The following is a 71,325-nucleotide window of genomic DNA, read 5'->3' as shown; positions in this document are numbered from 1 at the left end:
AACTGCACATGAATGCACCATTCCAGCAGTCATTACCAAAATGGCCCACTCAAGAACACGAAGAGAAAAACATTAAAAAACAAATATAAGTTGGTTAAGAAAACAATGTTAAGCGTTGTACTCCCTTAAAGGCACAATAGAAGAAGACAAACTAGAATCTAAGTAAACACAGTGTCACCTCACATTAAAGTCACCTTTAGAACAACATCTTATATCACTTGGTAAACAAAACTGTTTTTCTTCAAAGTCCTCTTCTCTGAGGGGATGAAAGTCTGCTGACAGTTTCTGGGAGGGACCTCTTTACAAAGGTTACAAAAGAGTGTCTCTTTCTGATAATACAAAGATTAAATAAAATGGCTGTATTTGATCTTCAATATAAAATAATAGTAAGAAGACCGATCATTCAAGTGGACACAGAGTATTCAAGAACAGTAATTCATTTACTTGAGTTGTTTAATTTTGATGGAGGCATCATGGTATTCTCACTGCCTGAGGGTTTTCTCCATCATATATTTTCTTTGGTTTTACAGCGCCATCTCGTGGCCAAATGTACGCATTGAGTTAATTGTTACAGGTTTTTAAAATAAGTTTTTACTTATTTGATTACAAAAAGGTGCGAGTATAGGCCGGGTGACGTACACATGTGATAATGTTTTTGCATAATTTAAAAACATTATTTAACAATATCAAATTAATAATATATATCAAGTCAAAAAACTACAAAATGTAATTAAATCATAGGCTATATGATTCTACATGTCTTTTTGGTATGTGAGTTGAATCTCAGCATTTAAATACATATCTGTTGTGTTTAACGATATGTTTCCAAATTGTTTACGTACAGTTTATGGATAAATTATAGTATCGGTAATGGCCACATTTAATGGTCGAATACAAAACAAATCTAGATAAATGTTGACATCACTTTATTTTTATTTTTATTATATACATATTCAAATGAGTGGTAAATTCCCTGAATTTATTAAACAGAGAAACCCAATCTACGATAGGGGACGTACGCCTGCGGAACCAATGTTAGCTGAACTTTGTTTCCGCACGGTGTTATTTTGAACATGGACACACACACACACTCACACACTGCTGTAATTAATTGAGCGCGCGTTCTTACTTCTAGTTTATGGTTTAACTACATGTTTGTTAATGTGTCTGCATGGATATCCCAACTCAATCATCCAGCATGTCGGAGAACAAGGAGCTGAAGCTGGACTTCATCTTGAAGGAGCTCACTCTGTCCCCGCAGGCTGAGGAGGCTGTCCCCGGCAGCTCGTCCAGCGTGGAGCTGCAGGACCAGAGGCTGGTGTGTGTGGAGTACCCGGCGGTGGTCAGCAGCGTGGACAGGATGCTGGAGACTCTCGGGGGGGAAAGAGCCGTGTCCAAAGTAAGCAGACCATGACTGGGACACACTGATGTTGCTCTTACGTCCTACAAGTGTAAATGGGGTGACTTTAAACAGTCCTACAAGCCGTCACAGTTCACTATTATGCCATCCATTTTAGACTGTATGCAAATGCCCTCACTTATGACGTATGTTAAAATATCATCCTAATGTTAACAGTATGCTGTATGCCAGGGCTATTCAATTAGTTTGGAATGGGGTTGATGAAAAAATCCAAAGCAAGGGGCCGGGAAAAAGATGGCTTGAAATATGAGCAATCATATTAAGAGCTTCAGATACAGTAAATACTACAACAGCATAGTGGAGTGCATATATTGTCTTTAATTAAATCAAACAAACAACATAGCCCCAAGGCCTTTATAGATCTAAATGGCAAGTTCAGAACTCAGTAGGCCTACATGAGAAGCTACTTTAACCATCAGTTAGTCACTACAGTAACTAGTAGGTGTGTTCGAAACCCAAGCCCGCCGAAGTTTTTAGGCAATGTCTTCCCCTCTATCTCTCAATTTAACACCCTCTCTGGAATACAAAAAAAGTATATTACTTTTTAACATTATACTCAAAGGGCCAGTAGATATCACCCCGGGGCCGGATTTGGCCCGTGGGCCGCCAATTGAATAGCCCTGCTGTGCAAACATGATATAATATAGTCATTGGTGTTGTATACCTTATATGATGGAATGTCATGATGGAGTATTCTGATATAAAACTTCATGGCTTTCTTGTTAGTCAAAATGCTACATTTCAAAACATGTTGGACTAGCTTAAAATACAATTTGTATTATTGGGTGAGCAAATTCAATTTAAATTCAAGAATAATTTCATAAACATTTCAAGCATGGACATGATATGTTATAATGAAGAAATAAAGATGGAAAAGCCATTTGACATTAACTTTAGAAAAGCATGGCTTCTTATTGTTGGACAACATAAACATTTTGAATCTAATTTGAACATGAATATTAACAATGGACACTATACATATTGTAACTGCATTTTTTATATTTAGATGCATCATTCAAGTCTCAAAATAAAATTGAACAATCCATTTTCATTAAAATGTTCATATACCTCTAAATACATTCTCTGGCAATTTGAAAATAAATGCACAAGTCTTTAGACACTTAATTTCTAAACTGCACTATTCTGATACCTGTCTGCATTTCCTGTGAATCCCACAGACCTTTGCTCATCCCAACAGGCGTCTTGAGCTGCGTTTCCGACCTCAGGATCCTTTCTGTCACTCCCTGTGTGGAAACCGCTACCCATCGAGCAACCTGGTGCTCAGAGTGCGGCGTCGGGTGCGAAAGAAGGACCCCAAAGACGTTGAGATCCACATGGATATCCTGGGAGTCATTGCAACAACATACAAATTCCAAGGTTTAATTTAACCTCCTTATTGTGTAGAGAAGTGTTTTCCCCTTTCACTAATGTGAGATATTTTCTTTGACTTTTTCTTCACATATATTGATTACATTTGTTGTTGTGCAGGGATGGCAGACTTCCAGTGCCTTGCTGTTGATTCAGAAGGTGGAAAAGACACTTCTTTGTACGATAAAATCATCCTGCGCAAACCCGAGAATCAAGATTTCTTTGAGAAGCCCATTCCCCTGTTTATTCCCCCGGCCAGCTTTTCCCGCCTCGACACCCCGGTGGATTATTATTTCCGGCCTGACGTCAATCAAAATATAGCGTAAGGGAAAAACATTAATTAATTAATTTTCAATGTCACTGTGCTAATGCAGCGTATCTGGAAAACGTTCACACTTTTTCTTCTCCTTTCTGTTCACAGCCAGCCCTTGAACAAGAGCAACTTCATCGGTTTGAATCGAGCTCGTCGGCCCCACAACGCCATCTTTTTCAGCTTCAATGACCCAACTGTCCCTGGCGAGTGCCTCGAGGCGGCGAAACTCAACTGGAAGCGAGTCTGCGTGAAGGAAAGCGACAAGCAGGCCGAGGAACATTTGAGACAGGTATGTGTGCTGCTGCAGTCATGGTTACTGCTTAATGAAATCAGAAAACATACTCTAATTGAGACTTGCTAGTATAATCAGGGATGCAAACTCATCAGGTATGAAAAAGGTGACAAGGATCCGAGCCCCCCGACCCCACGGAATATCGGCTTTAAAATGAGGAATAACAGGATGTTAGCAGTCAGAACAACTAAAGCAGCAGTGTTCATAATAACAGAAACGCCAAAGAGTCACATCTAATAGAAATATATAAAAGCATTTATTTTAATTGTGTAGCAGTCAGTTTATAATTTTGGCAGCACTGTTGAGCATTTTGAAAATGTATTTGTATGCCTCTGTGCAAGGCTTAGTCTTTCTATCTGTATAGCCACTGGTGTTAAGTTCATAAACTCAACAAGTACTATACGTGGGTACAATTTTGAGATACTTGTACTTTATTTAAGTATTTCAATGTTTTGCTACTTTGTTCTTCTTCTCCACTACAGTTCAGAGGTAAATGGTGTACTTTTACTCCACTACATTTATGTAATACCTTTGGCTACTTTACAGATGTGGAAGAATGATGTGAAATATAATCAAGTGTTAAATCAGACTTTAGTTTCTGAACACCTGAACGGCCCGTTCTAACAGCTGCTCACCAGCGGTGCAGTCTGTGCCACAGTGACTCCCGACCACACAGTTAATATTAACGAACGCACCCGTAGGTAATGTAGCTGCTGAAGCTAGACCATCATCGCGGCCGCAGATTACTCCGGGTCTCAGATCCCCCTCATACCCCAAAAACATTTGTATTGCAGATCTAAATGAATCACACACGCAACCTATTTTGGATTCAAAACGGCGAATTTCGCCGAAAGGTGACAAGTTTGCACCCCTGATAATGAAAAATGATTAAGAAAAAACATAATGAAGTTTGAATTAGGTTAAGTATTTTAATAAAGCAGGAGAGGCCAGTATCCAGGGAGGCTTCCCTTGAAAAGTTGAATAAGGGCTTATTAGACAAAAAAATATTCTGGCTCTTTAATTGAAAAGGCTAAAAACTGCGAAATGTTCATTTTAAAATTAATTAATTTACAGCAAGAGTTCTTAGTCTGACAGTTCTTAATCATGTTGTTCTGTTGCTGAAGATTATTGTTTTATGGTTACCAATCGTGAGTGTTTGCTTCCTTTCTCTGTTTTATATCAATTTACTATAGATATCTTGGTTGTGGACGATGGCTCCAAAAAACCCACTTACTGACATTTGATATTTAATAACATAATGTTAATATAATAATATGGTGATGTTCTTCTTTCAATATTCTCTGCGATTTTATTGAAAATAAATGTGTTTAACAATACAGTGGGCAGTCATTAGTTGCAGCCCTTATATTTCCTTCCCTGTTCTCTTAAAGGTGGGGTAGGTAAGTTTGAGAAACCGGCTCGAGATCGCTAGAATTTGAAAATACACAACCGGAGAAAATCTGCCACTTCCTTACAGAGCCCCTCCTCCAACACACACGAACGCACACATGACCAATGAGGGCACGAGATAAGTTTGTGCCCCGATGGAAGGCTGACAGGCAGGTAGGCCATCCAATCCGTTTCCGGCTAAACGGATTGGTTGTACTTTTCACAGTATTACGGCTTCTACAGATGACATTTTTTTATGGATTTTTTGTCAAAGCACTTAAGATATTCATTGCTATCGGGATGTTAAGAGCATTCCATGGAATATAACAAAAAGTGTATCTCGAGCCGGTTTCTGAAACTTACCTACCCCACCTTTAACAGTAAAATATATTTAAAATACTTTTGGTATTATTCACCAAAACACATTGTCTATCTCTGTGCATACACCTTCAATTCATCCCCTTCCTCATATACCAATTGCAAGGCTGGATTTTTCATTTGTAGATTTTTAAACCTGCATTTTCAACATCCATGTTTGCAAGCATGTTCACTCTCTTCACCATTGACTATCATAAACAACTGTTTTGACTCAAGAACTAGCTGCCGTCGTGGACGGGTGGCGCAGTGGTCTGTGCATCCGATCATCAGATCAAGGGGGGTGCTGGGGAACTCCAGTTCGAAACCCGCTCCTGCCGCCACTGCGTCAGGCCGTTGTGTCCTTGGGCAAGACACTTCACCCGGATTTGCTCCTGTGGGTATTGTCCACAGTACATGTATAATACCAATGTATACTTGTAAAAGCGCCTCGATGACTTCGAGGCGTGAAGATGGACGATGTGGCGCAGTGTGCTGTGCAATGATCATCAGATCAAGGGGTGAAACCCGCCGCTGCTGCGTCTGTAAAGCCGGTGTGTCCTTGGGCAAGACACTTCACCTGAACTTGCTCCTGTGGGTATTGTCCACAGTTTCTGACCATTGCATGTATGATATATGTGTAATGTGTGTATATGTAAAAGCGCTTTGAGTCATTGAAAAAGCGCTATAATAAATGTAAGGAATTATTATTATTACTAAACATGATTTTATGTAACATCACACAGGTCAAATTTGTATCTAATCTCAAGCCAAACTTTTTTGTCCTTAGATGTTTGAGAGCCGGCCCATCTGGTCCCGGAACGCGGTCAAGGCCAATATCAACATCCACCCTGATAAACTGAAACTGCTGCTGCCCGTCTTCGCCTACTACATGGTGAGCTGAGGGTAAACAGTTGGGGGGGGGGGGGGGGGTCGGAAAATGCCATTAGGTGCATATTCCATGATGTTATTCAGAGGAGAATTGAGCCTCAGGGAGTCGTTGCTTTGTACAAGAAGAACTAAAATGTCATATAATAGAAAATACATCTCTAGAAATAGATTTCCAGCCAAAAATAGATCCTTTGTAGTAGAGTCCCTTTGAGGATTCCAAGAAAAAAATCCTTTGGGTCAACAAATACTATGAGCTTCATAGAGGCAGTGTTTTGTAAAGAAAGTAAGGAAGTACAATGTTAACTTACCAAAGCAATGATTCAACTAAATTGAAGAGGAAGATTTTTTTCCTACCCACAAGAAAGTGAAACATCAGATTTGCTCTTACAGGTGACAGGGCCGTGGAGGAGTCTGTGGGTGAGGCTGGGCTATGACCCCCGGAAGACCAAAGAGTCCAAGAAATACCAGCTACTGGACTTCAGGATCCGCTGTAGCACCAAGCATGGTAAGAACTAGAGTAGGGGTGTCCAAACTACAACCCGGGAGCCAAATGCGGCCCGCGGACCATTTTAAATCGGCCCTCAGCAAATTAAAAAAGTATAATGGAATATGGCCCACAATTGAAACTTGTGCTTGTCTTATGTTGTACTTCTTAAATGTAAACATATATTACACAGTAGTATTCATGTGTTAATAAGACCAATTTTCACATAAAATCAGTCAATTAAAGTTGGAAACAATTTCTAACATATCTTAGTTGATAAGAAAAAAGCCCAATGACTTATTTACATAGAAAACTTGAAATACACCCTTCCTATTTCTCCTTATTATAATCAATCTGAGGCTTCTGTTTTAAGGGATGAGCTGCCAACACTCACAAGCATCATTGACCTACATTTGATTGTAGGCCCTTAGAGGAACTCATCGTTATCTACCAGAAGGTTATTTTCCAGTTCACCGTTATCATGTTTTTTCCATTTTTAACATCAAAGATTAAGAAAAATTTCCATCTGGCCCTGTTTATTTTCTTTACACCTTCAGGGTATTCATTATCTGACATGCCAGTGAAAGCCAAGAGGAGCGCTCTGAACTACAACCTGTCCATCACAATGAACAAAGCAGGTGAGTGGATGTAGACAAACTATATAAAGGAGATATGTAAAGTTCAGACGTGGTTTCTGGTTCTTTCTGAAAAAGCATATGGCTTTATAAAAGTTCCAGCATCGATTTGAAACGTCCTGTCTGAGAATCTGTAAAACAATCTCCATCCTCTCGCTGCTTTTTCCAATGTTCACTGATAATGTTCTGGAAAAATCGTGTTTTTCACCCAGGTCCTCAGGCTGCGAGTGTGATGGAGCTTCCCGCGCAGGAGGGTCTGGGCTCCACTCGAGATCCAACCCCAATTTCCTACCAGCTGAAGGTCAGTGAGAGTTCAGCTGTAGTGTAATGTAATGAAGTACATTTACCCAAGTACTGTTCAAAATATAGATAAACTATCAAACAAACCATATTTTATTATTATAGGTTAAGATTGTTAGGTAATTCAAATAAGCTCCACTATTACAAGCTGTTATGAACACATGCATACGTCATAAATGGGCTAATTTGCAGAATAAGTTCTTTTACTTTTGGTACATTAAGTATATTTTAATGCCAAAACGTTTGTACTTTGACTTTTTATACTTAGCAGTACTTTCACAGTTTTGTATTTCTACTTTTACTCAAGTAAAAAGTCAGATGAGTTATTCCTCTACTGAAGCTCAGTAACTGGAGTGATAGGACAAGCATGGTGCTAACATGCTAGTTTTATACTATTTTTCGGCGGAACTGATTTGTCGTTATATCTTACATTTTGTCATTATCTATCCAATATCTTCCTATCTTGAGATTTTATTAAGCTAAATGTTGATTCATGTTAGAAGATAACAAGGGTTGCTTTACTTGTTTGAGTCTAAATAGAAGAGTAAAGTGATGGAAAACTTTCCTTAGACAACGTTTTTTTGTGTTTAATCCTCACAGGAGTCATCCTACATTTTCAAAGAGGGCATGCTGCCTCCACACAGACAGATGTTCTACCAGCTCTGTGATCTGGATGTGGAAAGGTACGTTAAATTGCTGAGGGTGTATTCTTCTTTCTAGTGTTCACTTCACTAAATAATATGGGCTCTGAAACTCATATCAGGGGACAGTGTGTGGGAGAGAAACCCCCTCTGGAGGGACTTTGGGATTTTAGCCTATGTAGACCATTTAAATGCACAAAAACCTATATAACACACTACAGGTAAGAGAAAAGAACAAGCACCTCTAAATTGTACTAACAGTGCTTAAGAAAATGTGTATTTGCACCAGTGTGTGTCTGTGATTCAGCTTTTTGTGTCTCCAGTATCAAAAAGGTGATCGCTCAGATTGCCGATGAGGATCTGCCCTGTGACGAGCGGGACGGCTGGTGTGTCCTCGGCACTACGGACAAACTGCGGGACATGATCTCAGCCATGATCAAGAAGCTCATCCGAGCCAGTAAACCACGTAAGGAAAACATCCATCACAAAGAATGGATGCTCTTACTCTTATGTCTTCATGGACAACTAGGACAAACATTGTTAAGGTTACATTTACGAGACGAAAAATACTAGAAGCATAAAAAGCTAATAAGGCTTCGGTAGCTAAGACTAAGCTAATTAAAAATGCTGCTTTATACCTGGATACTAACCATTGAGGAAGTACATCCTAATGTTTGTTGAAATATGGACAGAAAACCCTTGGAGAATTGGTTCTGATTTAATTTCTCTCCCTTCAGCAATGCCAGAACTCCCCAAGAGACGCAGACGCAAAGGCCTTGCAATATCCCCGGGGAGAGGCTCTGATTCAGAGGAAGAGAACGACAACAAGGATGACGAAGATGAGGATGAGGACGATGAGTTTCTGCCGTCGGAGGGCAGCGAAAACGAAATGGAGACAGAAATTCTGGACTACATGTAACAAAAGACAGTCATTTCCTGATAGAGTTGATAAGTCTGTATTATTTTTTTCAGTTAAATCGAAATAAAAAAGAAAGTATTTCTAGTGGTTTTGTCTTCTATTATGTTTTTGGATTATACGGTACAACTGAAAGGATTCAAAATTCTGACATAAGAGATACGCAACATTGTCAAAGCAAATACCTTGAAAGTGCCACATGCTTCACATACCTATCCTTTATTTACCAGTGTTACAAATGTATTATTCTATGCAAAACGTTTTTATTGTTTTAAGATTGTTTTGAAAGTGTCGTTCAGAGGGGACGATACGAGTAAATTGGATTCGAACCCTATTCCGCCTCTGCCAGTAAGACAGTTGTATCCACATGCTATACGAGGCCAGGGCAGGGCCCTTGTTAACCTTACAAGCAGGGCCGCCTTAATGCACGGGCTGACCTGGGCTGAAGCCCAGGGACCTACGGATATTGGGGGCCTATCATGAGCAAATAAAAAAAAAAAAATTCAATTTTTTTATTTTTTATTTCGGATGTTTTATTTATTTTTTAAATAAACAAAGTCTTGGCTTTCAGAACGTCCCGTAACGCTCTCCCGTCGTCCTCCCTATCAGCCATGTCGTCATTCCGGCACCTGAAGACGACTCCACAGACGAGCCCCGCCCCAAGCCCTGCGGACGGGGCTAAATGTGCCTCGTGCCCGGAATGTAAGAGCGTCTTTAACGTCTTCACGGAGGGGCCTCGCGGGTGGAATCCTAAGCCTCACCAGGTGTGTATCGGCTGCTATAGGGCCCGCCGACGACAGAGGCGTCAACAGCCGTCGTCCGACAGTCAACAGGCCGCCATGGGGTCGGAGCCGGTCTCCCAGGTCTCATCGGTGCAAGCTGGGGCCCGCCGCACGGATGTGTCAACAGACAAGCACCTATCAGACTCGAGCACCACATCTTCTCCAAGGGTGAATGGAGACGGGCCAGGCTGAGAGACCACCCCCGAGCATTAATCACCATCTCGATGGACATGCCAGTCGGGCTGAGGGATGGCACCGGCAACCGGGGCTCGGCCGACGGAGCTCGGATATCCGCCGTCGCGGACACTGGCGCGCAGTCGGACCTTTGGTCGCTGGAGGAGTTCCTGGCCTGCGGTTTCTCGCGGGACGACCTGCGACCTGTCAGCCTAGGGGTGGGTGATATGACGATATATATCGTCGTGACGATATTAGGTCTCCACGATATGCTTTTTCAGAGATATCGTCCTATCGTGATAAAAAAAAAAATAATAAATAGCGGGAGGGGAAGAGGCTCTCCGTGCGCGGCGCAGGGGGCTATGACAGCGGACGGAGAGCCTCTTGCCCTCCCGCTCCCCCAGCCTCACCTACTGATTTTAATTTCACCATATATCAAGCCCGATCGATTTCACAATGTCAGCGCACCTCTGCTTTCGTTCAGTCCGAGTTGTTTGACACGCTCCCAAAGTCCCAAAGTCCCCTTTCTTTGCAGCGAGCAACCATAGGGCAGGCATTTCATAAAGGGGCTCCTTATGAAAAGACTAGCAAACGGTGGAAAGACATAACTGACGCTGTGGCATTTTATGTTTTTCCCTTCAGTTATGCTAAAGTCTTTTATTACACTTCAAGTCTACTCTAAAGTTTACATTTTAATTGTTTGGCACTGACTTTTCCTCATTGATGTTTTATGTTTTACTTAGTTATGTTTTACCCTCCTTTTCATGTTTATTGATGTTCACTGCTCACTTGTTCATTCAGGGTTTTATTTCAGAAATGAAACCCTGAATGAACAAGTGAGCAGTGAACATCATTGAAATGCTATTTTGGTCTGTTACTCCTTTTTGTTTTAGTTTCTGTTACCTTGTAGGTGCTTGTACTGTTAAGTAACTTGAAAAATAACCATAATAACCGACATGAAAAAATATCGTGATATATATCGTCTATTGTGATACTGCCTGAAAATATCGTGATAACATATTTTTCAATATCGCCCACCCCTACGTCAGCCTCAGCCTGTCAGCCGCCAACCGCTCCCCTATATCCATCGAGGGGGCGTTCTTCGCTAGGCTCTCGACAACCTGCAGTGGGGGGCGTGTCACATCCTGCCGTTCCATGGTATATGTGAGCAGCTCGGTCCGGGCCATGTACCTCTCCTACGAGTCGTTGCTCAACCTCAGCCTCTTGCCCGCAAACTTCCCATCGGACGACGTTGCAGGGGGGCCCAAGGAAAGGCGTAGACCTGACACGGCTGACACGCCAGACAAGCCCTTGTCCGTCAATGCGACGAGGTCAGCCAACGGCGGCTGTGTGGGGCCAGGTGACCCCCGGGACGCCCAGTGCACATGTCCTCAGCGCACGGTCCCCCCGGCGCGCCCCGTAGCACTGCCGTTCCCTTGTAAGCCAGAGAACAATAACAGAATGAAAGATTGGCTACTCGGGAGATATGCCTCGTCAACGTTCAATACTTGCCCCCATCGAGCACTACCATGCATGGAGGGGCCACCTATCGAGATGCACGTGGACCCCGCAGCTACGCCTAGGGCATGTCACACCGCGGCTACAGTGCCTCTACACTGGCAGCGGAGGGTCCACGATGACCTACTGCGGGACGAAGCCCTTGGGGTCATTGAACGTGTGCCATACGGCGAGCCTGTGACGTGGTGCCATCGTATGGTAGTCACTCGGAAGCACGACGGCTCCCCACGCAGGACCGTGGACCTCTCCCCCCTTAACAAGTTCTGCCAACGTGAGACCTTCGCCACTGAGTCCCCGTTCCACCTTGCACGCCGCGTCCCGAAGGGCACCTGGAAGGCCGTCACGGACGCCTGGAACGGCTACCACAGTGTCCCCCTGCGTGAGTCGGATCGCCACCTCACTACCTTCATCACACCCTTCGGGCCGTCGGCGCTACACCAGGGCACCACAGGGTTTCCTGTCATCAGGGGATGGCTACAACCGTCGGTTTGATGCCGTCCTCTCGGACTATGAACGCAAGGAACGTTGCGTGGATGATACCATCCACTATGACACCAACCTGGAGCAACACTGGTGGAGGACCATCGACTTCCTGACGCGTGTCGGCCGGTCAGAAATCGTGTTGAACTCAGACAAGTTTCAGTTCGCGGAGAGGTGCGTCGATTTTGCTGGCTTCAGGGTGTCGGAATCTACCATCGAACCGCTCCCGAAATACTTGGACGCCATCCGGGACTTCCCCACCCCTAGCTCCACGACGGACATCAGGAGTTGGTTCGGCCTTGTCAACCAGGTGGCCAACTACGCCCAGTTGCGTGACACGATGGCTCCATTTAAGCCGTTCCTCAGCCCACGCTGTGTGTTCCTATGGTCCCCCGTTCTGGAGGAGGCCTTCCAGGCGTCCAAGCAAGCCATAATGGAGGCCATCCGTGAGGGCGTGGAGATCTACGACATGCAGAAGCGTACCTGCCTCCGCCCTGACTGGTCCATGCGTGGCATTGGCTACTTCCTGCTCCAGCAACATTGTCATTGTGCCTCGGGCATACCGGACTGCTGTCCAGGTGGATTGAGGATCACCCTCGCGGGCTCGCGTTTCCTGTCCCCTGCGGAGCAGCGCTATGCGGCCGTCGAGGGAGAGGCCCTAGCTGTGGCCTGGGGTCTGGAACAGACGCGATACTTCACGCAGGGGTCCGACAACCTCGTCGTGGTCACCGACCATAAGCCGTTGGTGAAGATCTTTGGCGACCGTACGCTGGATGAGATCACAAACTCGCGTCTGTTTAGACTCAAGCAGCGCACCCTCCCATGGCGCTTTGACATTGTGCATCTGCCTGGCAAGAGCAACTATGCCGCTGATGCCACTTCGAGGCATCCTTCCCCCTCGGGCTCAGCGAACGGCCTCTCATTGGGGCTGCCGAGCGGGCCTGACGCCGTGGAGTCAGCACTCATGGCCTCCATCCGCGACGACGCACGGGAGCTCGGAGCCGTCTCTTGGCCCCTCCTCGCACGGGAGACAGCAGCTGACGGATGCCTCGGCCACCTCCTCCAACTCATCGAGCAGGAGGGTGGGATTGACGTAAATGACCCTGCCCTGGCGAGTCTGTCATCGGTCTGTGAGTCCATCTACGCACAGGACGGCGTCCTGCTCTATCGGGACCGCGTCGTGGTCCCTCCATCCCTCCGTGGGAGAGTCCTTCAGCATCTCCATGCCACCCACCAGGGAACCTCAGCGATGGGGCAGCATGCCCGAGCCATAGTTTACTGGCCCGGGATGTCCGGGGACATTCAGGCCACCAGGGACGGATGTGCAGATTGCAACCGCAATGCTCCGTCACAGGCGGCTACACCCCCCCTGCCGTCCTCACCCCCGTCCACGCCATTTGAGGCGGTGTTTGCTGACTTCTTCGACTATGGGGGCCGCCACTACCTAGTTGTCGGGGACCGTCTCTCGGGCTGGGTAGAGGTCCTGAGCTCTACGGCGGGTACTGCCCTGGCGGGCTCAGCTGGCCTGGTCCAACACCTCCGTTCATTCTTCGCCACCTTCGGCGTACCAGAGGAGCTCTCAAGCGACGGTGGTCCGGAATTCAAGGCGAGCCACACTGAGGACTTCCTCCGCTTATGGCACGTCAAACACCGTGTGTCGTCCGTTAGCTTCCCGCAGTCGAATGGGAGGGCAGAAGTTGCGGTTAAGACCGCTAAGCGCCTCCTGATGTCCAACACCGGCCCGTCGGGCGGTCTTGATCAGGACCGCTTTCTGCGTGCTATGCTGCAGCTGCGAAACACGCCTGACCCCGACTGCAACCTCTCGCCAGCGCAGATCATCTTTGGCCGCCCCCTTTGTGGCTCGCTCTCCTTCATGAACCGCCTCGAGAAGTTCTCGAACCCGCACATCCGCCTGCTATGGCGCGAGGCATGGGCGGCGAAGGAGGACGCCCTTCGGACCCGTATGTCCCGTACCACCGAGTCTCTGGGGACTCACTCAAGACCGCTCCGCCCATTGGTACTCGGCGAAAGGGTATTCCTCCAGAACCAGCAAGGCCCGAGCCCCCATAAATGGGACAGGTCAGGGATCGTGGTGGAGTCGCCGGGCCACGACCAGTATCGGATCAGGGTTGACGGTTCGGGACGTTTGACACTGCGCAACCGGCGCTTCCTCCGTGTCTATACGCCGGCCACACCCTGCGCTCGTGAGCAGCCGGCTGCACCCTTGCCACCGCCCGCTGCTCTGGACCATCAGCCCCCACCTATCCACCCGGGCTGGGCGACGCCCCAGGGGATCGCTCAGCGGCCGGCTGTTGGACCCCGCGACTCGGCTATGGGCGCTTCCCCACCGGCACCTGCCGGTGAGGCGTCCTCTGACCTCACCGTTCCTACGGGTGCCTTCCTGGGCGCACCGGTGCCGCAGTCGCCGCCGATGCTGCCCCAGCCTACTCGGCCAGGCCGCGTGAGGAGGCCGCCTGCACGTTACGAGCCCGAGTCCGGCAGCTGGATTTAGACCGTTAACCTATTCCGTCCCATAGCTTTCCGGTCTGGGGGGGATGAAGAGTTTATCGCCGGCCACAAGAGGGCAGCGTCACTGCTGTCGCTGCCCGGATATGCCGTGCTTTGACCCGGTAGTGCCTAGCGGCCATTTTAGTTCACATGTTGTTCATTCACTCCGCCTCGAGTTGAGACGTTCATCCACTCACTCATGTCAGACTGTTTCCACTACTGTTTAGTGTGTCTTTATTATATGTAATTTAATATATGTGTATTGGTCATGACATGCATGTATGTAATACTTTGTCAGCTTATCCTGCGGCATTGCTCTGTTTCAGGGTGTCGTCATCTTTGTCAATAAAGTACCAAGACTGACATTAAGGAGTGTGTTTCTTCAGAAATAGAAAATCTGTTTACAGTTCTGTTTCATATGTATGTTGAGAGATACAGTATATCCATAGATCTCTTCATTTGCTCTTCAAGTGCACCAGATTGATGCTTTTAACTTCAATATTTAAAAAAAAATCTTCCCCACTAGAGGAGGTGAGGACCCTCCTAGAGGAGGTGAGGTCCACTCCCCACTTATAAAAATAGTACTTGACCCCTGCTTACACCTATATGACGTGAGCTGATTACCGAGCCTTCATTGTAACAGTCGCAGGAACACTCTGGGTCCTTCTCACTTCGGTTAAATGGATTCCTTGTGTCCCTCACTTGCGTCGTTTCCCTGCGACTAGTCCCTCCCACCAGGGAAGCATGGAGGGACGCAAGGAAACCACCAGAAGCAGGGAAATGAGGGCTGCAGTCGAATATTCCAAAGATCAGCTCCTAAGTTCTAACCCTATCGTCTATTCCTTGACCTCTGAGTGAAACGTCACGGGGTTAAGGGATAGTGGATAGGAGAATTCAAAAGGACTTAGGAGAAGAGACTGCGGTACTTTGGCTGCAGTCGGATAGTTTAAAAATCAGCTCCTAAGTTCTAACCCTATCGTCTATTCCTTGACCTCTGAGTGAAACGTCACGGGGTTAAGGGATAGTGGATAGGAGAATTCAAAAGGACTTAGGAGAAGAGACTGCGGTACTTTAGAGAATCCGAATGCACTTTCACTATCCGACGTGTTTATGATGCGCCAGCGGACGTCATTTTCTGCGTCTGCTGCTGTGGGGAAACTATGGAAACCACAGTTTTCTATACAGCTGACTACAACATGGATGTTTAATAAGAACGAGGGACTGATGTAAACTCATCTAGAGACTCTGCACCATGCTCTGATGCTGCTGCTTTGCTTTATGAACGTGGACAACAGAGAAACATATTCTTCAGGACCAAAGTTGGAATTGAAATAAAAAAGGAAAGTGAAACTTATGCTCGTCCCCCTCTCCCTCCGGTCCACATTAATACAAATGATCCCAATACGACGTATGATTGTATGAACTAAAGATCTAAAAATCAATACAGATGTATTTATTATAAACGTTAGTCCTTAACATCTATCTCTGTGTATATCACCATTCAAGCATCTTTTAAAAGTTGAACAAACCCCACACAGCTCAGTAAAGACTGAAATGTTGACTTTATTTGATAATTTCAGTGAAAACTAACGTTCATATTTCTCTTATTGAGTATAATACTGATGAACGTTCAAAACAAAGCACTTTGGCAACTTACCACCTATGTTTTAAAATGCTTAATAAGCACCGTAACTCTCATGATATCATTTCTCGGTCATAATCGGTTGTTTCCGTGAACGGCCGACTGTTGAGTGACGGCAAATGCTGCGGCTGCAAGGCATTGTGGGGCAGCATTTTCGCTTCTCCTGTCGGTTAGGGAGGTCCAGTGGTTCCTAAGCTAAAGGAGGTTATAAAGGAAGTGAGCGGAAGGAGGAACCTATTGCGGTGAGCACGTTGCACGTTGTAACTTCCGGTTGTTGTTGTTTTCATCTCCGGGTATCCCGTGTGCCTGTTCTGTTGCTGATAGCTTATTAACTTAAACTTAATCGATCGTTTTAAAACGCTTGATCACGGCAACTGCCTGACGTTGTAATCACACGTTACTACAGCTTAAGCACTCACAACTCTCCTTCTCTTAGCGACTGTAACTCCACAGTTGCCTACACTCTTTTCGGGTTTGCTAACGGTAGCTACTTTAGCTTGATAGCTAGCCATGGCTCTTTCCCCACCTTCTGGTGCTATTTCCTGCTCTTCCTGTCTCATGTTTGGTTACTTCCCGGCCTCCCTTACTGGTAAGGATACATGTGTTAAATGTAGTATAGTTGTTAGGTTGGAGGCGGGAATCATAGCCATAGAAGCCCGGCTCCGCATCTTAGAAAGTAACTCAGTTAAAGTAAAGCCCATGTTAGCATGTGCGGACCGGCAAAATGTAGCTCCTCTTAGCCGTCCCCCGGCAACTCCCGAGCAGCAGGGAGGCTGGGTGACTGTTCAGAAGGGGCATAACGCGACACCCGCAGGTCCCCACCAACCCGTTCACGTATCTAACAGATATTCCCCACTCAGCGAGACACCCGCTGAGAAGCCAACTCTGGTTATTGGTAGCTCTATTATGAGACACGTGAATTTAGAGACCGAAGCCTCCACAGTCACATGCATTCCGGGGGCCAGAGCGGGCGACGTTGAGGCGCATCTTAAACTGCTGGCTAAAGATAAACATAAATACAGTAGGATTGTTATTCACGTCGGTGGTAATGATGTTCGTTTACGCCAATCAGAATGCACAAAACTTAATGTGGAGTCGGTGTGTAGTTATGCTAAAACAATGTCGGACACCGTAATCTTCTCTGGTCCCCTCCCCAATCTGATCAATGATGACATGTATAGCCGCATGTCATCATTTCAGCGCTGGTTGTCTTGGTGGTGCCCAGCAAACAATGTGGGCTTCGTAAATAATTGGACAGCCTTCTGGGGAAAACCTGGTCTGATTAAGAGAGACGGCATTCACCCTACTTTGAAAGGTGCAGATCTCATTTCGGCAAACATTTCAGGGCTTTGTGGACGTAATCCATGACAAACTGGAGTTGAGACCAGGAGGCAGAGTCGCAGTCTTACACGCTTCTCTGCGCTCTCTCCTAGGCAGTCACCCATAGGAATCCCGAACCCAATAAAATACCCAATATTAGCGGTGTGTGTGTCTGCCCAAGGACAATTTAAGGTAAAACCTAATAGAGGTGTCATACATAATAACCTAATAAAAGTAAATGTAACAACTACTACAGTGCAACAAAACAGGAAGATTAAATGTGGTCTCTTAAACATAAGATCTCTAGCATCTAAAGCAATATTGGTAAATGATTTAATATCAGATTATAATATTGATATATGCTGTCTCACTGAAACTTGGTTGAGACATGAAGAATATGTCAGCATAAATGAGGCCACTCCACCCAGCCATGTCAACACTCATATTGCTCGAGGCATGGGCCGAGGAGGTGGAGTTGCAGCAATCTTTGACTCAAGTTTACTTATCAATACTAAACCAAAATGTAATTATACCTCTTTTGAAAGCCTCGTTTTTAGTCTTACGCATCCGACCTGGAAAACTTTGCAGCCAATCTTATTTGTTACAGTGTATCGTGCACCAGGTCCTTATTCAGAATTCTTATCAGAATTCTCTGAGTTTTTATCAACTTTGGTTCTTAAAACAGACAAAGTAATTATCGTAGGTGACTTTAATATTCATGTTGACGATGATAAAAATAGCCTTACTGTTGCATTTAACTCTATATTAGATTCTGTTGGTTTCTGTCAGAGTGTAAATAAACCAACCCACTGTTATAATCACACTCTCGACCTTGTTCTGACTTATGGTATTGAAATTGAGCAACTATTAGTCGAACCGCATAATCCTGCTTTATCTGACCATTTCTTAGTAACTTTTGAAGTACTGTTACTAGACTACAAAGCATTAGTCAAAAGCTCTTGCAGCAGAAACCTATCTGTTAGTGCTATAGCCACATTTAAGGAAGAGATTCAACCAATACTTAACTCGATAGCATGTCTGCATGTAGGGGAGGAAACTTATACAAAATGTACACCACCCCAAATTGATCATGTTGTTGATAGTGCTATAGATGCGCTGCGAATAAAATTAGATTCTGTTGCTCCTTTGAAAAAGAAGAAAATAAAACAACATAGATTAGCTCCATGGCATAATGCCGAAACCCGCAAAATAAAGCAAAAGTCTAGACAACTTGAAAGGATATGGCGTTCCACTAAACTTGAAGAATCTCGTTTAATTTGGCATATTACTCTCAATGAATATAAGAAAGCACTGCGTAAAGCGAGAGCAGCCTACTACTCTTCATTAATAGATGAGAATAAGAATAATGCAAGATTTCTTTTCAGCACTGTAGCCAGGCTGACAGAGAGCCACAGCTCCATTGAGCCTTCTATTCCCATAGCACTCAGTAGTAATGATTTTATGTGCTTTTTTAACGATAAAATTGTTACTCTTAGAAACAAAATTAATGACCTCTTGCCTTCGACCAGTATAGTGTTATCAACAGCTCCCGGAATCGTAAGTTCTAATATTACACTAGATAGTAAACTAGAATGCTTTTCAGCCATTAACCTTGAACAATTACATTCAATGATTCTCTCTTCTAAACCATCAACGTGTATGTTAGACCCAATTCCAACTAAGCTGTTGAAGGAAGTTTTTCCATTAATTAGCACTTCTTTATTAAATATTATGAATATGTCTTTATTATCAGGCTATGTTCCACAATCATTCAAAGTAGCAGTGATAAAACCGCTTCTTAAAAAGCACAACCTCGATCCAGAGGTTTTAGCCAACTATAGACCTATTTCTAATCTTCCGTTCCTCTCAAAAATTCTTGAGAAAGCGGTCGCAAAACAGTTGTGTGATTACTTAAAAAACAATGATTTATTTGAAGATTTTCAGTCTGGCTTTAGAACACATCATAGCACAGAGACAGCTCTGGTTAAAGTCACAAATGATATTCTAATAGCCTCAGACAAGGGACTTGTCTCTATTCTTGTTTTGCTCGATCTTAGTGCTGCATTTGATACTATCGACCATGATATCCTATTGCAAAGACTAGAGCACTTAGTTGGCATACAGGGAACTGCTTTAGGCTGGTTTAGGTCCTATATATCTGAACGCTCTCAGTTTGTACGTGTTAACGATGAATCTTCCACGCAAACCAAAGTTAGCCATGGAGTGCCACAGGGCTCAGTGCTCGGACCTATTTTGTTCACATTATATATGCTTCCGTTAGGCAATATTATAAGGAATCATTCTGTAAACTTTCATTGTTATGCGGATGATACTCAACTATATTTATCAACCAAGCCTGATGAAATTAATCATCTAAATAAAATTCAAGACTGCCTTAAGGACTTAAAAACGTGGATGACCTTAAACTTTTTGATGTTAAACACGACCAAAACTGAAGTTATTGTACTTGGCCCGAAGAATCTACGAAACAAATTATCTAAAGACATACTAACTATGGATGGCATTAATTTGGCCTCCAGTGAGACTGTAAGGAATCTTGGTGTTATATTTGATCAGGATTTATCCTTTAACGCCCACATAAAATCAATTTCAAGGACCGCCTACTTCCATCTACGTAACATTGCAAAAATCAGGCATATCTTGCCTCAAAACGATGCAGAGAAACTAGTCCATGCATTTGTTACTTCTAGGCTGGATTATTGTAACTCTTTATTATCAGGGAGTACCAAGAAGTCAATCAAGTCGCTTCAGCTGATTCAAAATGCTGCGGCTCGTGTACTAACCAGCGTTAGGAAAAGGGACCACATTACTCCTGTTCTGGCTGCCTTACACTGGCTCCCTATAGAACACAGGATAGAATTTAAAATTCTTCTTCTCGCCTACAAAGCCCTTAATGGGCAGGCGCCATCTTACCTTAAAGAACTCATTATACCCTACTGTCCTACTAGGGCATTGCGTTCCAAGAATGCAGGGTTGTTGGTTGTTCCTAGAATCTTTAAAAGTACAATGGGAGCCAGAGCCTTTTCTTATCAAGCTCCACATTTGTGGAATCAGCTTCCAGTTTGTGTTCGGGCGGCAGACACCCTATCCGTTTTTAAGAGTGCGCTTAAGACCTTCCTTTTTGATAAAGCTTATAGTTAGGGCTGATTAGATTCAGCCCCTAGTTTTGCTGATATAGGCTTAGTTTGTCGGGGGACATCTTACTTCTTCCTTCTCTCTGTCTATACCCGTGTACTCTCATGTTCCGATTAACCCAGCTTCCCCAAATGTCTTTCTTTTTGGTGTCTATATACGCTGGGATCCGGAGTCATGGATGATCCTGCGGTCCTGTGTCCTGGATCGCGAGCGCTGGATCTTGAGTCGTGGCTGTGGTCCTGGATCATAGGTCCTGGATGGATATCCTCGTGGATTCATCTTCCTATTATACACACATGCATTTCCAAACATTTGGACTACCTATGTTGCAAATGTATTATCTTTTCAATTTACACACGGCATCTATTGCACGTCTGTCCGTCCTGGGAGAGGGATCCCTCCTCTGTTGCTCTCCCTGAGGTTTCTCCCATTTTTCCCTTTAAACTGGGTTTTCTTTGGAAGTTTTTCCTTGTACGATGTGAGGGTCTAAGGACAGAGGGTGTCGTATTGTCATACTGATATTCTGTACACACTGTGAAGACCACTGAGACAAATGTAACATTTGTGATATTGGGCTATATAAATAAACATTGATTGATTGATTGAAGTTTGAAACCTCCTTTCCTATCATTCTCATCATTCTAGAGAATTCGAACGGCACTTATCATGGCTGCCACTGAGGGACTTCCGGGTCATTTCACTCCTTTAGGAAGGTTCCTAAGCTAAATGGACTATTCGACTTCAGCCTCTGAGAATCCGAATGCACTTTCACTATCCGACGTGTTTATGATGCGCCAGCGGACGTCATGAATGTGCGTCTGCTGCTGTGGGGAAACTATGGAAACCACAGTTTCCTATACAGCGGACTACAACATGGATGTTTAATAAGAAGGAGGGACTACTGTAAACTCATCGAGAGACTCTGCACCGTGCTCTGATGCTGCTGCTTTGCTTTATGAACGCGGACAACAGAGAAACATATTCTTCATGACCAAAGTTGGAATTGAAATAAAAAAGGAAAGTGAAACTTATGCTCGTCACCCTCTCCCTCCGGTTCACATGAATACAAATGATCCCAATACGTATGATTGTATGAACTAAAGATCTTAAAATCAATACGTATTTATTATAAACGTTAGTCCTTAACATCTATCACTGTGTATCACCATTCAAACATCTTTTAAAAGTTGAACAAACTCCACACAGCTCAGTAAAGACTGTGAAATGTTGACTTTATTTGATAATTTCAGTAAAAACTAACGTTCATATTTCTCTTTTTGATTATAATACTGATGAACGTTCAAAACAAAGCACTTTGGCAACTTACCACCTATGTTTTAAAATGCTTAATAAGCACCGTAACTTTCATGATATCATTTATCGGTCATAATCGGTTGTTTCCGTGAACGGCCGACTGTTGAGTGACGGCAAATGCTGCGGCTGCAAGGCATTGTGGGGCAGCATTTTCGCTTCTCCTGTCGGTTAGGGAGGTCCAGTGGTTCCTAAGCTAAAGGAGGTTATAGAGGAAGTTTGAAACCTCCTTTCCTATCATTCTCATCATTCTAGAGAATTCGAACGGCACTTATCATGGCTGCCACTGAGGGACTTCCGGGTCATTTCACTCCTTTAGGAAGGTTCCTAAGCTAAATGGACTATTCGACTTCAGCCGAGTTTTAAGAGAAATGGGACGTCCTTTCCTCCGGGGCGTCACGTGAAGCGACGTCCGTTTGTGATGACGCCGCACAGCTGATCGTCTGACAGCAGCTCTGTCCCCGTTGTGTTCACAAACACCCCCGCCTCTGTTAGTACACATTTACTGACACAAACGTATCATCTGTTGTAGACCCAAATACATAAAATCAAATAAGAACTCATTCTCAAAAAAGATAAACGCCATTCTTAAAATGTATAAACGAACAATAGTTTGATTAATATTGATTAGAGTGCACAATAGAAATAAAATAATTGAGAGAAGAAAAAGAGATATATTATATATCAAAACCCAGTTAGATTAACATTCATTGGATTGCACATTTTGTTTGTTTGTTTGGATATGTAGCACATTAACATTTTAATAGCACTTAATGACTGACTGAATGGAAATGACAATAAATGAAAATGTAAAACGAAAAAAGCGATCATGAAAATGTTTCCAAAAAATGAATAAAATGATTTTTGACCACTTTGTTGTTCAGATATATCACATATTTGTAACTAAATGATACATGAATTGAAACAAAACACGGTATAAACTGAGGAGGGACTCCCGTGAGGTTCATGTGTTTTCTTCACTCCGCTGGGAAACTGCTCTCATGTCAAGAAGCATCAGATCAGTGCATGGGCTGCATCGTCCAATCAGTGAGCGATACACAGTAAGGGGGCGGGGCGAGTGTCTGAGGATTTCATCGAAGGATGGTCTGGTGGTTCCTCCATTATCGCTCCTCGCTCCTCGTTCCTCGCTCCTCTGGCAGAAATAAGGCCATTGGGACGCTACTCAAGATGGCGCAGACAAATCAACTTCCGGTGATACCGAGACCGAGGAGCGAGGAAATGAAAAATAAGAGAAGTGAGAAGGGCCCTGTGTGTGGGGAGTGTTGCAGTAGAAAATTCAACTGTAGCGCTGGTGCATTAATGGGAAACCCTTAATGTTTGAGCACCCTCTATGAAACGTCAAGCTACCCCACAGCACCCCATAGAGAAAATCTCTGGCGCCAGTGCCACCACTGTGTGGGAGGTGTGTACAGGGGGTGTGTAGAGGGGTGTGGCAGCAGGGGAGCGCTCTGATTGCCCCCCCCCTGTTAAAAATTAACAAATCCAGTCTGTACAGGTGCTTTTGGCACATCCATGAGGAAGCTTGTTTGTGGATTGTTGCACAGCTGTGTCAACTCAGCAGAGCTGGCCTCCTGATACACAACTGCAAGGCCCGACAGAGATTGTAAACAGGAAATGTTCTTATATGGCACTATATGCAGGTCACTTATATGGCACTATATGCAGGTCACTTATATGGCACTATATGCAGGTCACCCTTGAAAAAGAGATATTTTGATCTCAAGGGGCTTTCACCTGGTTAAATAAAGGCTACAAATATGGGAATTAATAAACCTTTAGGGGAATAGCTAGATTGCTATTTATTGCATTTTTTTGGTCTCTACAGCCCTATAATACCAAACCCCATATCTTAGACGTTAGGCAGAAATACCATTTCGAATTGAGTCTCAATCTGGGGTTTTGTGTAATGGATTAGTGTGAAGGGCCTGTGTTCTCTCACCTTTTACTTTATATTCTGTTTACAAAAACGTTCTACAGTGAGCATGAAAACAACATTGAAATCGAAGATGATTCAGTCATGGCCATCGGCTCAGTCCAATGAATGGAGTTTGCATGTTGGCAGTTAAGGTTGTACAACTTTATATTTAATAAGAAAACAACTGTCGTGTGGCGCAGTGGCCTAGTGCTTTGGTGTTCGGATCAGGTTCAAACCCCACTGCCGTCAGCATGTCGTTGTGTCCCTGGGCAAGACACTTCACCCTAAATTGCTTCTGTGGGGATTGTCCACAGTATTGAGTATGTAAGTTGCTTTGGATAAAAGCGTATAACAAGTAACAAGTAACAACCACGTTAAGCTCAGCCAATCAAATATCCTTTTACATCATAGAACACAGAAAGGTTTATGTGTGATCAATAAAAACATTGTGATTTAGTTAAACAAGTGTTTGAAGTCATCACTAAAATGTATCAAAGAAAGTGCTTCGGACACAGGGCGGTTCAATATTACATGTTATGTAACACCTTCTGATCAGGCGTCATGTAGGGGAGGGGGTCTCTATAAAAGTGGCAGGCAACCTCAGGTAACCTAGTTCCCACCATCAAGATGTGGAAGCTTGGGATATTGGTAGCTGTTGCTGTGTTCCTGGAGACGGTCTCGGCGACCTCTGTAAGTGTCACAATTATAATATTCTCACTCTTTTCAGTATCTCTTTAATAGTATTCAAGTCTTCACTTAATACTTCTTTAGGAGTATTAATCATTTTTCAATCATCAAACACTGATAGGTATATTTTATTGGAGAAAATGTAATTATATATCTGTGACAACTTTCATTGTTACACTTCACTGTAAAAAAAGGACAAATTAAAGGAATGTTGTGTGTGATTTCTGCAGCTCGGGGTGGTGTACACAGATGGAGGTATGGTGCAGGGCAAGAACATCCGTCTGGGCTTCCGCCGCCACATGGACGTCTTCAGGGGGATTCCTTTTGCTGACATCCCGGGAAGGTTTGAGAAACCAAAACGTCATCCAGGCTGGGATGGTGAGTGGAGCAGTATTACTTCTGTGTATGTTTAGTGTAATAGATGTAAAATGTTGTGTTTATTTAAAATCCCTTAATCTACAGCAGTGCATTAGATTAAATAAAATCATCCTATCATCCTTTGTTGCTGTCCTGCGCATGGGTGGCTCTAAAGGGGGGCCAACAGGGGCCAGTGCTCCTGTAACACTGAGCTTGGCCCCCTGTGAGCCCCACTTTGAAAGAGGAGTCCATGATGATTTTTAATAATGTAATTTAACAACATTTTAACTAAGTTACTGACAAATCAAACAAGAAAATACCAATCATGGTATTTTCAGTTTTTTGTGTGCAATATAATGTTTACCAACTACAGACATAAAGTGCTTGAACCTGATTTAAAGTGTTCCTACCCCTGCTCTAACACTGTGTGTCCTCAGGTGTCCTGAAGGCCACAGAGTACAGGAACAGATGCATGCAGGTGAACCTTTTGATGACTGATACCAGAGGCAGTGAGGACTGTCTTTACCTCAACATCTGGGTTCCTCACGGCCGCTCAGGTAAAGACAGAAAACTCTACAAAGTGTCTTCCATATTAGGTCTACTCTATGAATGGCATTAATATTCCCTGTCTTTTAGTGTCCACCGGTCTGCCCGTCATGGTCTGGATCTTTGGCGGAGGCTTCCTGGCTGGAGGCTCGATGGGAGCTAACTTCCTGGAAAACTATCTGTACAGCGGGCAGGAGATTGCAGACAGAGGAGATGTTATCGTGGTGACACTGGGATACCGCGTGGGATCTTTGGGCTTCCTGAGCACTGGAGAGTCAGACCTCCCTGGTTGGTGCCAGCTTTTTTTCTCAAAAGTGACAAATTGTACAGATCTGAATAAATGTTGACCTTCCTGCCAATTTAACATACCATTAAACTTCCGTTATTAAGTGAAACATTTGATTCTCGTCAGGAAACTACGGTCTCTGGGACCAGCACGCCGCCATTGCCTGGGTGAACAGGAACATCCGCTCATTTGGAGGAGACGCTGACAGGATCACCGTCTTTGGAGAGTCTGCAGGTGGAGCTAGTGTTAACTTCCAGGTCAGTGTCCACCCCATTGTGTGGAATGATTGATCGATAATACATATATGGGGCATTCTACCGAATTAGTACAAATGAGTTTTTCTTGTCCCACGACAAGAAAAACTATTCAACAAAACAATTATTCAGACATAGATATCTACTAAGAATATGTTATGGTCTATTTATAAGGCATTATAGTGATAAGCTTAATATATACAACAACATCATTTATATAGGGTTCTTTCTATTGGGAAGTAGCTGTCCCCAACCCTGACATCTAAATTTCAATTTCTGTAAATAACACTTAAAACATTTTATTTTATTTTATTTTGTTCAATGGTGTATTTAGAAGATCTTTATGATAACATTCAAACAGAAGTTGGAATATTTCGATTTATTGTGGGTTTAATTTTTTAATAAAAAAACTATACTAAAAAAATTATTTCCCCAGTTTTCATGTCACTACCGAAACACAAGGGGTTTTAGTCCAATGGGCAGTGGCGGCTGGTGGAAAATATTTTTGGTGGGGCTATTGATAGAGTGAGTAAAAACATTTTTTTGGGACAAATGACCCCTTAAATTAGGACTTCTGGTGATGTAATGGCGCGTTTCCAGTGCAGCGTGGAGCTCGCTTTAATGCTGCGTTCAGACCGGACGCCATGCGAATATTCGCTTCGCTCTAAACGCTCCTATCGCATGCTCTAGTCGCTCGAGTTTCACCGCAGCTGTCAGCTGTGTTTACTCGCATCATTCAAACAAGACGCGCTGGCTCGGGAGCTACAACAACATGAACATATTTTACCGTGATTAAATTGTAATACACGTTTCTAAATGATGCCGACGTAACAACATACTGATACCGGTTAGTAAAAACCATGAATTAATGCTTTGACACGTCTGCAGACAGACGGCAGGCGAAAAACCTTTTAGAATGCTTGTTCCCTGAATGGAGCTTGGCTAAGCTAACGCTATATATGCTCTGACCGTACACACTCACAACAACGGCCTACAGACATAAATAAACCAGCGACTGTATTCTCCATGACACAGACAGTCTGTGGTTTGTACTTGTTTAACTTTTGTCTAGTTTCTGAACAGATCGTATCTGTTCCCGGCTGTTTGAAGAGCAAGCATGTGAAACAAAAGATAGCATTTACCTGTTTGCATCTAGCTAGCCATGTGAGAAGCCTTGTTGATACGTTTTGTCTTTTTCACGAGCCTGCTGTGATATATACAAATCGGGTTGGTCCGGTCCAAGGTCTTTAAGTATCAATTTATCTCCCAAACTTCTCCTTTCAAAAGGATTGGAGAGTAGCTCTTGGGCGGACCGAGGCTCCGGCGACTCCACCTGCACACCATTCTCATCCAAATACTGCGTCACCTTGGTTACTCACGAGTCTAAAAAACAAATCACGTCAACGCACGTAAGCAACATGGGCGCCAACGTGAGCGCCCACGTGACCAAAATATTTGACGGCGCTGATTGGCTGAAATTATGTTTCGGCGGCACAGTTTACTATTGAGACTTTTGCAACCTGCTGGTTGCTGCTGTTTCGCTCGGGGGCTCTGCCCCGTAATGATAAACTAATGCCATAGGCAAGGCCAGGCAGGAAACAGGTGACTTATCAGTAACTTACATCGTAACACAATTTTAAACGAGATTGTATTGTAGATTATACATTTTTGTGATACTAATTGTATGATATTTACCTTGTTCATTACAAATTAAAATATAAAATATATATTTTTTAAATATATATTTTTTTATTTAATATTTATTTTTTATTTTGTATCTGGCAAGATACCCCCCTAGCGCCCCTATGGGCCGGCCGCCACTGCCAATGGGTGAGCCTGGTTTTTAGCCACAAGTAGCTATATCCCATACTTTTGATATAAATCTGTTCCAATATCTGAAAATCGGCGTGTAACCATAAGAATTATCACTACCGAACACATATTATCTTCAATTAAGTAAACTTTTTCGGGGTTATATGCAAAGTATTAGGTTCTTATATGTGTAAACCTATTCAAAGACGTGTATGCTAGCCATGTACTTGGTAGCATTCTTTAGTTATGCTCAATTTGAGCTAGAATCGTCACTACTGAAACATATGGTTAAGTTTCGGTAATTGACATGATCGTTTCGGTAGTGACAAAATGGAATGGTAAGCAGGTAAATCCCACCATTTTGAAATACATGTGTTTTAAAGTCTGAAAATCAGTGTGTTACTTTAAAGGTCTCTTATTATACTATTGTTAGGCATATATTATAGGTCTCAGATATATAAAAAACATGTCTATGAAGTCCATCCATCCATCTTCTCCCGCTTATCCGTGGTCGGGTCGCGGGGGTAGCAGTTCCAGCAGAGAGCCCCAAACTTTCTTTTCCCTGGCGACATCAACCAGCTCTGACTGGGGGATCCCAAGGCGCTCCCAGGCCAGCGAAGAGATATAATCCCTCCACCTGGTCCTAGGTCTACCCCTTGGTCTCTTCCCAGCTGGACGTGCCTGGAACACCTCCCTAGGGAGGCGCCCAGGTGGCATCCTAACTAGGTGCCCGAACCACCTCAACTGGCTTCTTTCGACGCGAAGGAGGAGCGGCTCAACTCCGAGTCCCTCCCTGATGACCGAACTTCTCACCTTATCTCTAAGGGAGACACCAGCCACCCGGCGGAGGAAACCCATCTCGGCCGCTTGTATCCGCGATCTCGTTCTTTCGGTCATGACCCATCCTTCATGACCATAGGTGAGGGTAGGAACGAAAATGGCCCGGTAGACAGAGAGCTTTGCCTTCCGGCTCAGCTCCCTTTTCGTCACAACGGTGCGGTAAAGCGACTGCAATACCGCTCCCGCTGCTCCGATTCTCCGGCCCATCTCACGCTCCATTGATCCCTCACTCGAGAACAAGACCCCGAGATACTTGAACTCCTTCACTTGGGGTAAGGACTCATTCCCTACTTGGAGTGGACAGTCCATCGGTTTCCTGCTGAGAACCATGGCCTCAGATTTGGAGGTGCTGATCCTCATCCCAGCCGCTTCACACTCGGTTGCGAACCGATCCAGTGAGTGCTGAAGGTCGCAGACCGATGAAGCCATTAGAACCACATCATCTGCAAAAAGCAGTGGTGCAATCCTTAGTCCACCGAACTGCAGACCCCCCCCCCCACGACTACGCCTCGAAATCCGATCCATGTATATTACAAACAGGATTGGTGACAAAGCGCAGCCCTGGCGGAGGCCAACCCTCACCGGAAATGGGTCCGACTTACTGCCGAGGACCCGGACACAGCTCTCGCTTTGGGAGTACAGAGATTGGATGGCCCTGAGTAGAGACCCCCTCACCCCATACTCCCGCAGCACCTCCCACAGTAACTCCCTGGGAACCCGGTCATACGCCTTCTCCAAGTCTACAAAACACATGTAGACCGGATAAGCGTACTCCCAGGCCCCCTCCAGGATCCTTGCGAGAGTAAAGAGCTGATCCGTCGTTCCACGACCAGGACGGAATCCGCATTGTTCCTCCTCAATCTGAGGTTCGACAATCGGCCTGACCCTCCTTTCGAGTACCTTGGAGTAAACTTTCCCGGGGAGGCTGAGTAGTGTGATGCCTCTGTAATTGGCACACACCCTCTGATCCCCCTTTTTGAAAAGGGGGACCACCACCCCGGTCTGCCACTCCTTCGGTACCGTTTCCGACTTCCACGCAACGTTGATGAGACGTGTCAACCATGACAGTCCCTCAACACCCAGAGCCTTCAGCATTTCCGGGCGGATCTCATCCACCCCCGGGGCTTTGCCACTGTGGAGTTGTTTGACGACCTCAGTGACCTCCCCCCGGGAGATTGGTGTTGATCCCTCGTCATACTCCAGCTCTGCCTCTAACATAGAGGGCGGAGTTGTCGGGTTCAGGAGTTCCTCAAAGTGTTCCTTCCAACGCCCCAACACTCCATCAGTTGAGGTCAACAACGTCCCATCCTTACTGTACACAGCTTGGATGGTTCCCTGCTTCCCCCTCCTGAGGTGTCGGACAGTTTTCCAGAACAACTTTGGTGCCGCCCGAAAGTCCTTCTCCATGTCTTCTCCGAACTTCTCCCACACCCGCTGCTTTGCCTCGGCCACGGATGAGGCTGCTGCCCTTCGGGCCTGTCGGTACCTTGCAACTGCCTCGGGAGTCCCCCGGGATAACAAATCCCTGAAGGCCTCCTTCTTCAGTCGGACGGCTTCCCTGACCACCGGTGTCCACCAGGAGGTTCGAGGGTTACCGCCCCTTGAGGCACCTAAGACCTTGAGACCACAGCTCCCCACCGCGGCTTCGGCAATAGAGGCTTTGAACACCGACCACTCTGGTTCAATGTCCCCAACCTCCACAGGAATGCCCGAAAAGCTCCGCCGGAGGTGTGAGTTGAAGGCCTCCTGAACTTGGGCCCCTCCAGACGTTCCCAGTTCACCCGAACTACACGTTTGGTCTTACCAGGTCTATCCAGAGGCTTCCCCCGCCACTCGACCCAACTCACCACCAGATGGTGATCAGTTGACAACTCCGCCCCTCTCTTTACCCGAGTGTCCAAAACATACGGCCTCAGGTCCGATGATACGATAACGAAATCGATCATGGACCTTCTGCCTAGGGTGCTCTGGTACCACGTACACTTATGAGCATCCTTATGTTCGAACATGGTGTTTGTTATGGCCAATCCATGACTAGCACAGAAGTCCAGTAACAAACCACCACTCCGGTTCAGATCAGGGGGGCCGTTCCTCCCAATCACGCCCCTCCAAGTGTCTCCATCATTGCCCACATGTGCGTTGAAGTCTCCCAGCAAGACTAAGGAGTCCCCTTCAGGAGCCCCATACAGGACTCTTTCCAGGGTCTCCAAGAAGGCCGAATACTCTGAACTGCTGTTGGGTGCATAAGCACACACAACAGTCAGAGTTTTCCCCCCCATAACCCGCAGGCGTAGGGAGGCGACCCTCTCGTCCACTGGGGTAAACTCCAACAACGAAGCACCTAACCGGGGACTTGTGAGTATCCCCACACCCGCCCGGCGCCTCACACCTTGAGCAACTCCGGAGAAGAATAGAGTCCAACCCCTATCCAGAAGTAAGGTTCCAGAGCCGACGCTGTGCGTAGAGGTGAGCCCAACCAGATCCAACTGGTACCGCTCCACCTCCCGCACAAGCTCCGGCTCCTTCCCCCCCAGAGAGGTGACGTTCCACGTCCCCAAAGCCAGCTTCTGCCGCCCGGGTCTGGTCCGCCGAGACCCTCCGCTTTCACTGCCACCCGTCTGGCAGCGCACCCGACCCCATCGATGTTTCCCGTAGGTGGTGGGCCCGCGGGACGGAGAAGCGGAGGTGTTGCCCACGTTGCCTTTTCGGGCTGGGCCCGGCCGGGCTCCGTGGCAAGCCCGGCCACCAGACGCTCGCCGACGAGTCCTCCTTCTGGGCCTGGCTCCAGAAGGGGACCCCGGGCTTCCTCCGGGCCGGGTATCCTCACTTCTTGTTTTTCCTTTCATGAGGTCTTTTGAACCAATCTTAGTCTGGCCCCTTGCCTGAGACCAATTTGCCATGGGAGACCCTACCAGGAACACAAGGTTCCAGACAACACAGCCCCCAGGTTCATCAGGGCACACAAACCTCTCTACCACGGTAAGGTGCTGGTTCTTCAGAGAGGATGTCTATGTCTATGAAGTGTTTTGCTCAAAATACCAAACAAATTCTAGCCTCACCCCCCTCTATTTCAGCCTGTTACTAAAGTGCTGATTCTGGGTCAGTAGCTTCAAACATTCACACTTCAACATAAGGCATGTTTTGAGTTAAGATTAAGCAATGAGGTTGAGGGAATATGATACAACTTTGAGAACAAAATACTGCAGTCACTACCGAAACAGTGGATAATTTGTAAGATATTAAGTATATTGAATTATCAACTAAAATGATATGATACTGATTGGTTTAATGTATGTTACATTTCAACAATCATCAACTCTGGAATCAATATGATCAGTATTATGCATTTTACAAAGAAAGTTTGCATTATGATTTTTATGAATTATATAAATTGAACTTTGCAATTTGATTACAAATTAAATTGCATTGATTTAATCGTGATAGAAGAAATATTTGTTAAAATACTATTTAGAGAATGGAAGGTAAAACAATCTTAACAGGTTAATATAATATTTTTTTTTACTACAGTGTATATACTATGTTTCGGTAGTGACTATTGTTGGTAGAGGAAGAACATTCCAATACAGTCTGAAAATACGATATAAAAATGTACGGTTCTTTTACTAGATATGTGTAATTTAGATATGGTACAAAATATATATGGACAAAGTTTTGGGGAAAAAACATACAACATTTCAAAACTGTTCCAACCTGATTTTGCACCAATTTGGTAGAATGGCCCATATAGTACATTTAATAAAAATGCCTTAGTATGTATCTAACCACATTTTTGTATCCACACACAGGCTCTCAGTCCCCACAACAAAGGGCTTTTCAAGAGAGCCATCTCCCAGAGCGGTGTCGTCCTTTGCCCATGGGCTATCAAGAAGAACCCCCGCAGGTTTGCTGAGGAGGTATACAAAAGCTTTACTTACATGTTTTATTTCTTATATGGAATAGTTCCCTGAAATTTAAAGCTGGTGTTGCATTGTTTGCCATGGAGTGTAAAGGGTGCAGGGTAGACCGATAATGGCCACTCAACTGCTCTCGAACGTTCAGTTGAATTTCTGACACATCAGAAATGTTGGTTGGCCGTCGTCAAGCTCCAACACAGTTGAAGCATCACCACAAGTTGCCCGTTTCCACTTTTTAACATGATTTACATTTCTCCTCAGGTTGCTATTAAGGTCAACTGCCCCACCGATGAAAAAATGGCTCCCTGTTTGAAGATGACTGATCCCGCAGTTCTTACACTGGCAGGCTCTCTCAGTATTTCCAGCTCACCTGACCGTAAGCTGCACTCCACAGACAGTTTACATTTTCTGTTCAGACATGTCGGTGCTTTTTACCAGAGCAATGGAGAGGAAAAAGCATCTTGTTGTGCTGACTCCTTCTGCATTGTTTTGATTAAAATGTGCACAAAATTTAGATGGAAATTTGGCTAGTGAGTGTTGCCCTAACATAACAAGCTGTCGTCAAACACTTAGTGGCCTCACCCTGCCTAATGTTCTCTAAAATGCATACTTCAACACACTTAAGCACATGCCATATATAAGCAAAACAATACAAGATCTAGAAAAAGGGAAATCAGAATTCCACTTTCGTTAGGCATACAAGTTAGTACTCTGAATGGTAATGTCTCATTGTATCTGCCTCTGTCAGACCCCCTTGTATTCAACCTGGCCCTCTCTCCTGTGATCGACGGGGACTTCATTCCTGATGACCCTTCCAAATTGTTCAACAATATGGCTGACATCGATTACATCGCTGGAGTCAACAACATGGACGGACACCTCTTCACTGGTTTAGATGTTCCTACGATCAACTCCCCTCTGGTGAAGACCCCTATGTGAGTTTAAGCCATTTGGTCACTTTAAAGATTCTGTTCCCAGAGCAACATACCATAATTTGGTTAGAACTGTTTAGTATGTTTCTAATTTTCTAACCTGGTTGCAGTGAGGATGTGAAGAGGCTCCTGGCTGCGTACACTAAGGACAAGGGCAAGGCCGGTGCGGACAATGCTTATTCCACATACACCTCAAATTGGGCCTCAAAACCCAGCTGGGAGACCATCAAGAAAACTGTGGTGGAGATCGGAACAGACTACATCTTCCTGGTTCCTATTCAGGCTGCCCTTCACCTTCATGCTGCCAACGCAAAGTGAGAATACGATCTTATTATACGGAGGATGCTATTATTTAAAAGCCCTTTTGTTCCACATCGTAATTTGGATTTCCTAGTCCCTGGTCATGTCCCTAGTAACCTCCAAAATCCTTAAATTGTCCTTAAAGTGCTCTTCACAGACTTTAGTGCTATTTTCGACTGTCGCTTTTGAAAACTGCACTTGTGGATTTCTAAGCATTTTTTTGTTGTGTGGTCATTGTCACATACCTTTTTTTCCTTGCCTCACCAAAGAACCGGCCGGACCTACTCCTACCTCTTCTCTGAGCCCAGCCGTATGGGCGGCATTGCCAGGCCCTACCCCAGCTGGATGGGAGCCGACCACGCTGATGATCTGCAGTACGTTTTCGGAAAGCCTTTCTCCTCACCACTGGGGTACTGGCCCCGCCACCGTGACGTCTCTGGCTACATTATCGCTTATTGGACCAACTTCGCCAAAACTGGGTAACATTTCTGCAGATACAAGAGATAGGAGATTCACAGAATTCAAACAGACCTGAATTAGTCATTCAAGTAGAAACCTAAAACTGTCTTAAATGTTTTGCACTTTCCCAATTGTATCCACAGGGACCCCAACAAAGGAGGTCAGAGTGTGCCCACTCCTTGGCCTCAGTTCACCAGCACTGGATACCAGTACGTGGAGATCCATCATGATATGAACAAAACCTATGTGAGAGAGAAGATGAGAATGCGTCATGTGCATTTCTGGACCAGCGTCCTACCCAGCCTTCCCATTTCAGCCTCAGAATAAACTCCTCGTGCATCAGATGTGTAGCTGCAGTGTGGACCTACTGTATCTACTTGTATTATTAAGTAATCATTGGTCCATGTACAAAATAAATTGATGAAAAATACAAATGATCTTTCCTTGTTCTTTTTTTTCTTTAGTTTGACCTATTGACCTATAGTAGTACTCAACAAATTAAATTTGCATGGAACCTACAATATGGGTTTGTTTATTGTATACTATAGAAGATAAGAGTGTGTGTTAACTAGATTTACAAAATAGACAGGAAACCAGAGATGAAAACATGAGAATATTTGCACTGTTACGCTGATGATACGCAACTGTATCTCAGCACCACTCCATCCTCCCACCTGTTTGGGGTTCTCAACAAAACCCTGGACAGGCTCCAGTATGTTCAAAACTGTGCTGCTAGGGTGCTCACAAATACAAAGTCGTGGCAGCACATCACTCCCACCCTCATCCACCTCCACTGGTTGCCTGTCAAGTCCCGCATATCATACAAAATCCTCCTCCTTACCTACAAGTCCCTCAATGCCCATGCCCCCCAGTACTTATCGGACCTCCTCCGCCCACATGCCCCACCCCGGAACCTGCGGTCTTCAGACTCTGGCCTGCTTACCACCCCCCGCACCAACCTGCGAACCTTCGGGGACAGAGCCTTCAGCGTGGCAGCCCCCACCCTCTGGAATCTGTTTACTAAGGCCTTTGGCCCCTAATCTATTTGTTGGTTTGTCTGTCTGACTGGTTGTCTGACTGCCTTTTGTTTTCTTATGTTTGTTTTGCCCTGTTCTTCTTTGTAAAGCGACCTTGGGTCTCATGAAAGGCGCTATATAAATCCAAGCTATTATTATTGTAGAGGCTAAGCTAAAGCTTTAAGCCTCTGAGGATCCGCTTGGTGGGTGTAATTGACATTGAATAAAAGTCAGAACCAACGTTTCCAGTTCGAAAAGTCCATTTATTTCCCTTTTTTACTGGTTTCTTTGTTTCATTCACCACACGATATTTATGGTTTACACAATACCTTTTGCTTTGTTTTTAATCTCGTGTTTGTGTGTGTGCTCCGTGTGTGTGTGTGTGTTCTCCGTGTGTGTTCAAAAACTGTATGGGCCTTCCGGCGGAACCTTTCACCAACACACATATGTTCCTACCTTTATACCCACAGTTAATTGGCTCCTACACACCAGCCCCTAATTGATAGTACAGGTATCAATTGAAAACAATTAAGGAGCCAAATGTAAAAATCAGTTTTCAATACAAAGAAATGCACATCCTACACTTCCTGTACTAAACTTAGTTTAGTAATAGGTTGCACAATAATGTTGGTCTTGGTCTGTAGCTTTACACAGCGCACCAGTCCTCCTTTGTCAGGAAAAACCTCCAATACTTTGCCAAGAGGCCAGGAACCGCGGGGAGCTGAGGAATCCATGATGACTACAATATCACCAGCGACTATATTCCTTTTCCTTTGGTTCCACTTTTGCCTCTCTTGTAGCAACAGCAGGTATTATCGCAGCCAACGCTTCCAAAATAGATCAGAAATGTACTGAACTTGTCTCCAGCGACGTTTCACATACCAACACATCCTCACTCCCAGGTCGGCCTATGTTGACGTTATGTCAAGTCCCCTGTGTCGGCTTTTTCCAACGCAAGGGGGGGGGCCTTAGCGTCTATTTTCAACGCAAGGGGGGGGGCCTTAGTGTCCATTTTCAGCTTTCCGGGATGTCCATATGCTTCTATGGACGCTCATGGAAGCACGGCATTCGTTTGTGTCAGCTGCCCTTAAAGGCAATGTGAGCGTCCATTCTCATTGGATAACGGAGAATTGTACACCCGGAAGTAAGTATTCCCCTTACTGTCGATTGATTTTACAGTGATATCTGCACTACTCATCGACTAAAAAACACCAGATTATCCTTGTTAATTACACAACATTGATTGGTTTAAATTGTGTGCAATGCTTTTGTATTTTTCCCTTTCGATTCGGAGAAACAAATATTTTTTCGGAGTAAAGGATGGCAGAAGACACTACACTACCCAGAATCCCCAGCTATCGTTTGAACTACACCAGCTATCGTTTGGACTACACCATGTGCTCTGAATGCGGCAGTAATAGGTCGAATGCTCGACCGATGAATCGATGAGCATAAAAAACTGATGATGACCTTGTATGTATATATATTCTTTTTCTTTGTGGGGGTCTGCCCCCAAAAAACAGTTTTAAGTCCTGAGAAAGTCAAATAAGACGGTGTGTAAAACTACACTGCCCAGCCAAAAAAAAGTAACCACTTTGATTTAACTAGGCCAGTAGGTAAGGACTTTCCACTGGATAATAGCTGCAGTGATGTATATGTTTTAGCTGAATACAATTTTGTTTAACCCTAACTGATGCAGTTTGTCACTTCTTTAATGTTTGTTTTTTCTGATGTAAAGTCAAGGTTGTAACTGTTTGCAGTAAAGTTGTGGGGCGCTGAACTGTTCCTTTGATTGATACATGATAGTAATTACTTGTCTTTCAAATTTGAAGGAGGGTGAGCAAGCATCTTCAGGAACATTCATCATTAACTCCTCCAAAAAATATAGTTTATTCAATATTAAATGAATATGTGAATCATAACAGTGATTGACAGCTGATAGGAATAATATGATTGTTAATATTATCATATTCATTCAGACAAACATCCATGAGACAGTTAATTAATGTACTTATTGCGGCAGTCTGCATATATTTGGTACCCCTGCTGGTCTAAGAGTGAAACAAAGTCATTCAGTTATTGTTCAGTTAAAATTCATTAAATTATGTCTGCCACCTTATATATTTATATGTAAGGCTTTACTGATGTGCCACAATAATGTCACCTAGGTTATTGAGTTAAAATCTTAATATTGTGGCTTTCCAAGTTAACATTGATTGATATGACTGCGATTAAATCAGCATATACTTCTGCCAGGGCATGCCACCCCTCAAAATCTCCTGCCACCCTCTTGCCACCCAATGAATATTTGTCTAAATCCGCCCCTGGATATATCCCCCCTCTCTCTGGTCGCTGAAATGGGGAATTGAAATTATGGGCCAAAAGTTGTATTTACAAGTATTAAAAGTAAGCATAGGACACCAAACCAAAGTGAGACCCGTGACCGTCTGTCCGCCGCATCTACGCACTGTACAACACGCACCTACGCATGATCAGGTAGCCGTTGTGTATTTTATTATGTGAAGCACTAAATAGTCTTAGAAAAATATCGAGCAGGTATTATCGCAGCCAACGCTTCCAAAATAGATCAGAAATGTACTGAACTTGTCTCCAGCGACGTTTCACATACCAACACATCCTCACTCCCAGGTCGGCCTATGTTGACGTTATGTCAAGTCCCCTGTGTCGGCTTTTTCCAACGCAAGGGGGGGGGCCTTAGCGTCTATTTTCAACGCAAGGGGGGGGGCCTTAGTGTCCATTTTCAGCTTTCCGGGATGTCCATATGCTTCTATGGACGCTCATGGAAGCACGGCATTCGTTTGTGTCAGCTGCCCTTAAAGGCAATGTGAGCGTCCATTCTCATTGGATAACGGAGAATTGTACACCCGGAAGTAAGTATTCCCCTTACTGTCGATTGATTTTACAGTGATATCTGCACTACTCATCGACTAAAAAACACCAGATTATCCTTGTTAATTACACAACATTGATTGGTTTAAATTGTGTGCAATGCTTTTGTATTTTTCCCTTTCGATTCGGAGAAACAAATATTTTTTCGGAGTAAAGGATGGCAGAAGACACTACACTACCCAGAATCCCCAGCTATCGTTTGAACTACACCAGCTATCGTTTGGACTACACCATGTGCTCTGAATGCGGCAGTAATAGGTCGAATGCTCGACCGATGAATCGATGAGCATAAAAAACTGATGATGACCTTGTATGTATATATATTCTTTTTCTTTGTGGGGGTCTGCCCCCAAAAAACAGTTTTAAGTCCTGAGAAAGTCAAATAAGACGGTGTGTAAAACTACACTGCCCAGCCAAAAAAAAGTAACCACTTTGATTTAACTAGGCCAGTAGGTAAGGACTTTCCACTGGATAATAGCTGCAGTGATGTATATGTTTTAGCTGAATACAATTTTGTTTAACCCTAACTGATGCAGTTTGTCACTTCTTTAATGTTTGTTTTTTCTGATGTAAAGTCAAAGTTGTAACTGTTTGCAGTAAAGTTGTGGGGCGCTGAACTGTTCCTTTGATTGATACATGATAGTAATTACTTGTCTTTCAAATTTGAAGGAGGGTGAGCAAGCATCTTCAGGAACATTCATCATTAACTCCTCCAAAAAATATAGTTTATTCAATATTAAATGAATATGTGAATCATAACAGTGATTGACAGCTGATAGGAATAATATGATTGTTAATATTATCATATTCATTCAGACAAACATCCATGAGACAGTTAATTAATGTACTTATTGCGGCAGTCTGCATATATTTGGTACCCCTGCTGGTCTAAGAGTGAAACAAAGTCATTCAGTTATTGTTCAGTTAAAATTCATTAAATTATGTCTGCCACCTTATATATTTATATGTAAGGCTTTACTGATGTGCCACAATAATGTCACCTAGGTTATTGAGTTAAAATCTTAATATTGTGGCTTTCCAAGTTAACATTGATTGATATGACTGCGATTAAATCAGCATATACTTCTGCCAGGGCATGCCACCCCTCAAAATCTCCTGCCACCCTCTTGCCACCCAATGAATATTTGTCTAAATCCGCCCCTGGATATATCCCCCCTCTCTCTGGTCGCTGAAATGGGGAATTGAAATTATGGGCCAAAAGTTGTATTTACAAGTATTAAAAGTAAGCATAGGACACCAAACCAAAGTGAGACCCGTGACCGTCTGTCCGCCGCATCTACGCACTGTACAACACGCACCTACGCATGATCAGGTAGCCGTTGTGTATTTTATTATGTGAAGCACTAAATAGTCTTAGAAAAATATCGACTCTTTGTTTGTAGATATCTACTAAACTACAGCATACAAATAAAGAGAGTAATGTAGGCCTGTTATACTGAGTGATATATATTTTACACACTGCTCTGCTTTTGCTTTCTCACTGTAGACCGGCCGTGCGTAACGCCTCCACCGTTCCCGGAAATGCATCCGCGGAGGAGCCGTGGAGGACCCATCCGTGTATCCTCGGTTATAGCTCCTCCAGAGAGCCTCCTCGATGCTCGGTCCTCGATGTGCATTTAGAGAAATGAGATGTCCTTCAACATGGCGCGCTGAAATCCATTTCCGGGTCACTACCGGAGGACCGAGGAGTCGAGGAGGGGAAAATTAGAGTATTGAGAAACCTCTATTCTGTTCACCTGTTGCCCTTGTATTTCTACCAACCTGATCTCACCAGAATGCGTGACTCCACCACGACTTCTTAACACCACAATGCGTGGTGGAGTCACGAACTTTGTTACATTTACGTGTCGGCACCACGCAAACAACCCCAATGTAAAGTGAATGAGGCTCCTTTGTCGTGGTGCACACACGCATTTCTACAACGTCCCGCAGTGAGCTTTTATTCTATAAAACGTGTTTAAAATCTACTTTATAGCTTGTAGTAACTCACGGGAGGCTTCTTTTATTTTATTTGTATTCATAATTATTTTTATTTTTCGTCAGAATGTAAAAATTACATTAGTTACGAATTTGTGTTCTCAAAAAACAGTGCATTGTGTGTAATGCAACTGTGATTTTTATTAAATTAGTTCGTTTTTAAGGAAGGCCAGAGCTTCAGCTGTGTCAAATAGATTGTTCCCTTTAGTTAACGTTATTTAAAAGATAAAGATCATGTCCCCTGTATTGTATTACGAGCGTCCATTCCCATTGGATAACGGAGAATTTTACACCCGGAAGTAAGTAGCCTATTCTCCTTACTGTCGATTGATTTTACAGTGAATATCTGCACTACTCATCGACTAACAAACACCAAATTGTCCTTGTTAATTACACAACATTGATTGGTTTGAATTGTGTACAATGCTTTTGTATTTTCCCCCTTCGATTCGGAGAGACAAAGATTTTTTCGGAGTTTTAGGATGGCCGAAGACACTACACTACCCAGAATCCTCAGCTATCGTTTGGGACTACACCATGTGCTTAGCTTGACAAACCCCTTGATCAGTCCTCAACCTCTGTGATTGGATGCGCGACGTTTACACAGAGTGTCAAAAAGGACTTTGAAATGGAATGAAACCCATCGACGGCACACTATTCAAAACAGGAATCGAACGTGTCCTACCCCCCCCCCCCCTAGGTCACAGGCTCCTCCAACAGTGCTACGCAATAAAACAGATACACAGAAAAAATTGTGAAATAGTGCAATAAGGAATATGATATATTAGATAAATAATTTCTAAGTAGCAGCCAGATTAATGTTATTTCTAAGTTCAGGTGTTTAATAATCGTATAGCCTGTGGGATGAAGCTGTCTCTGTGTCTGGTGGTTTTAGTCCGGATGCTGTGGTACCGCCTGCAAGACTGCAGCAGACAGAACAGTTTGTGGCTGGGGTGATGGGGTCTTTTATAATCCTGAGGGCTTTCTTTAAGGTTAACCTGGTATTTTTACTCCACTACATTTATTTGAGTTACTTTACAGATTTGGATTAATGATGTGAAATATAAACAACCCTTAAATCAGACTTTAGTTACACCTGAATGAAATTCAGTGAAGGTGATTGTCAAGTGCCAACAATCAGGCGAGATATTTGATAGTTGGTGCTTGAGAAGACTAAATATTTATCTGCAGATCCGTTTAAAGCATATTCATTACTCGTTATTCTCTAATAGTTCATTAAAGACTGTATATAATTGCTATTTTGTACATCCCTTTCAAGATTTCAAGATTTTCTAAGGTTTATTGACATATCATATACACAACAGTGTAGTTATGCAATGAATGAAAAACTTGGGTCACAGGTTCCTCAACAGTGCATTACAAGACATCTATCAATGTGTGTATACTTCCACCATTACACTGTCGTATTCTGCACTTTTCTTTAAATAAAGCCTTATTAGTTTGTCTGTTTTGCACATCCTCCTATCAGGCACTAAACTGTTTTATTCTAGATATCATTTGAGTATCTTCTTGATATTTTCTATTCTATATTTATATAATTGACCTTCTACTTTCCCACTATTTTGTATGTACTCTTAATATTTAAATGTTTTCGTAAAATATAACACATTCAAAAGTGCTTTACAAAAATGAAAGACATTAAGAAAAAGGCATTTTAAACAGTCATTAAAAAGCAACACAATCTACCTGCATTGCAATTACTCTAAACGTGTAATAACGTGCTTTAACCAGTAGGTGGTTTGGGTTAAAAGCATAGGTTAAAAGGCTGTCAAGTTTACAGTGTTACATTTATTTACAAAATAAAATATACTGCTGTTTCCGTTTTAGTTTATGACGAATATTATTTTGTTATTGTTTTGATATTTGTAACACAAAAGCGATGGAAAAAACCCATAGCAACCAAAAAAAGATGGTCTTAACATGACCCAGCGGTCTAGAAGTTAATAAAAAACAATAATATCAAAACAAAATATTACTACTAACTTTATTGTGAAATTAAAACAGAACGGTAAAAGAATAGTTTCCGGTCTATTCTTAGCCCGATCTCTGTAGATAAATAAATAACTACGACAGATGTGTAATATTTAATGCAGCCAAACCATTTATTACAATGCATTCATGTGATGACTTTCAAAGAGTAAAGCAAGCACTGCTGAATAAAGTATGATCTTCTCTTTTACGAAACGTTTTTTTTTCATATGGAATGCAGTTGGAGGTCAACCAATCAAAGAGCTTGAGGACTGATCAAGGGGTTTGTCAAGCTAAGCACATGGTGTAGTTCCAAACGATAGCTGAGGATTCTGGGTAGTGTAGTGTCTTCTGCCGTCCAAAAACTCCGAAAAAATATTTGTTTCTCCGAATCGAAGGGGGAAAATACAAAAGCATTGTACACAATTCAAACCAATCAATGTTGTGTAATTAACAAGGACAATTTGGTGTTTGTTAGTCGATGAGTAGTGCAGATATCACTGTAAAATCAATCGACAGTAAGGAGAATAGGCTACTTACTTCCGGGTGTAAAATTCCCGTTATCCAATAGGAATGGACGCTCGTAATACAATACAGGGTACATGATCTTTATCTTTTAAATAACGTTAACTAAAGGGAACAATCTATTTGACACAGCTGAAGCTCTGGCCTTCCTTAAAAACTAACTAATTTAATAAAAATCACAGTTGCATTACACACAATGCACTGTTTTTTGAGAACACAAATTCGTAACTAATGTAATTTTTACATTCTGACAAAAAATAAAAATAATTATGAATACAAATAAAATAAAAGAAGCCTCCCGTGAGTTACTACAAGCTATAAAGTAGATTTTAAACACGTTTTATAGAATAAAAGCTCACTGCGGGACGTTGTAGAATGCGTGTGTGCACCACGACAAAGGAGCCTCATTCACTTTACATTGGGGTTGTTTGCGTGGTGCCGACACGTAAATGTAACAAAGTTCGTGACTCCACCACGCATTGTGGTGTTAAGAAGTCGTGGTGGAGTCACGCATTCTGGTGAGATCAGGTTGGTTTCTACCTCCTCCTGTGATTATCCTTCTGTGTATTTAGTCTCGTATTCTCCTTTGCTCCATGTTTGGTCGTCGTCTTTCATGTCTTCCTTGCACCTCCATGGCCCTTTCTCATTTCTCTAACTCCCCTCCTCGACTCCCCTCCTCGACTCCTATCCTCGAGACTTAGTCCCGCTCACAGGAGATGCGAGCCCTGTTAAAAATTAACAAATCCAGTCTGTACAGGTGCTTTTGGCACATCCATGAGGAAGCTTGTTTGTGGATTGTTGCACAGCTGTGTCAACTCAGCAGAGCTGGCCTCCTGATACACAACTGCAAGGCCCGACAGAGATTGTAAACAGGAAATGTTCTTATATGGCACTATATGCAGGTCACTTATATGGCACTATATGCAGGTCACTTATATGGCACTATATGCAGGTCACCCTTGAAAAAGAGATATTTTTATCTCAAGGGGCTTTCACCTGGTTCAATAAAGGCTACAAATATGGGAATTAATAAACCTTTAGGGGAATAGCTAGATTGCTATTTATTGCATTTTTTTGGTCTCTACAGCCCTATAATACCAAACCCCATATCTTAGACGCAGAAATACCATTTCGAATTGAGTCTCAATCTGGGGTTTTGTGCAATGGATTAGTGTGAAGGGCCTGTGTTCTCTCACCTTTTACTTTATATTCTGTTTACAAAAACGTTCTACAGTGAGCATGAAAACAACATTGAAATCGAAGATGATTCAGTCATGGCCCAATTACTTAATTTCAATTGGTGTGACGAATATGTCTTAGTGCTAAACAAGTTCTGTGCTCAGTGGCACTTCATACTCAAGCCCAAAATGGAGCGACTGTAGATTAGAAAGTGCCCGGATCATCTGGGGCCCTTTGCTTTTAGAGCATGCGCTCCAGCTCTCTGCTAAGTCCCCAGGAAGTGTGCCGGACGTTGGAGCAAATGTTCATAGTGGCCAAACGCTGGTACTTAAATGTATGTGAGGTCATTGGGCCCAAAAACACTTTTTCCCATTGACTTACATTTGGAAAGTACATTTGGAGACGTCTGCAAATCAGCGGATAAGTTATCGTTATACATCCATGCTCTTGGCTCGCCTCGGCTCAGTCCAATGAATGGAGTTTGCATGTTGGCAGTTAAGGTTGTACAACTTTATATTTAATAAGAAAACAACTGTCGTGAGGCGTGTGGCGCAGTGGCCTAGTGCTTTGGTGTTCGGATCAGGTTCAAACCCCACTGCAGTCAGCATATCGTTGTGTCCCTGGGCAAGACACTTCACCCTAAATTGCTTCTGTGGGGATTGCCCACAGTATTGAGAATGTAAGTCGCTTTGGATAAAAGCGTCTAACAAGTAACATGTAACAACCACGTTAAGCTCAGCCAATCAAATATCCTTTTACATAGGTCATAGAAAACAGAGAAAGGTTTATGTGTGATCAATAAAAACATTGTGATTTAGTTAAACAAGTGTTTGAAGTCATCACTAAAATGTATCAAAGAAAGTGCTTCGGACACAGGGCGGTTCAATATTACATGTTATGTAACACCTTCTGATCAGGCGTCATGTAGGGGAGGGGGTCTCTATAAAAGTGGCAGGCAACCTCAGGTAACCTAGTTGCCACCATCAAGATGTGGAAGCTTGGGATATTGGTAGCTGTTGCTGTTTTCCTGGAGACGGTCTCGGCCGCGTCTGTAAGTGTCACAATTATAATATTCTCACTCTTTTGAGTATCTCTTTAATAGTATTCAAGTCTTCACTTAATACTTCTTTAGGAGTATTAATCATTTTTCAATCATCAAACACTGATAGGTATATTTTATTGGAGAAAATGTAATTATATATCTGTGACAACTTTCATTGTTACAATTCAATGTAAAAAAGGACAAATTAAAGGAATGTTGTGTGTGATTTCTGCAGCTCGGGGTGGTGTACACAGATGGAGGTATGGTGCAGGGCAAGAACATCCGTCTTGGTTTCCGCCGCCACATGGACGTCTTCAGGGGGATTCCTTTTGCTGACATCCCGGGAAGATTTGAGAAACCAAAACGTCATCCAGGCTGGGATGGTGAGTGGAGCAGTATTACTTCTGTGTATGTTTAGTGTAATAGATGTAAAATGTTGTGTTTATTTAAAATCCCTTAATCTACAGCAGTGCATTAGATTAAATAAAATCATCCTATCATCCTTTGTTGCTGTCCTGCGCATGGGTGGCTCTAAAGGGGGGCCAACAGGGGCCAGTGCTCCTGTAACACTGAGCTTGGCCCCCTGTGAGCCCCACTTTGAAAGAGGAGTCCATGATGATTTTTAATAATGTAATTTAACAACATTTTAACTAAGTTACTGACAAATCAAACAAGAAAATACCAATCATGGTATTTTCAGTTTTTTGTGTGCAATATAATGTTTACCAACTACAGACATAAAGTGCTTGAACCTGATTTAAAATGTTCCTACCCCTGCTCTAACACTGTGTGTGTCCTCAGGTATCCTGAAGGCCACAGAGTACAGGAACAGATGCATGCAGGTGAACCTTTTGATGACTGATACCAGAGGCAGTGAGGACTGTCTTTACCTCAACATCTGGGTTCCTCACGGCCGCTCAGGTAAAGACAGAAAACTCTACAAAGTGTCTTCCATATTAGGTCTACTCTATGAATGGCATTAATATTCCCTGTCTTTTAGTTTCCACCGGTCTGCCCGTCATGGTCTGGATCTATGGCGGAGCCTTCCTGGCTGGAGGCTCGATGGGAGCTAACTTCCTGGAAAACTATCTGTACAGCGGGCAGGAGATTGCAGACAGAGGAGATGTTATCGTGGTGACACTGGGATACCGCGTGGGATCTTTGGGCTTCCTGAGCACTGGAGAGTCAGACCTCCCTGGTTGGTGCCAGCTTTTTTTCTCAAAAGTGACAAATTGTACAGATCTGAATAAATGTTGACCTTCCTGCCAATTTAACATACCATTAAACTTCCGTTATTAAGTGAAACATTTGATTCTCGTCAGGAAACTACGGTCTCTGGGACCAGCACGCCGCCATTGCCTGGGTGAACAGGAACATCCGCTCATTTGGAGGAGACGCTGACAGGATCACCGTCTTTGGAGAGTCTGCAGGTGGAGCTAGTGTTAACTTCCAGGTCAGTGTCCACCCCATTGTGTGGAATGATTGATAGATAATACATATATGGGGCATTCTACCGAATTAGTACAAAGTGCGGTCCCACGACAAGAAAAACTATTCAACAAAACAATTATTCAGACATAGATATTTACTAAGAATATGTTATGGTCTATTTAAACATAAGGCATTACATTATATAGTGATAAGCTTAATATATACAACAACATCATTTATATAGGGTTCTTTCTATTGGGAAGTAGCTGTCCCCAACCCTGACATCTAAATTTCAATTTCTGTAAATAACACTTAAAACATTTTATTTTATTTTGTTCAATGGTGTATTTAGAAGATCTTTATGATAACATTCAAACAGAAGTTGGAATATTTCGATTTATTGTGGGTTTAATTTTTTAATAAAAAATAATTTCCCCAGTTTTCATGTCACTACCGAAACACAAGGGGTTTTAGTCCAATGGGTGAGCCTGGTTTTTAGCCACAAGTAGCTATATCCCATACTTTTGATATAAATCTGTTCCAATATCTGAAAATCGGCATGTAACCTTAAGAATTGTCACTACCGAACACATATTATCTTCAATTAAGTAAACTTTTTCGGGGTTATATGCAAAGTATTAGGTTCTTATATGTGTAAACCTATTCAAAGACGTGTATGCTAGCCATGTACTTGGTAGCATTCTTTAGTTATGCTCAATTTGAGCTAGAATCGTCACTACTGAAACATATGGTTAAGTTTCGGTAATTGACATGATCGTTTCGGTAGTGACAAAATGGAATGGTAAGCAGGTAAATCCCACCATTTTGAAATACATGTGTTTTAAAGTCTGAAAATCAGTGTGTTACTTTAAAGGTCTCTTATTATACTATAGTTAGGCATATATTATAGGTCTCAGATATATAAAAAACATGTCTATGAAGTGTTTTGCTCAAAATACCAAACAAATTCTAGCCTCACCCCCCTCTATTTCAGCCTGTTACTAAAGTGCTGATTCTGGGTCAGTAGCTTCAAACATTCACACTTCAACATAAGGCATGTTTTGAGTTAAGATTAAGCAATGAGGTTGAGGGAATATGATACAACTTTGAGAACAAAATACTGCAGTCACTACCGAAACAGTGGATATTTTGTAAAATATTAAGTATATTGAATTATCAACTAAAATGATATGATACTGATTGGTTTAATGTATGTTAAATTTCAACAATCATCAACTCTGGAATCAATATGATCAGTATTATGCATTTTACAAAGAAAGTTTGCATTATGATTTTTATGAATTATATAAATTGAACTTTGCAATTTGATTACAAATTAAATTGCATTGATTTAATCGTGATAGAAGAAATATTTGTTAAAATACTATTTAGAGAATGGAAGGTAAAACAATCTTAACAGGTTAATATAATACTTTTTTACTACAGTGTATATACTATGTTTCGGTAGTGACTATTGTTGGTAGAGGAAGAACATTCCAATACAGTCTGAAAATACGATATAAAAATGTACGGTTCTTTTACTAGATATGTGTAATTTAGATATGGTACAAAATATATATAGACAAAGTTTTGGGGAAAAAACATACAACATTTCAAAACTGTTCCAACCTGATTTTGCACCAATTTGGTAGAATGGCCCATATAGTACATTTAATAAAAATTCCTTCGTATGTATCTAACCACATTTTTGTATCCACACACAGGCTCTCAGTCCCCACAACAAAGGGCTTTTCAAGAGAGCCATCTCCCAGAGCGGTGTCGTCTTTTGCCCATGGGCTATCAACAAGAACCCCCGCAGGTTTGCTGAGGAGGTATACAAAAGCTTTACTTACATGTTTTATTTCTTATATGGAATAGTTCCCTGAAATTTAAAGCTGGTGTTGCATTGTTTGCCATGGAGTGTAAAGGGTGCAGGGTAGACCGATAATGGCCACTCAACTGCTCTCGAACGTTCTGTTGAATTTCTGACACATCAGAAATATTTGTTGGCCGTCGTTAAGCTCCAACACAGTTGAAGCATAACCACAAGTTGCCCGTTTCCACTTTTTAACATGATTTACATTTCTCTTCAGGTTGCTATTAAGGTCAACTGCCCCACCGATGAAAAAATGGCTCCCTGTTTGAAGATGACTGATCCCGCAGTTCTTACACTGGCAGGCTCTCTCAGTATTTCCAGCTCACCTGACCGTAAGCTGCACTCCACAGACAGTTTACATTTTCTGTTCAGACATGTCGGTGCTTTTTACCAGAGCAATGGAGAGGAAAAAGCATCTTGTTGTGCTGACTCCTTCTGCATTGTTTTGATTAAAATGTGCACAAAATTTAGATGGAAATTTGGCTAGTGAGTGTTGCCCTAACATAACAAGCTGTCGTCAAACACTTAGTGGCCTCACCCTGCCTAATGTTCTCTAAAATGCATACTTCAACACACTTAAGCACATGCCATATATAAGCAAAACAATACAAGATCTAGAAAAAGGGAAATCAGAATTCCACTTTCGTTAGGCATACAAGTTAGTACTCTGAATGGTAATGTCTCATTGTATCTGCCTCTGTCAGACCCCGTTGTATTCAACCTGGCCCTGTCTCCTGTGATCGACGGGGACTTCATTCCTGATGACCCTTCCAAATTGTTCAACAATATGGCTGACATCGATTACATCGCTGGAGTCAACAACATGGACGGACACCTCTTCACTGGTTTAGATGTTCCTACGATCAACTCCCCTCTGGTGAACACCCCTATGTGAGTTTAAGCCGTTTGGTCACTTTAAAGATTCTGTTCCCAGAGCAACATACCATCATTTGGTTAGAACTGTTTAGTATGTTTCTAATTTTCTAACCTGGTTGCAGTGAGGATGTGAAGAGGCTCCTGGCTGCGTACACTAAGGACAAGGGCAAGGCCGGTGCGGACAATGCTTATTCCACATACACCTCAAATTGGGCCTCAAAACCCAGCTGGGAGACCATCAAGAAAACTGTGGTGGAGATCGGAACAGACTACATCTTCCTGGTTCCTATTCAGGCTGCCCTTCACCTTCATGCTGCCAACGCAAAGTGAGAATACGATCTTCTTATATGGAGGATGCTATTATTTAAAAGACCTTTTGTTCCACATCGTAATTTGGATTTCCTAGTCCCTGGTCATGTCCCTAGTAACCTCCAAAATCCTTAAATTGTTTTGTATTACAAGTGCTCTTCACAAACTTTAGTGCTATTTTCGACTGTCCCTTTTTAAAACTGCACTTGTGGATTTCTAAGCATTTTTTTGTTGTGTGGTCATTGTCACATACCTTTTTTTCCTTGCCTCACCAAAGAACCGGCCGGACCTACTCCTACCTCTTCTCTGAGCCCAGCCGTATGGGCGGCATTGCCAGGCCCTACCCCAGCTGGATGGGAGCCGACCACGCTGATGATCTGCAGTACGTTTTCGGAAAGCCTTTCTCCTCACCACTGGGGTACTGGCCCCGCCACCGTTACGTCTCTCGCTACATTATCGCTTATTGGACCAACTTCGCCAAAACTGGGTAACATTTCTGCAGATACAAGAGATAGGAGATTCACAGAATTCAAACAGACCTGAATTAGTCATTCAAGTAGAAACCTAAAACTGTCTTAAATGTTTTGCACTTTCCCAATTGTATCCACAGGGACCCCAACAAAGGAGGTCAGAGTGTGCCCACTCCTTGGCCTCAGTTCACCAGCACTGGATACCAGTACGTGGAGATCCATCATGATATGAACAAAGACTATGTGAGAGAGAAGATGAGAATGCGTCATGTGCATTTCTGGACCAGCGTCCTACCCAACCTTCCCATTTCAGCCTCAGAATAAACTCCTCGTGCATCAGATGTGCAGCTGCAATGTGGACCTACTGTATCTACTTGTATTATTAAGTAATCATTGGTCCATGTACAAAATAAATTGATGAAAAATACAAATGATCTTTCCTTGTTTTTTTTTTATTTAGTTTGACCTATTGAACTATATACTTAGTGATATTCAACAAATTCAATTTGTATGGAACCTGCAATATGGGTTTGTTTGTTTTATAGAATATAAGAGTGTGTGTTAACTAGATTTACAAAATAGACAGCAAACCAGAGATGAAAACATGAGAATATTTGTGTATTTTATTGTTATCATCTGCGTGAGCTAAAGTACAAGCAGCAAAATTAAAGCAGTTGTTTAACGTAATATGCTTTATGTCTCACCAAATCCTTTTGTCTAAATCTTCTCACAAAAAAGCTTGAGTATTTTTAAATAAGAGTTTATCACTATAATGAATGCTCTTGCAGGTGCCAGGGCCGTGGAGGAGTCTGTGGGTGAGGCTGGGCTAGGAAGAACAAAGAGTCCAAGAAATACCAGCTACTGGATTTCAGGATCCGCGGTAGCACCAAGCATGGTAAGAACTAAAGGAACTCATTGTTATCTACCAGAAGGTTATTTTCCAGTTCCCCGTTATCATGTTTTTTCCATTTTTAACATCAAAGATTAAGAGAAATGTCCATCTGGCCCTGTTTATTTTCTTTACACCTTCAGGGTATTCATTATCTGATATGCAAGTGAAAGCCAAGAGGAGCGCTCTGAACTACAACCTGTCCATCACAATGAACAAAGCAGGTGAGTGGATGTAGACAAACTATATAAAGGAGATATGTAAAGTTCAGACGTGGTTTCTGGTTCTTTCTGAAAAAGCATATGGCTTTATAAAAGTTCCAGCATCGATTTGAAACGTTGTGTCTGAAAATCTGTAAAACAATCTCCATCCTCCCGCTACTGTTTCCAATGTTCACTGATAATATACAAAGTTCACTGATACTGGAAAGATCGTGTGTTTTTCCCCCAGGTTAATTTCTCTCCCTTCAGCAATGCCCGAACTCCCCAAGAGACGCAGACGTAAAGGCCTTGCAATATCCCCGGGGAGAGTCTCTGATTCAGAGGAAGAGAACGACAACAAGGATGACGAAGACGAGGATGAGGACGACGAGTTTCTGCGGTCGGAGGGCAGCGAAAACGAGATGGAGACAGAAATTCTGGACTACATGTAACTAAAGACATTTATCTCGACGGTTAATACCTGCCATTTCCTGTAATGGTTGTTAAGTCTGAATTGTCTTTTCAGTTAATTATAAATAAAACAAAAAGTATTTCTAGTGGTTTTGTCTTCTATTATGTTTTTGGATTATACGGTACAACTGAAAGGATTCATAATTCTCTCATAAGAGTTACGCTACATTGTGAAAGCAAATACCTTGAAAGTGCTACCTGCCTGCTTCACATACATATCCTTTATTTACCAGTGTTACAAATTGATTGTTCCATGCAAAATGTTTTTATTGCTTTAGGATTGTTTTGAAAGTCCTGTTCAGAGGGGACGACACGAGTAAGTTGGATTCGAACCGTAGTCCGCCGCAGCCGTTGGTAAGACATTGTTATCTACATGCTATACGAGGCATGACCTTACAACCCCTCTCTCCATCCCATAGTAGCAGAGAGAGTGCTACAGTATCCTGTGGGAGGTATGTACAGGGGTGTGTGTACAGGGGAGTGTGTACAGGGGTGTTTACAGGGGTGTGTGTACAGGGGAGTGTGTACAGGGGTGTGTGTACAGGGGAGTGTACAGGGGTGTGTTGGCGGTGTGGCAGCAGCTCTCATTGGGCCATCCCCCTGTTATAAATTAACAAATCCAGTCTGTACAGGTGCTTTTTGCACAGCCATGAGGATGCTTGTTTGTGGATTGTTGCACAGCTGTGTCAACTCAGCAGAGCTGGCCTCCTGATACACAACTGCAAGGCCCGACAGAGATTGTACGGTGGACCAAACTGGCAATGTTATTATGTGGCACTCAAGGGAATAACTAAACCTTTAGGGGAATATAAGCCGTGCTAGATTGCTATTTATTGAGTTATTTTTTTCTACAGCCCTGTAATACCAAACCCCATATTTTAGACATTAGGCTGAAAGACCATTTGGAGTCTCAATCTGGGGTTTTGTGTAATGGCTTAGTGTGAAGTCAAAATGTTATCCGATTTAATAAATGTTTCTGCTGGGTCGCCTCGGGCCTGTGTTCTCTCACCTTTTACTTTATATTCTGTTTACAAAAACGTTCTACAGTGAGCATGAAAACAAAACAAAATTGAAATCGAAGATGATTCAGTCATGGCCCAATAACTTAATGTCACCTGGTGTGACGAATATGTCTTAGTGCTAAACAAGTTCTGTGCTCAGTGGCGCTTCATACTCAAGCCCAAAATGGAGCGACTGTAGATTAGAAAGTGCCCGGATCATCTGGGGCCCTTTGCTTTTAGAGCATGCGCTCCAGCTCTCTGCTAAATCCCCAGGAAGTGTGCCGGACGTTGGAGCAAATGTTCATAGTGGCCAAACGCTGGTACTTAATTGTATGTGAGGTCATTGGGCCCAAAAACACTTTTTCCCATTGACTTACATTTGGAAAGTACATTTGGAGACGTCTGCAAATCAGCGGATAAGTTATCGTTATACATCCATGCTCTTGGCTCGCCTCGGCTCAGTCCAATGAATGGAGTTTGCATGTTGGCAGTTAAGGTTGTACAACTTTATGTATAATAAGAAAATACAACCACATTAAGCTCAGCCAATCAAATATCCTTTTACATAGGTCATAGAAAACAGAGAAAGGGTTATGTGTGATCAATAAAAACATTGTGATTTAGTTAAACAAGTGTTTTAAGTCATCACTAAAATGTATCAAAGAAAGTGCTTCGGGCACAGGGCGGTTCAATATTACATGTTATGTAACCTCCTTCTGGTCAGGCGTCATGTATGGGAGGGGGTTTCCTTTATAAAAGTGGCAGGCAATCTCAGGTAACCTAGTTCCCACCATCAATATGTTGAAGTTTGGGATATTGGTAGCTGTTGCTGTGTTCCTGGAGACGGTCTCGACGACCTCTGTAAGTGTCACAATTATAATATTCTCACTCTTTTCAGTATCTCTTCAATAGTATTCAAGTCTTCACTTAATACTTCTTTAGGAAGTATGATTATTTATTTGTTCATTTTTCAATCATCAAACACTGATAGATATATTTTATTGGAGAAAATGTAATTATATATCTGTGAAAACTTTCATTGTTACACTTTAAAAAAAAGAAATGTGGTGTGTGATTTCTGCAGCTCGGGGTGGTGCACACAGATAGAGGTATGGTGCAGGGCAAGAACATCCGTCTGGGCTTCCGCCGCCACATGGACGTCTTCAGGGGGATTCCTTTTGCTGACATCCCGGGAAGGTTTGAGAAACCAAAACGTCATCCAGGCTGGGAAGGTGGGTGGAGTATAATTACTTCTGTGTATGTTTAGTGTAATAGATGTAAAATGTTGTGTTTATTTAAAATCCCTTAATCTACAGCAGTGCATTAGATTAAATAAAATCATCCTATGTGGCTTTGTTGCTGTCCTGTGCATGGGTGGCTCCAAAGGGGGGCCAACAGGGGCCAGTGCTCCTGTAACACTGAGCTTGGCGCCCTGTGAGCCCCACTTTGAAAGAGGAGTCCATGATGATACCATTATCATCTTGATAGTGTTGCAGCAAAGACTTTAACTTGAGTCTAAGTTAAGAGTTTTTTTGTTTTTAATAATGTAATTGAATAACAAGTGACTGACAAAACAAACAAGGAAATACCAATCATGGTATTTTAGGTTTTTTGTGTGCGATAAAAAGTGTACCAACTACAGACATAAAGTTTTCCTACCCCTGCTCTAACACTGTGTGTGTCCTCAGGTGTCCTGAAGGCCACAGAGTACAGGAACAGATGCATGCAGGTGAACCTTTTGATGACTGATACCAGAGGCAGTGAGGACTGTCTTTACCTCAACATCTGGGTTCCTCACGGCCGCTCAGGTAAAGACAGAAAACTCTACAAAGTGTCTTCCATATTAGGTCTACTCTATGAATGGCATTAATATTCCCTGTCTTTTAGTTTCCACTGATCTGCCCGTCATGGTCTGGATTCATGGCGGTGGCTTCCTGGCTGGAGGCTCGATGGGAGCTAACTTCCTGGAAAACTATCTGTACAGCGGGCAGGAGATTGCAGACAGAGGAGATGTTATCGTGGTGACACTGGGATACCGCGTGGGAGCTTTGGGCTTCCTGAGCACTGGAGAGTCAGACCTCCCTGGTTGGTGCCAGATTTTTTTCTCAAAAGTGACAAATTGTACAGATCTTAATAAATGTTGACCGGCTTCCTGCCAATTTAACATACCATTAAACTTCCGTTATTAAGTGAAACATTTGATTCTCGTCAGGAAACTACGGTCTCTGGGACCAGCACGCCGCCATCGCCTGGGTGAACAGGAACATCCGCTCATTTGGAGGAGACCCTCACAGGATCACCGTCTTTGGAGAGTCTGCAGGTGGAGTTAGTGTTAACTTCCAGGTCAGTGTCCACCCCATTGTGTGGAATGATTGATAGATAATACATATATAGTACATTTAATAATAATTCCTTCGTATGTATCCAACCTAATTTGTTTAATCTACACACAGACTCTCAGTCCCCACAACAAAGGGCTTTTCAAGAGAGCCATCTCCCAGAGCGGTGTCGCCCTTTGCCCATGGGCTATCAACAAGAACCCCCGCAGGTTTGCTGAGGAGGTATACAAAAGCTTTACTTACATGTTTTATTTCTTATATGGAATAGTTCCCTGAAATTTAAAGCTGGTGTTGCATTGTTTGCCATGGAGTGTAAAGGGTGCAGCGTAGACCGATAATGGCCACTCAACTGCTCTCGAACGTTCTGTTGAATTTCTGACACATCAGAAATGTTGGTTGGCCGTCGTCAAGCTCCAACACAGTTGAACCACAAGTTTCCCGTTTCCACTTTTTAACATGATTTACATTTCTCCTCAGGTTGCTATTAAGGTCAACTGCCCCACCGATGAAAAAATGGCTCCCTGTTTGAAGATGACTGATCCCGCAGTTCTTACACTGGCAGGCTCTCTCAGTATTTCCAGCTCACCTGACCGTAAGCTGCACTCCACAGACAGTTTACATTTTCTGTTCAGACATGTCGGTGCTTTTTACCAGAGCAACGGAGAGGAACAAATCCTCTTGTTGTGCTGACTCCTTCTGCATTGTTTTGATTAGAATGTGTGCTAAATTTTGATGGAAATTTGGCTAGTGAGTGTTGCCCGTCCACACAGCGGCATTGGAAGCTTCTTCAGAGCAGAGCTTTCCTGGCGTTTCAGGCTGCAAAAGTTGAGCAATGTTCAACTTTTGAAGCTTCTGAAGCTTTCAGTGGAAATGTCAGCCAATCAAATCATATGCCAGTACAAGCTCTAGCCAATCAAACCGCTGCTTGTGTGTGGGCGGGAGATTCATGTGATTGGTTATTGGTCGAGCTTCAGACACGCCCGCCAGCGAGCTTTTTCCAAAGCCGCTGTGTGGACGGGCCGTTAGTGGCCTCACCCTGCCTAATGTTCTCTAAAATGCATACTTCAACACACTTAAGCACATGCCATATATGAGCAGAACAATACAAGATCTAGAATATGGAAAATTGGAATTCCACTTTTCATTATCAATCAATCAATCAATCAATGTTTATTTAACCGAATATCACAAATGTTACATTTGTCTCAGTTGTCTTCACAGTTTGTACAGAATATCAGTTCAATCAGGAGAGACGTGATGTATGGAATACATGTTTATTATCGGTCACATTATATAAATGAAACATAATGATGACAGTTTATAACAAGTGAATGAAATGTGTTTTGGCGATTAGGCCCAGGTTTTGTAGGACATCATTCGGGAAGGGAAAGAACCGTTTCCGATTAACCCCCCTTGGTCTAGACCTGGTGGTGGTGATAAGTGGTTAGGTCCGGTTGGAAGGGAGCAGGTTGAGCTTGGCCCTGAGTTGGAAGCAGGAGGCGAAGGGGTGGAGGAGGGTTGCGCGTTGACGCCTGTAAGACAGCTGATAGAAAAGGGGAGAGCATATATAGAGGGTTTAACAGGTGCGATAATTAGGCTTGTGAATGGAGGGAAGTGATATGTTGGCTAAGGAGTGGCGCTCCCTGTCATCCAGTGGAGGGAGCGAGTATTGCCATGACGAGCAATACGGAGTGTTAGGTCTTCCTGTCTGAACTTGCGCTGAGCTTCATTATGACAATACGACACCCTCTGTTCTTAGACCCTCACATCGTACAAGGAAAAACTGCCAGAGAAAACCCCACAGGGCTATTAGGCATACAAGTTAGTACTACAACTGAATGGTAATGTCTCATTGTATCTGCCTCTGTCAGACCCCGTTGTATTCAACCTGGCCCTCTCTCCTGTGATCGATGGGGACTTCATTCCTGATGACCCTTCCAAATTGTTCAACAATATGGCTGACATCGATTACATGGCTGGAGTCAACGACATGGACGGACACCTCTTCACTGGTTTAGATGTTCCTACGATCAACTCCCCTCTGGTGAACACCCCTATGTGAGTTTAAGCCATTTGGTCACTTTAAAGATTCTGTTCCCAGAGCAACATACCATAATTTGGTTAGAACTGTTTAGTATGTTTCTAATTTTCTAATCTGATTGCAGCGAGGATGTGAAGAGGCTCCTGGCTGCGTACACTAAGGACAAGGGCAAGGCCGGTGCGGACAATGCTTATTCCACATACACCTCAAACTGGGCCTCAAACCCCAGCTGGGAGACAATCAAGAAAACCGTGGTGGAGATCGGAACAGACTTCATCTTCCTGGTTCCTATTCAGGCTGCCCTTTACCTTCATGCTGCCAACGCAAAGTGAGAATAAGATCTTCTTATACAGAGGATGCTATTATTTAAAAGCCCTTTTCTTCCACATCGTACTTTTGATGTCCTAGTCCCTAGTCATGTCCCTAGTAATCTCCAAAGTCCTTAACCTGTGAAACCCCATAGCTCCCTCTTGTGGAGGCTACGGGCTTTTTTTTCAAAAACTGTGTCTCGGGGCTTCTTAACATAAACAACCTATGAATGTGTCATACCCACTTAAAGGTGGGGTAGGTAATTTTGGAGAAAACAGCTTTAGTGCGCTAGAATTTGAAAATACACAACCGGAAAAAATCTGCCACTTCCTTACAGAGCCCTCCTCCAACACACACGAACGCGCACATGACCAATGAGGGCACGAGATACATTTGTGCACAGATGGAAGGCTGACAGGCAGGTAGGCCATCCAGTTATTTTAGCCGGGCCAGCTAAAATGATTGGTCGTGCTTTTTACTGTAGCCTACTACGGCTTCCACAGATGAAATTTGTTATGGATTTTTTGTCAAAGCACTTAAGATATTCATTGCTATCGGGATGTTAAGAGCATTCCATGGAATATAACAAAAAGTGTATCTCGAGCCGGTTTCTCAAACTTAACTACCCCACCTTTAACGAGAAGAAACTCAGCTAACTGACGATATGATTTTTTTTTTGCTGAACGAAACACATGGGTAATACCAAGCCTCTGAATTAGCACTGAGCGAAAAAATGCTAACGCACTTAGCACAGAACTCACGGTGGAAAAGTTGTATTACTTATCGGGTCTGCACAAACAAGATATCAGATTAAAGCTGAGATTCCACAGATTCTATCTAGAGGTATAATTATCATCACTGTGGGCAGCGAAGGCAAACCCAGACAACACACAACGTAGCTTTACGGAGCCAAATGGCAAATAAGTCTTACCTTTGCTGTTTTCTGATCAAAAGTTGCGTTCAATGGCATAAAAACGATAAAAACGCTGCTGAAGGTTAATTCAATGTCTCTGTCACTATAAATGATTACTGATAATCCATCATTCAATTTTTGTCAAAAACTGAGATTTCATATAGAGTGTGTGAGAGCTACAACCCAGCTTCCGGTTTTGGGCACGCTGGCATGCATTCACCAATGGTAATGTTTAGATAGATTTTAGGAACTTCCCCTCGATTATGTTGGCCCTAACGGTTCAAAAGAGGTGTCAATCATCAAAATCGACCGAGGATGGCCAGAGATATGGCAAATCCACCCAAATGACCCCAGAAGTGGGTTTCTTTTTGCTAAACCTCTCTAAAAAGGTCAAATGTCACTTGTTTTGCATCAATCTTGATACAGGGTACTCATTATATGTTTTAGTTTGAATTCCTAAAGCTTTTAGTCTACTATCCCATCATTAAAGGATGGTTTTCACTATAAGTAATGGGTAACACTTTATATTAAGGTCCACAAATTAACCATCAACTAGTTGTCAATTAACATCGATATTAGCAGTATATTGGCTCTTTATTTGTCATTATAAAACACTTATTAATGCCTTATTCTACATGACCATATTCTACAAGTACTAAGCCTTGTAGTTGAGAGTTTTTCCTCAATAACCCTATAATTAGTGCTTATTTGTTGCAAGTAAGGAAGTTGTTGTACATGAGTTTTGGTCTTAATATGCTCTGCTCAATATGGGCCTAATAAGGCAGTAGTACCACAAGAATAGTAATTCTCCCATAATAACACTTAACAAATATGATCTATTCTTAAACACAATGAGAAAATGCGTTAGCATTCGCGCTAGCATTCGCGCTAGCGTTAGCATACACGGTAGCGTTAGCATACATGCTAGCGTTAGCCATACTAATAATAATAATAATGCATTTTATTTATATAGCGCTTTTCACAACTCAAAGACGCTTATACTAGCCTACATGCTTATTGCACAGCTTGCATTAGCTATATTTACCTTGTTTACACTTAGCGGTCCCATGTGTTAATCTGTGTATATTACACTTGCATGTAAGAGATCATTACGTGCCTTGTAACTTCTTTTTTTATAGTTTCACTTCGTTTGAATGTCAGTGGACTGCAAATAAGTCAATAAAGGAGCATGGCTGCTCATTCCCTGGCTCTCAAAAGAGTTTGGCTGGCTGTTTAATCTATGTTCCCCCTAAGACAGTACAACACATAGAGAGAAGAGTACACCTATTGTGTAAGTACATACAAGCAGGTCACACAGTATGATCACAAATACATACAATCTGTTACAAATCTGTTTTTATTAAAAAGTACAGGCTGCATGTGTTCTCAGCCTTGGAGAAACTTGACATGTTTTGGTATGTGTCTGAACCTCTCTTTAGTGGTTCATTAATAAAACAGATATTTCAACGTGTGCCTACTTTGTTCACGTACTGTTGAGGTTAATTTCAGTAGTTGTGTGCTATAATGTATACAAAGTGTGAAGAGGAGGTAACTTTAGAATAGGGAACCTGTTTAGGTCAATTAAAGTCGAACTAGCGTATTGGTTATGAACAAGACTTCACTTTAAAATAGGGAACTTGTTCTTAGATATAAATACCTAATTTGTTGTTATTTAGACACAATTAACACTTATAGTTTCATGTCTTGTTACATAAGAATAGATCATATTTGTTAAGTGTTATTATGGGAGAATTACTATTCTTGTGTTACTACTGCCTTATTAGGCCCATATTGAGCAGAGCATATTAAGACCAAAACTCATGTACAACAACTTCCTTACTTGCAATAAATAAGCACTAATTAGAGGGTTATTGAGGAAAAACTCTCAACTAATGGCTAAGTACTTGTAGAATATGGTCATGTAGAATAAGGCATTAATAAGTGTTTTATAATGACTGTGCCAATATACTGCTAATATGCATGTTAATTAACAACTAGTTGATGGTTAATTTGTGTACCTTAATATAAAGTGTTACCAAAAAAGTTCTATATTGATTCTGACTTTTCTACATCCAACTCACAGGTGTATCATTGCTTTGAGAAAAAAGATTATTAATTTACCCCTTTTAGAAGTGAAGATATAGTCCATTGTTCTGGGAATGTCATTGTCGAGTCTGAGACCTGAAAAACAGGCTTGGGGCTTAACAGGTTAAATTGTTTTGTATTACAAGCAAGTCATAATGTGCTCTTCACAAACTCTAGTGCCATTTTTGACTGGCCCTTTTGAAAGCTGCACTTGTGATTTTTTATGCTTTTTTTTGTTGTGTAGTCATTGTCACATACCTTTTTTTCCTTGCCTCACCAAAGAACCGGCCGGACCTACTCCTACCTCTTCTCTGAGCCCAGCCGTATGGGCGGCATTGCCATGCCCAGCTGGATGGGAGCCGACCACGCTGATGATCTGCAGTACGTTTTCGGAAAGCCTTTCTCCTCACCACTGTGGTACTGGCCCCGCCACCGTGACGTCTCTGGCTACATTATCGCTTATTGGACCAACTTCGCCAAAACTGGGTAACATTTCTGCAGATACAAGAGATAGGAGATTCACAGAATTCAAACAGACCTGAATTAGTCATTCAAGTAGAAACCTAAAACTGTCTTAAATGTTTTGCACTTTCCCAATTGTATCCACAGGGACCCCAACAAAGGAGGTCAGAGTGTGCCCACTCCTTGGCCTCAGTTCACCAGCACTGGACACCAGTACGTGGAGATCCATCATGATATGAACGAAGCCTATGTGAGAGAGAAGATGAGAATACGTCATGTGCATTTCTGGACCAGCGTCCTACCCAACCTTCCCATTTCAGCCTCAGAATAAACTCCTCGTGCATCAGATGTGCAGCTGCAATGTGGACCTACTGTATCTACTTGTATTATTAAGTAATCATTGGTCCATGTACAAAATAAATTGATGAAAAATACAAATGATATTACTTGTTTTCCTTTTTCTTTAGTTTGACCTATTGACCTATAGTAGTACTCAACAAATTAAATTTGCATGGAACCTACAATATGGGTTTGTTTATTGTATACTATAGAAGATAAGAGTGTGTGTTAACTAGATTTACAAAATAGACAGGAAACCAGAGATGAAAACATGAGAATATTTGTGTATTTTATTTTTTATCATCTGTGTGAGCACAGCAATCATTAAAAAAATTAAAGCAAGTTTAAAAATTAAAAAAGATGTTTAAAGTACTATTCTTTTTGTGTCTCACCAAATCCTTTTGTCTAAATCTGCTCACAAAAAAGCTTGAACATTTTTAAACAAGAGGTTATCACTTTAATGACATGAACACTTGTCAAAGAAGATGTTGTTTTTCAGGACAAAATATTGAGATAATCAAGAAGATAAAGTCAAGACTGTGCCTGTTTGATTAACTTTGGTGACAGGGCTAACGCTAGCTAAAATAGCTAACACACTGTATTGGCCGCTGTCCTAGCAGCTGTGGAGCAACATTCAGTTTGTTATTTTTCCCTGTTCCACATAATTTCACTCATGGAAGAGACATTCTAGTTGGAATAAAGATCGGGCAAAATAAGTTAGCTGGAACAGTAAGCATCATGGACTCAATTTCCACTGTTACGCTGATGATACCCAACTGTATCTCAGCACCACTCCATCCTCCCACCTGTTTGGGGTTCCCAACAAAACCCTGGACAGGCTCCAGTGTGTTCAAAACTGTGCTGCTAGGGTGCTCACAAATACAAAGTCGTGGCAGCACATCACTCCCACGCTCATCCATCTCCACTGGTTGCCAGTCAAGTCCCGCATATCATACAAAATCCTCCTCCTTACCTACAAGTCCCTCCATGCCCATGCCCCCCAGTACTTATCGGACATCCTCCACCCAGCCTGCTTACCACCTCCCGCACCAACCTGCGAACCTTCGGGGACAGAGCCTTCAGCGTGGCAGCCCCCACCCTCTGGAACGCTCTCCCTGCGGAGATCCGCAACATTCCCACGCTTGACGCCTTCAAAAGAGCCCTCAAGACCCATCTGTTTACTAAGGCCTTTGGCCCCTAATCTATTTGTTGGTTTGTCTGTCTGACTGGTTGTCTGACTGCCTTTTGTTTTCTTATGTTTGTTTTGCCCTGTTCTTCTTTGTAAAGCGACCTTGGGTCTCATGAAAGGCGCTATATAAATCCAAGCTATTATTATTGTAGAGGCTAAGCTAAAGCTTTAAGCCTCTGAGGATCCGCTTGGTGGGTGTAATTGACATTGAATAAAAGTCAGAACCAACGTTTCCAGTTTGAAAAGTCCATTTATTTCCCTTTTTTACTGGTTTCTTTGTTTCATTCACCACACGATATTTATGGTTTACACAATACCTTTTGCTTTGTTTTTAATCTCGTGTTTGTGTGTGTGCTCCGTGTGTGTGTGTGTGTTCTCCGTGTGTGTTCAAAAACTGTATGGGCCTTCCGGCGGAACCTCTCACCAACACACATATGTTCCTACCTTTATACCCACAGTTAATTGGCTCCTACACACCAGCCCCTAATTGATAGTACAGGTATCAATTGAAAACAATTAAGGAGCCAAATGTAAAAATCAGTTTTCAATACAAAGAAATGCACATCCTACACTTCCTGTACTAAACATAGTTTAGTAATAGGTTGCACAATAATGTTGGTCTTGGTCTGTAGCTTTACAGAGAGCACCAGTCCTCCTTTGTCAGGAAAAACCTCCAATACTTTGCCAAGAGGCCAGGAACCGCGGGGAGCTGAGGAATCCATGATGACTACAATATCACCAGCGACTATATTCCTTTTCCTTTGGTTCCACTTTTGCCTCTCTTGTAGCAACGGCAGGTATTATCGCAGCCAACGCTTCCAAAATAGATCAGAAATGTACTGAACTTGTCTCCAGTGACGTTTCACATACATGTCAGATGGTTCAAACAATCCAGGTGGCAGAGCTGGTTTCCCTTTCAAAAGAAGAAGATGATTTGGTGTTAGAGGCTCTAAATCAGGCCTATTCAAATGGCGGCCCGCGGGCCAGATGCGGCCCAGAACCAACTCCCGAGTGGCCCAGCCTCTCGTGCCCAAATTCCTACACTAGTACAGACCATGAACGCAACACTCCGCGTTGCTAGAAACCACCAAACCACAACGCAGCACGTTTTTTGAAAGTGCATCTAGTGGTGCTAGTAACGGTGGTCCTATGATAGCAACTCTAAAACATGTCTCTCTCAACTCTGAAGTGTAAACAAAGACAAAACGGTCATTGATCTTGTGGAGCAGATGCGCGAGTCATTGCCCAAGTCAAGCTGGACCTTTTCGCGACCGACTTGAGTACGGGTCGGATGCTGCATTTTCCGACGCTCCTCAAACACATCACATCCCCGGCACAAATCACGGATGTGATGACAGATTTCATTGCGAGGTTGAAAGAGAACTTTGGTCAATTGGATGGACTTGCTCTGCCCACAGAGGTGATGGGCTTTGTCAGAGACCCCTTCACTGTTGCAATGGAGGGGGGCGTATCCACCAGAGCAAAGGAAGTGGTCCCCTCCATCGACGAGGGGAAATGTACACTGAAACTTATTGACATGCATTCATCCGTAACCGGATGCCCCAAGCGCAGCGCACTAACGGGCCAGCGAAGTTTTGGAGTGATGTCAACAAACAGCAGTTCCCTTCGTTCAGAAAGTAGCGATCTGTGTGCTCAGTATGTTTGGATCAACATACAAATGTGAGTCAAGCTTTTCACACATGAACTCAATCAAAAGTAGCACTCGCTGCTCCCTGACTGACAGCACTCTTCACCAATGTCTTAGGATTGCATTGACATCCTATGAGCCAAACATCACTGCTCTTGTTCAAAACTAAAAATGTCACTTCTCCCATTGAGAAAGTCAGCGATGACATATGATCACACATGCGGTGATAGTAAGCACCTAATTTACCATAGTAGACGTGTAGTGTAGTATTCATTCATGTTAGTTACCCTTATCCCTTGTTATGGGTTTGTGCACTGAAGGGTTTGACAGTTATTTTTGTATTTAAATGCACTTTGTAATGTGTCTGGGTCGAAAAAAATTATCTGAATATTTTACTTCTAAAGCGAACACATGTAATGCTACAACTGTGCACTTTTTTTTTTATGCACTTTGAGATGCCTCAGATTCTGTTAAATTAATGCTAATTTGTTGTGTTTTTATGCACTTTTGTTAGATGAACAATGAATACAAATGGCATGTTTTTCATCGCAGTAATATGTGTTGGTTTAAAATGTGTCATTACCCGCTTTTTACAGGCCGCTGAATGTCTGGCCCAGCTGAATTTTGTAGTTATAAAATCTGGCCCAATTGAATGTGTAATTGAATAGCCCTGCTCTAAATCATTTGGATCGTCAGACATTCTCTCAGAATAAAGATCGTTCACGCGCAAACGGAGGGGTAGGGTGTAGGGGGCGGTTTGGGAATGGGCCTGAATAGGAAAATACTCTGAGCATGCGCAGTGTAGTTTTTACAGTCACCGTTCACTTACACAGTGAGAGGGAGGGGCAGGATCGGGTTTTGTCCCACATGGCTCTAAACCAGGGGTGCCCAACCAGTCGATCGCGATCGACCGGGAGATTCCCAGTCGATCGCGAGATGTGTCTAAAAATAGAACAACAATATTTTGTTTTATCGTTAATGTCCTGTAACATAATCTTCCTGTGCCAGAATAATGCACTTGAACGCATCAAAGCTTTGTGATTGGCCGGCGTGACCCCATGTGTCGGGGCGTGGCTGGTGAGCAGTGGGCAGTGCACTAGTTCGCTAACGTTGTCCGTGTCAACAGGAGTGACAGTCCGCACACACACACAAGACCGCAATTATGGCAGAAGCAAAACATATATAATGTTCACTCCGAGTGGGAGGATGATTATTTTTGTATCTATTCCAATTCAAAGTCCATCTGTCTCATCTGCAATGCGAGCGTGGCATTATCGAAGAAGGGTAATTTAGGAGCGGCATTTAAAAACAGTGCACAAACGCTACGAGACGGAATTCCCTCCTAATTCTGCCCTACGCTCCCAAAAGGCGAGGGGCCTGAAAGGACCAGCCTGTCCTCCTACAAAAAACGACCAAATAGGTCGATTGTTTAAGCACCTTAGATTACGACCCATAGCCACGTTTTAAAGTGTAGCACCTCTAGTGGTCGTGTAAGAAACAACATGCTCCCGTTTATTTACAAATAACCCTCTCTGGAAAATCCTAAATTGTAGAACAGTTTGGCCATTAAAATGCTTTTTGATTAGATTTCTAGCGAGAAGTGTATATTGTACTTTTAGAATCCACGTCCAGTGGAAGTGTAGGATCTATAGTTTGATAGATATTACGAAGATGATTTGAGGTCTCGCCAGGATAACGTGTATATGCGGCAGCTTCCATGTAAAGTTAGCGTGGGTGAAAACAGTATTTCCGGTCTCGAAGTTTTCATAATAAAACCGGATATATTCCCCTCACTGTCAAATGATTACACAGTGATATCTGCATTACTCATCCACTAAAAAACATCAGTTTATCCTTGTTAATTACACAATATTGATTGGTTTAAATGGTGTACAATGCTTTTGTGTTTTTAACCTTCGAGTCAGAGAAACAAATAGTTTTTTAGGAGTTTAGACACTACAGTTTCCGAAGACACTACACTACCCAGAATCCCCAGCTATCGTTTGGGACTACAACATCCGCCTTGCTTTACAAACCCCGTGATTAGTCATCAAGCCCTGTGATTGGATGTTGGAGTGGCAGTGCGACAAGGTTACGCTGTCAAACAGCTCTTTGAAATGGAATGGAACCACGGCAGACTTTCCAAAACTGGAATTGGACGGGTCCAGCCCCCGGCTCCAGCTTCCCTCCCCCCCCCAGAACTACACATGCTGGCTATTGTGTGTTTCGCAATAGAGAACCGCAGTGACGTGTCCTAAAACCCGGAAGTAAGTTAGCATTTTTAGCACTTCCGGTTCCTTCGTCAAAAAAGCAATGTATTTTCTCCATAGGGTTTTGGAAAATAGCTCGAAATAAGGTCTGTGGTTGACACAAATTTAAGAGATAAATCACGTTTTGTTCTACGACAGTAGATACATCAGCAGTGACCCCACTGGTGATTTGTGAAGAGTTTACGTGTCTGAAAAACGATGGTTGTTACCGAGTGGCTGAATAGGACTACAGAAATGGTCGAGTCCGTTGTACGTCATTACGCCTACACACGTAAACACTCCCGCTAAGTTTGTTTTCCCCTGTGTTCTGCTTGAAAGCAAGTACCTGCCTATCTTTAGTAGCCTATCTGTAGTCTCTTTAGTATCTGTATATCTATATCTTACCATTAGAATCTCTATTTTTGAAATGGTCATTTTTAACACCGTAGTTTTATAAATTATAGAACAATTAATTACCAGTGTTTTCCAATTTTACTCGGCAGTTCGTTTCGTTGGCTAACGTTAGCTAAAGCTAGCGCTACTAGTTAGCTACGCAATGGTTTGTTGCTTTGCTCCGGGTTGCAGCCACAGGTCTTCGCATGAAACGTGCTCGTTCTATCGTTTCCCGGCCAATGTTTTCCAAAGGAGAGTCTGGATTCGTGCCATGAGGTAAGCTGACGTTACATTGTTGTCCATGTCACGGTGAAATGTAAATGATGGGTAGTGTATCGCCGTTTTAGAGATGGCACTGCTGAAAAGACCGCAAAATAAGTAAAGATAATGAATACATCCTATTAAAACCTGTGTGGCTTATATGATAAGTCTAATTAGTACAAGTAGCATAACGTTTCACCGTGTAACTAAAGATTGTAGTCAGGGAAATCAGTTTGACATATTGAACTAATAACAAATCACCTCTGGCTGGCAGAGAACTCTCTGCTCCATAGCTTCTCTTGGACGTAACATCACATGTACATTTTACATTTATATTCAATTTAATATTCCATCCCTAACATACTTTTGTATATATAATAACTTATATTTTGTTTTTCTTGTTATGCTGCTGCAACACAAACATTTCCCCAATTGGGATCAATACAGTAATATCTTAATTAATTAAGAAATATAACTATTATAATTAGTGTAGCAGCTGACACCTATTTTCAATATGGATTAATCTACCTTTATTTCTTTAGTTCAATTTTGATCTATAAAAATGTCAAAATAGTGAAAATGTTCACGAGACAAAGTGCAAGGTTATATCTTTAGATGTTTTGTTTTAGCCTATGTACTGTATGTCTTAATGCTCTTATTTGTGACGATGTGACTTCCATGAAACTAATATTTTATATCTTCCCAACAGACGAGCTGACAGGAAGCCTAACCCCCTAAACGCACCAGGAGCGTCTGCGCCGCGTTACGGCTGCGCCGCGGCGGTCGTATGGATCGCGGCCACTCTAGTCAATGGGTGCTATTCCACCACACGCGCCGCGTTACGGCTCAGACGCGTCCCAGAAGTGGCTCGGCGCAGCGCTTCTCTAAAATTAGGATGAATCCTATTTTTGCCGCAGCGCAGCCGTAAGGTAAGGTCGGACAGGCAGCCCCCCCCTCGCAGGAAGTGGAAAGGTGAGCATCCGGGCCAGGCCCATCCTGTGTATATACTAATTTAGCAGACCCCCCTCCTTCATCACAACACCTCCACTACGATACGCACAATGGACGACGAGGTGTTCATAATGGAAGTGGAGAAACACACCATTGTATACGATGTAACCAATGCTTTTTACAAGGACAACATCAGAAAGGACAAGGCCTGGTTTTTAGTCGCTGCAGTTTGTGGAGTGGAAGGTAACAACTACATATTAATGTTTTAAAGTTAATTAAGAACTGCGAGGCTGCACACACGACGCTCCGCTTCCGCAACGTTTTGAAACGCGCCTGGTGTGTTAGGTCGCAGGAGGAGGTCGCAGCGTGGCGCAGCCGCAACGTAACGCGGCGCAGACGCTCCTGGTGCGTTTAGGGGGTAACACTCTAACAACCACAACATTGCAAAGGCGAGTAAATGTAAATTAAAAACGATTCACAATTTCTTAATTTCTTCTTCTTTCTTGCAGTGAGGTGAAGTTGACCTTGCACTTGGTGCCAGTAAGGATGCTCCTCACGCAGGCTGAATGTTTCTCCTTCCTTACTGACACAGAAGCCCTTGACTTGCAATGCTTCACTAATTGTCATTTCCCTGGCTCCGTAGGGACACTTTACCTCCAGCACAGCGGGAGACCCTTCCAGACCATCTGGAGATGCCCCCAACACTCCTGATTGGGAGAGCCACAAACCTGACTCATGGACCTGCATCTGGGTTGCAGTGGTGAATGCCCTGACGCCCTCACATTCATTCATAGTCCCCCACTGTACAGACAAAACACCACCAAGGGTCTGTTGTTGCCCTAGCACCCTGGCACTAAGGGAAGCAGTCACACGCTTTGACCTCAGGACAGCTCCAAAGTTGCTGGCAGTCAACCTTCCTTTCCTGAACAAATGCCAGTTTGGGTTGGTTCGCTGACCAGTGTAGCCACCTGAATTGCCCTCTGTTGCTCCTCAGACAATGCCATGCTTGCCACAATTGCCTCAGGCCCCTGATGCCCAACAGATTTGAGAATTTCAGGAACAGTAAGTGTTTCCAAGCTGTAGTGTTCCTCTTCTGGCTCGGGGGAGAGAAGCCAAGACATTCCTGAGAACCTGCCCCCGAGTCTGTCTCTCAGCCAGTCACGATCTTCGGAGGTGGGCTCTCTTGTCAGCGGGTTGAATGAGTTATTGGTTGGAGGAAATAGCTCCTCCACTGAATGCGTACGTTTAGCTGCCTTTGGCTTCTTCCACTGACAGGGGGTGTCAGTGCAGCTGAAAGTGTGGATGGCAAAGATGGCTAATGCAGCCGCATGACTGCATTTCCATTCTCCACCTGGGCATTCACATTTTGTGGAGAGAATTCCCTCTTCTCCTGTAGATACCTGTGGTGGTGGGATTGTTTTATTATTTAAAATATATTTACATTTGTAATGCCTTCCCAATTATAGCCTACTGTATGTTTATTTCATGGATATTTCTGTGTTTTCTGGTGTGTAAAATTTGTAATCTTGGGGCCTCTTCTCTTTAACATCTACATGCTACCACTGGCTCAGATAATGAAGAACAACAAAATAAGTTACCATAGCTATGCAGATGACACACACATTTACCTAACCATTTCACCAGGAGACTATGCTCCATTTCAAACACTGAGTAAGTGCATTGAACAAATCAATGACTGGATGTGTCAGAACTTTCTCCAATTAAACAAAGATAAAACTGAGGTAATGGTTTTTGGAGCCAAGGTGGAACGTTTAAAAGTTAGCGCTGAGCTTCAGTCTGCAATGTTCAAACCAACAGATGAAGCCAGAAATCTAGGTGTAGTCATGGACTCTGACCTGAGTTTCAACAGTCACATTAAAACAGTTACTAAATCAGCCTACTATCACCTAAAGAACATATCTAGGATTAAAAGACTAATGTCACAGCAGGATTTGGAAAAACTTGTCCCGTTATCTTCAGTAGACTGGACTACTGCAATGGTGTCTTCACAGGTCTCACTAAAACATCTATTAGGAAGCTGCAGTCCTCACTAACACTAAGAAAGTGGATCACATCACTCCTGTTCTGAAGTCTTTACACTAGCTTCCTGTGTGTCAAAGAATAGATTTCAAAATACTGCTGCTGGTTTATAAAGCCCTGAATGGTTTAGGCCCAAAATACATTTCTGACCTCCTGCTAAATGATGAACCATCCCGATCTCTCAGGTCTTCAGGGACGGGTCAGCTTTCTGTCCCCAGAGTCAGAACTAAACATGGAGAAACAGCGTTCAGTTATTATGCTCCAAACATCTGGAACAAACTCCCAGAAACCTGCAGGTCCGCTGCAACTCTGACTACTTTTAAATCCAGCAAGAAGACTTTTCTTTTTGCCGCTGCTTTTAATTGAACTATTCACATCTTAGACTGCACTGTAACTTTTATCCATGTATTTTTTCTTTTAATGTTTATTTTATTAGCTTTGCTTTTTAATGACTGATTTTAAATGCCATTTCTTAATGTCTTTCATTTTTTGTAAAGCACTTTGAATTGCCATGTGTTGAAAAGTGCTATATAAATAAACTTGCCTTGCCTAATAAAGATTTCATGTGACACATAAAATGGATTTGTTGATGGGAATTAATGTGAATAAATTAACTCTAGGTAAACGGTACTCTTGCTATAACTACTCACCGACACTCTATAAACCTTGTCCCTCATGCTAGCCCTGACAACACCGGTAAGCACACCTTCATCTAGGCTGCACTGTTGTACGTGTCCTGACTTGTAGTGGTTCTCTCCTCTATCTCCATTCTTCTTGTCATCTTTGTAAAACGATATCAGACTGGTAATTGACACAGCCATGACTTCTAGTTAAATTCAGTGTGGCTAAAATGAAAAGCTTTGTTCAAATATGCAAGCACGCGGAAGTCAAAGTCAGCTTTATTGTAAACAAATTCTACATGTGTTATACATCCAGAAATATCGTTTCCCACATTGTGACATGTATACATAAAACAAAACAAAAAGGGCCTAGATAAACGTGGTATACATAAAACAAAACAAAAAGGGCCTAGATAAACGGGGTATACAGTTTAAAATGTTAATATATTTAAAGTGTTCAAAGTGCAGTTTCAGTGCAAGTCAGTTGAAACGATCTTAAATTGGCGTGACGTTGAAGTCGTGCGACCCTGCTGCTGTACTGGCTTGTAGTTCGTTTATAGCATAACGTTAGCATTTCGCTTTTGGCGACTAGATTTATGATTCAAAAATTATAAAAGTAGGGTAGACATGTGGAGATTATCCGGCTGAACAAAACGTGATCCTTCTCTTAAATGTGTGTCAACCACAGACCTTATTTCGAGCTATTTTCCAAAATTCTATGGAGAAATTGCATTGCGTTTTTGACGAAGGAACCGGAAGAAGTTTACATCCGGGTTTTAGGACGCGTCACTGCGGTTCTCTATATATGGCACGTCTCTTTATAAGACGTTTTCGTATTTCCCACAATTAGAAGTTGGCAGTATTAAACGTGTACACCCTGGAGGTTTAGGGGATACGAAACACAGTGGTGTTATCAATTGTAAAACATATAATTAATAAATGGTGAAATAATATACCCACATGACACCTAAGGTCAGAAGAGCTTTATTTAACAGATGGTTTTATGTCTACCCCTCCTGTTGTTCATTGATAAGCCGGAAACATGCACTTGTCAAGGTTCAGAGGCACATTTTGCAAATATGGCAGT

At 42.9% G+C, this 71,325-nt stretch overlaps 4 protein-coding genes across 5 annotated transcripts; all 4 read left to right on the top strand.

Moving 5' to 3' along the window:
• The first annotated feature begins 1,043 nt into the window (after positions 1-1,043).
• gtf3c5 (general transcription factor IIIC, polypeptide 5) lies at positions 1,044-9,090 on the top strand. Of its 2 annotated transcripts, none has more exons than XM_034095348.1 (11): positions 1,044-1,399; positions 2,599-2,797; positions 2,909-3,110; positions 3,210-3,390; positions 5,927-6,031; positions 6,418-6,532; positions 7,069-7,149; positions 7,359-7,447; positions 8,047-8,129; positions 8,411-8,553; positions 8,825-9,090. In XM_034095348.1, the coding sequence occupies exons 1-11, from the start codon at positions 1,172-1,174 to the stop codon at positions 9,004-9,006; spliced, it is 1,608 nt and encodes a 535-aa protein (XP_033951239.1). In that variant the 5' UTR covers positions 1,044-1,171; the 3' UTR covers positions 9,007-9,090. The 2 variants fall into 2 exon arrangements, with proteins under 2 accessions (XP_033951239.1, XP_033951240.1); XM_034095349.1 differs by having other exon boundaries at positions 1,326-1,399; positions 2,619-2,797.
• A 15,367-nt stretch (positions 9,091-24,457) lies between these two features.
• On the top strand, positions 24,458-34,651 carry LOC117456421 (bile salt-activated lipase-like). The gene is made up of 11 exons (XM_034096306.1): positions 24,458-24,520; positions 24,748-24,895; positions 25,312-25,431; positions 25,511-25,708; positions 25,833-25,963; positions 32,419-32,526; positions 32,788-32,902; positions 33,275-33,461; positions 33,569-33,772; positions 34,028-34,237; positions 34,361-34,651. The coding sequence occupies exons 1-11, from the start codon at positions 24,458-24,460 to the stop codon at positions 34,542-34,544; spliced, it is 1,668 nt and encodes a 555-aa protein (XP_033952197.1). The 3' UTR covers positions 34,545-34,651.
• A 10,171-nt stretch (positions 34,652-44,822) lies between these two features.
• Positions 44,823-50,179, top strand: LOC117456416 (bile salt-activated lipase-like). Its single transcript, XM_034096300.1, has 11 exons — positions 44,823-44,885; positions 45,112-45,259; positions 45,678-45,797; positions 45,877-46,074; positions 46,199-46,329; positions 48,032-48,139; positions 48,401-48,515; positions 48,888-49,074; positions 49,182-49,385; positions 49,646-49,855; positions 49,979-50,179. The coding sequence occupies exons 1-11, from the start codon at positions 44,823-44,825 to the stop codon at positions 50,160-50,162; spliced, it is 1,668 nt and encodes a 555-aa protein (XP_033952191.1). The 3' UTR covers positions 50,163-50,179.
• A 3,018-nt stretch (positions 50,180-53,197) lies between these two features.
• LOC117456439 (bile salt-activated lipase-like) lies at positions 53,198-60,879 on the top strand. Its single transcript, XM_034096330.1, has 11 exons — positions 53,198-53,260; positions 53,484-53,631; positions 54,088-54,207; positions 54,287-54,484; positions 54,612-54,742; positions 54,853-54,960; positions 55,216-55,330; positions 56,610-56,796; positions 56,904-57,107; positions 60,369-60,572; positions 60,696-60,879. The coding sequence occupies exons 1-11, from the start codon at positions 53,198-53,200 to the stop codon at positions 60,877-60,879; spliced, it is 1,662 nt and encodes a 553-aa protein (XP_033952221.1).
• The last annotated feature ends 10,446 nt before the right edge of the window (positions 60,880-71,325 follow it).

The sequence above is a fragment of the Pseudochaenichthys georgianus genome, chromosome 12, assembly GCF_902827115.2.
Source record: "Pseudochaenichthys georgianus chromosome 12, fPseGeo1.2, whole genome shotgun sequence".
In the NCBI taxonomy this organism is placed as follows: domain Eukaryota; kingdom Metazoa; phylum Chordata; class Actinopteri; order Perciformes; family Channichthyidae; genus Pseudochaenichthys; species Pseudochaenichthys georgianus.
Note: the sequence above shows the minus strand (reverse complement) of the source record. Positions and strands in the feature narration are given on the sequence as shown.

Excerpts from the sequence above, each read along its gene's own strand:
- LOC117456416 (XM_034096300.1), top strand. The coding sequence starts at position 44,823 with ATGTGGAAGCTTGGGATATTGGTAGCTGTTGCTGTTTTCCTGGAGACG. Across the intron at positions 44,886-45,111 it reads AGACGGTCTCGGCCGCGTCT|CTCGGGGTGGTGTACACAGA; the intron begins GTAAGTGTCACA and ends TGATTTCTGCAG. Across the intron at positions 48,516-48,887 it reads TATTTCCAGCTCACCTGACC|ACCCCGTTGTATTCAACCTG; the intron begins GTAAGCTGCACT and ends TGCCTCTGTCAG.
- gtf3c5 (XM_034095348.1), top strand. The coding sequence starts at position 1,172 with ATGGATATCCCAACTCAATCATCCAGCATGTCGGAGAACAAGGAGCTG. Across the intron at positions 6,533-7,068 it reads CCGCTGTAGCACCAAGCATG|GGTATTCATTATCTGACATG; the intron begins GTAAGAACTAGA and ends TTACACCTTCAG. Across the intron at positions 7,448-8,046 it reads CAATTTCCTACCAGCTGAAG|GAGTCATCCTACATTTTCAA; the intron begins GTCAGTGAGAGT and ends TAATCCTCACAG.
- LOC117456439 (XM_034096330.1), top strand. The coding sequence starts at position 53,198 with ATGTTGAAGTTTGGGATATTGGTAGCTGTTGCTGTGTTCCTGGAGACG. Across the intron at positions 54,961-55,215 it reads CCCGCAGGTTTGCTGAGGAG|GTTGCTATTAAGGTCAACTG; the intron begins GTATACAAAAGC and ends ATTTCTCCTCAG. Across the intron at positions 56,797-56,903 it reads CCTCTGGTGAACACCCCTAT|CGAGGATGTGAAGAGGCTCC; the intron begins GTGAGTTTAAGC and ends ATCTGATTGCAG.
- LOC117456421 (XM_034096306.1), top strand. The coding sequence starts at position 24,458 with ATGTGGAAGCTTGGGATATTGGTAGCTGTTGCTGTGTTCCTGGAGACG. Across the intron at positions 25,964-32,418 it reads GAGCTAGTGTTAACTTCCAG|GCTCTCAGTCCCCACAACAA; the intron begins GTCAGTGTCCAC and ends ATCCACACACAG. Across the intron at positions 32,903-33,274 it reads TATTTCCAGCTCACCTGACC|ACCCCCTTGTATTCAACCTG; the intron begins GTAAGCTGCACT and ends TGCCTCTGTCAG.